At 32.2% G+C, this 72,089-nt stretch overlaps 7 protein-coding genes across 11 annotated transcripts in view; 4 read left to right on the top strand and 3 right to left on the bottom strand.

Moving 5' to 3' along the window:
- LOC130976309 (homeobox-leucine zipper protein HAT3-like) overlaps positions 1-2,193 on the top strand; it is a 3,637-nt gene extending 1,444 nt beyond the window's left edge. For all 3 annotated transcript variants that reach the window (XM_057901141.1, XM_057901140.1, XM_057901139.1), the window contains exons 3-4: positions 1-55; positions 1,270-2,193. The exon at positions 1-55 is cut by the window's left edge and continues 25 nt beyond it. In XM_057901141.1, coding sequence (XP_057757124.1) covers positions 1-55; positions 1,270-1,612 — 398 coding nt within the window. In that variant the 3' untranslated portion in view covers positions 1,613-2,193. The remainder of the gene's footprint in view (positions 56-1,269) is intronic.
- Positions 2,194-5,229: 3,036 nt separating this feature from the next.
- Positions 5,230-8,249, top strand: LOC130973683 (uncharacterized). 2 transcript variants are annotated; one of them, XM_057898312.1, is made up of 2 exons: positions 5,230-5,405; positions 5,703-8,249. In XM_057898312.1, exons 1-2 carry the CDS (start codon positions 5,303-5,305, stop codon positions 8,105-8,107), a joined length of 2,508 nt encoding a protein of 835 aa, XP_057754295.1. In that variant the 5' UTR covers positions 5,230-5,302; the 3' UTR covers positions 8,108-8,249. The 2 variants fall into 2 exon arrangements, with proteins under 2 accessions (XP_057754295.1, XP_057754294.1); XM_057898311.1 differs by having other exon boundaries at positions 5,230-6,389; positions 6,489-8,249.
- A 1,245-nt stretch (positions 8,250-9,494) lies between these two features.
- LOC130976372 (putative UDP-rhamnose:rhamnosyltransferase 1) lies at positions 9,495-11,287 on the bottom strand. Of its 2 annotated transcripts, XM_057901222.1 has the most exons (2): positions 10,905-11,143; positions 9,495-10,785 (listed from the first exon to the last, which is right to left on the bottom strand). In XM_057901222.1, the coding sequence occupies exons 1-2, from the start codon at positions 10,931-10,933 to the stop codon at positions 9,960-9,962; spliced, it is 855 nt and encodes a 284-aa protein (XP_057757205.1). In that variant the 5' UTR covers positions 10,934-11,143; the 3' UTR covers positions 9,495-9,959. The 2 variants fall into 2 exon arrangements, with proteins under 2 accessions (XP_057757205.1, XP_057757203.1); XM_057901220.1 differs by having other exon boundaries at positions 9,495-11,287.
- Positions 11,288-40,872: 29,585 nt separating this feature from the next.
- LOC130976231 (putative UDP-rhamnose:rhamnosyltransferase 1) lies at positions 40,873-42,317 on the top strand. The gene has a single exon (XM_057901032.1). It carries the CDS (start codon positions 40,884-40,886, stop codon positions 42,237-42,239), a length of 1,356 nt encoding a protein of 451 aa, XP_057757015.1. The 5' UTR covers positions 40,873-40,883; the 3' UTR covers positions 42,240-42,317.
- A 4,090-nt stretch (positions 42,318-46,407) lies between these two features.
- LOC130975790 (putative UDP-rhamnose:rhamnosyltransferase 1) lies at positions 46,408-47,793 on the top strand. The gene has a single exon (XM_057900526.1). The coding sequence runs from the start codon at positions 46,408-46,410 to the stop codon at positions 47,791-47,793; it is 1,386 nt and encodes a 461-aa protein (XP_057756509.1).
- Positions 47,794-52,699: 4,906 nt separating this feature from the next.
- LOC130976144 (putative UDP-rhamnose:rhamnosyltransferase 1) lies at positions 52,700-54,243 on the bottom strand. The gene has a single exon (XM_057900911.1). It carries the CDS (start codon positions 54,205-54,207, stop codon positions 52,822-52,824), a length of 1,386 nt encoding a protein of 461 aa, XP_057756894.1. The 5' UTR covers positions 54,208-54,243; the 3' UTR covers positions 52,700-52,821.
- A 13,540-nt stretch (positions 54,244-67,783) lies between these two features.
- Positions 67,784-68,185, bottom strand: LOC130975789 (secreted RxLR effector protein 161-like). Its single transcript, XM_057900525.1, has one exon. The coding sequence runs from the start codon at positions 68,183-68,185 to the stop codon at positions 67,784-67,786; it is 402 nt and encodes a 133-aa protein (XP_057756508.1).
- Positions 68,186-72,089: the final 3,904 nt, after the last annotated feature.

Below are 72,089 nucleotides of genomic sequence, written 5' to 3'. Positions count from 1 at the left end.
AATTGAATCTGAGAGCCAGACAGGTGGAGGTGTGGTTTCAGAATAGGAGAGCAAGGTAAGGTTATCACTTAATGCTTTATGGGGGCATTCTCGGTAATTCATATATGATGAATTGAATTGATGATCATCATTATCTTTTAAAATTCAATTTTTTGGTCCGCTTTTTAAAATATTTATTATTATTTAATTAATTTAAATACTCATTTTTACTTATTAGTTGTTTAAAAAATTAAGAAAATTACTTACTTTCTTTTTTCTAAAAACTGAATAAATAATAATATTTAAAAAATACCTAGTTGGATTGTTTTCATTTCATACAATAAGTTGAAATAAAAAATACAAAATATAATTAGTGTTCAAATAAGGTGTGGTGTTATATCATTTTTATTGACATAATATTATCTATAATTAAATATTTTTATTTTTAACTAATAAATGGTACCGTTTGAATTGGCAAATGTGTTTTAATATGCTGAAATCAAATTGATGTGTATATATGTATGGTATAATGATAAATATGATGAGTAATGTTAACCAATCTATACTATAATGTACACAATGATTTTTAATGTAATTATTTTGTGAACCAAATACTTTTAGATTTACATTCAAATATAGTGATATAAAATTCGATCACATAAAAAAGATTACACTAATAACACATTTAAGTCCTAATAACATATATATTTCATTATTAGTACTAAGAACATGACAATATATCATCTGAAAATAAAAGAAAAAAGTACTGATAACGCATCTAAATTAAGTCCTAAGTCCTAACATATATTTCATTATTTGTACTAAAAAAACTGTTATCTTTTTTTTTTTTTTGTTTCCCACTAATTTCACGTGTGAAGTTTTGAATGAGATACACATAGACAGAGAAATGTTTTGTTCTTCCTCTTTAATTTGTAATTACTCTTTTAACTGTCCATTGTAATCAAAGCAACTTTGAGTATACTGTATATATAACTTAAAAATTAATAATGGGTTTTGACTTTTGACTTGCATCTTTGGTGAGAGTGATCAATGACGCAATTATTATTGTCATAAAGCTAAACTTTTGATTATGTGACAATTTTTTCTTAAAATAAAAACAGCATTGTCAAATATGTGTATTAATGAGGCGAATTGTACAATGATTGACATGTTAGTATTGTGGATTTGTGTTTTTTTTTTTTTATATTCAATTTATTTGGGTATAATCTGTATCTAGATTAAAAAAAAAGTAACAAACAAACTCAAATTATTTTGATCCAATAAATACAGGACCAAGTTGAAGCAAACAGAAGTGGATTGTGAATACTTGAAGAGATATTGTGAGAATCTAAGTGAAGAGAATAGGAGGTTGCAAAAAGAAGTGCAAGAGCTTAGGACATTGAAGCTATCTCCACAGCTCTACATGCATATGAACCCTCCAACAACTCTTACAATGTGCCCTTCCTGCGAGCGTGTCGCCGTCTCATCTGCCTCGTCCTCCAACTCTGCTGCCGCCTCCACCGCTCACGTGCCGGCACTACAAAGTAATTGCAACAATTCGTTGGGTCCAAACATCCAGCGGCCGGTGCGCGTCAACACTTGGCCATTTGACAGCCCAATTTCGCGGCCGTAGTGATCAATCTTCATCACTTCTCTTAAGATTCAGCATTGTGTCAAGGAAAATTTTAGTTGCTAGACAGAAATGCATCAAATGTGAAGTAAGAGAAAGATAGCACACTTAATTATTGTGGTTATTATTAGGATCAAGAATGGTTCTATTTTGGCATTGACATAAGTTTTGGTTAACTTTTCAGGATCACACTAGTGGTTTCATATGCTGATGAATAGTGTTTTTTAGCTTTTATTAGTTTAAACCTGTTTTGTTGAAAAAAATATTGAGGAAAACAGTTGCAATATACGGTGTTTTCTCATCATAGTATTATGTTGTTCCTAGAACTTGCTAAAGAAAAAAAAAAAGGTGGGGATTATGTGAATATTGGAGAGGGTGGAATGGTTGGTAAAGTATTTTAACATGATAATCAATAATTGTAATATCTCAATTAGAAATCATTATTCTCTAGTTTTGCTTATTAGAGCACTGCAATTATATTGTAGTTTTAAGATTTTTATTTTTTTAAATTTTTGTGTTATGTTTCCCTTTCTTATTGTATGGAGGCAGGGTGAGTCATACTGTGATATTTCTATTGGCTACTTTTGGTGATTGATTCTGTTATTAAAGTTGGAATTATAAGACCCAAAAAAAAAAGGTTGGAATTATGATTAAACAAGAATTGATGATGGAGGGTATGTGGTTACCCACTAATAACAATGGTTACATGACATGTGAATCTGAAAATTCCAAGTTTCCATTGGAAGCTAAACAAAGCAGAGTAGAAAGGTACCATGTGCTAAGGTTGCAGATTTTGGATCAATTGTTACTTTTTATAATTGATTGATTTCTTAACACTAAGGATAAAAGAGTGCAGAATCTAATGGAGAACTCGTAATAATAAGCTAAGAAATAAGAAAAATAAAAGAGAGTACGATTTCTAACCTTAAGGTAATAAATATATAGATCTCTCATTTTATAAACTCCTCATTCTTTCTTACTTTCTTTGATGTGGGATTAATTTCATACACTCCTCATACTTACAAGTTACAACATTATCATAATACACAGAAAATTTTAGATTGTATCATAACAAGCATATTGATGAATGATTTCCAAGTTGTCACCTCAAAATTTTAGATTGTATCCATAACAAGTAACAAAAATGTTTCAATTTCGACATTAAAAAAAAGGGTTTCAATTTGTTACCATACTTCTCTTAGATCTCAATAATGAATCGAAAACCATACATATTATTGCTGAAGCATCCACATATTTCAACTATTTCTATGATCACTAAGAGAGGGACAAGTCTTTTGATGAGACTGTGACAGTGGTTGCTTTTCTGTAAATACTTGGACTTGGCCAGTTGGACATGATCAATTGTTGGCAGTACATTATTTTTGTTTGGTAAGACATCATTATTTTCCTCTCCACATGTTTGTATCTGTTGTTGTTACATGATGCATCAAACCCTTTTACTTAGTCATTATCGGTAGTGACTATGTCTCCAGAGGAGTTGGTAACTTTCATGTGGTTTTTGTCTTCTTAGTGTATAGCCACTTTGTGGTACCAAAATTCATAGAGTAAATAGACAAAAATATATATGAAAAATTTGCAGTTGGAGAAAAGTATACATAAAATATCATAAATATTAAAATATATTCAAAAGATTATTTTTGATAGACAAAAATGTCATGCCCTTAACAGGTTTATAAGATTTAAGGTGTACTTTTGTCCATCGAAATAAATCTTTCCAGTACTTTTATCCACCACAAATATTTTTATGTGTATTTTTGTTTATTTACTCAAATTCATATGTATACTATAACACTCATTATTTTGAAATTTTTGTTTATTTGGAATTTGAGTGAAATTTATGTAATTTCCTTCATTTATCCAATTTACACTCTGTATATTTTTATTTTCAATCATGTTATATGTTACATTTATAGAAAATTAGCTGTTAAATTAGTTATTTATATAAAATATATATTAGAGTATAAAATACAAATTAAAAATAAGTTAAACAATATGTATATTTATATACAATAATATAGTAGCTGATTTTTAAAGTACACATAGTATTTTTGTATTTTTTGCATATATTATTAATAAAGAACAGATAATTATCATGGTTATTTATGACAATAGAACATGATGGTTTACGGGAAATTACTAATCTAATTAATTATTAATAACATATTTTGTTTGGTTAATTAATTAACAAATAAAAATCCCATACATATTTATTATTGCATTATTTGAGAGCTACATGTCATGCCAACTGTGATCTATAGGATACCCTTCTGGATCATCAATTCAATTTGTCTTAGTTCTCTTTTGCTTTGGTGATATTCGATATGCAAAGTTCCTATACCAAAATTATTGTACCATTGGGGAGATTAATGATATGAGATGTGCTTCTATGTTCCTAGATATGTCTCCATCCTAAAATTCACAACATTACTTCTATGATAAGTGCAGACGTAATGTTATGCCTCTTATGGTCTGGGCTTACAATGGCCCAAGTTCTATAAACTTCTTAAAGTTTCAAAGAAAAATGCAAAGTACCAAAGCCTATAGTATAAAAAAGCCCAAACCCAAAAAAAGGAAAGCAGAGATAATGTTGGTCCAAAAAATACAAGTAAAAGCATAGTAATTGTTTTCCTTCACATACTTTGAGCCTTTGATAAAAACCTTTATAAAGTAAACCAAGTTGGGTTGGTCTAGTGGTTAGCTCATTAGTCCGCTAAAGTAAGTGTCGGATGTTTGAATCCCCCCTTGGACATGTAGCAACCCATTGGCCAGCGACAAACCTTTAAATGGAGCTCAGTACCGCGACAGATTAGTTATTAACCTGTCGGATTGAGGGATACCGTAGGAAAAAAAACTTTATAAAGTGTGCTTCTAATCCATGATATTACATTAAGAAAAATTATACTATTTCAGCTTTTTCCATAAAATAAAAATTAACTAAAAATAACAAAAACTTTTTTAAAAAAAGCGAAGGTAATTAAATCAATAAAAGTTAAATCTAAGATAATAGTTGAATAGAAAAATTTAAAAATTTACATGAAATTGGAATAATAAATCAAATACTTAAACCATGAAATTTTAACATAATTTAAATATTGAAATCTTATAATTTAGTAGAATTTTTAGAATTGCTAAAAAGGTTTTAGAAAGTAAGTTAAATAAACTATGTAATAATTTACGATTATATTAAGTGGACGTTAAAATCAGTTACTAAAATTATTTTTTAGTATAAAATATATATTCAAAATAAATTAAATAATATATATATTTATACAGAAATATATAATAATTGATTTTAGTGATTAATTTTAATATAAAAATAATATTTTTAAATAATTTATGTGGACTTTATAATGTCCTTCTAGAATACTTCTATAAATAAAAATATAAATAAAAAGCAACCTTGATAATGGCACCCGAAGACCCAAATCTACGGCACTATGTTAATGTTGTTTTTTTTTTTCTTTGTTTTTTTGAAAGATATGTTAATGTTGTTTTTAATATTTAACAAAAACAAAAATAATCTGAATCTTTTTCTTTTCAAAATGCCAACCTTGTCCCTTTGTTTCTCTCTGGATTCACCCTTTGTTTCTTTTCTTCAAAGTCTTCCTTGCTTCACTCACTCATTCCCAATTTCTTTCACACAAACACCACCGAGCTTCCATTCCTTCATCAATGGCGGATTCCACCGCCACCCCTTACACAACCACTAAACCTCATTCCCCATTCACCTCAAGGATCCACCATCCAAAGCCTTCTACCACCATCACCAGAAAAGGTAAGTCTTGCTCTGGTTTCATCCTCAAATGTATCTTCTTGTCACTCTTTCTCGTTGCTCTCCCACTCTTCCCTTCACAAGCCCCTGACTTTGTGAGCCAAACCATACTCACAAAGTTTTGGGAGCTTCTCCACCTTCTCTTTGTTGGAATTGCTGTTGCTTATGGCTTGTTCAGTAGAAGACACAATGTAGATTTAGAATTTGAGCCGTCACAAATTGATACAACTCAATCTGTTAGTAATAGTTTTGATAGTGTACCTAGTTCTTATTATGTGCCTAAGATGTTCCCTGATTCAGAAATTTCTGGTGGTGATGAGACTGAAAATCTTGATCCATGTGTTGTTGGGTATGATGATGACAAGAGAGTTGTCATGAATTCTTGGGATGCTAATCAGTATTTTGAAAATGCTGGTGCTGTTGGTGTTTTAGATGAACAGTACAATAAGCCCCAATTGCAAGATTCTAGTGCTGATGGTGGTTTTGGTTATTCTGTTGGATATGATGGGAACAATGTGGTTCAATCTTGGAATTCTGAGTACTATCATAGCGGGTCGCTGGTCATGGTTGCTCAACCATACAAAAGCATAGGTGACTTTGGTGGTCAAGTTGATGGTTATAGGCCTCTTGGGCTACCGGTTCGAAGTTTGAGATCGGTTCCTAAAGAGGTTGATGGTAATGGTACTAGATATGCCAATGAAAGTGATTCTAGTAGGGTTTCATCAAAGGGTTCGGATAAGGGTAGAGATAGGGAGTTTGGGGATCTGGGAGCTTCCAATTTGGATAATAGATTCAATGCTGGTAGTGGTGGAGCCTCTGCTTCTCCGATCCCTTGGAATTTGAGGCCTAGAAAGGTGGAAAGGGAAAAGAGGCATGACAATGTAAGCCATCCTTTGCATTTTAGGCCTCTTTCGGTTGATGAAACTAAGTTTGAAGCGTTTGGTTCGAGGTCCTTACAGTCTTCAATGTCGTTTTCTTCCCTTCCCGGTATGTATTCTTCCTTTGATTCAATTCCACTGGACAATATGAACTTTCAGGAGGAAGAAATGAACAAAAGGGAGACTTCTTTATATGTGCCTGCTTCAGAGAAAATGAATTTTCAAGAGGAAGATACAATGCCAAAGACTTCTTATGTGCCGCCTGCTGTAGAAAATATGAGTTTCCCAGAGGAAGATAAGAGACAAAGGAAGACTTCGTTTGTGCCAGCCTCTCAAATTGCAAATTTCCATGAAGAGGATACAGGGCAAAGGAAGAAATACTATGTGCCTGCTTCTGAAAATTCGAATTTCAAAGAGGTAAATTCGGGAAAGAAGATCTCCCAAGCATCTTCTTCGAGAAACAGAAGGGTGAAAACTAAAGGAAAATATGCTGCCGTTTCTTATCCTTTGAATTTCAGGCCAATTCCAGTTGACGAAACTCCGAATGAATCACATGGTTCACAGCCTTTCCAGTCCATGGAACCATTCACTTCCCACACAAGTATGCATTATTCCTTGGGTTTGAGTTCATCAGATAACATGAACGTCCAACCGGAAGATATGGAACAACAGAAAACGTCTCCTGTTCATGTATCAGAGAATATGAATTTCAAAGAGGAAGAAATGGAGCAAATGAAGATTCCATATGTGCATGACTCTGAAGATGTGAATTTCCAAGAGGAAGATATGGAACAGCAAAAGACTTCTTGTGTGTCTGCTTCGGAAAATACAAATTTCCAAGAGGCAGAATCAGGAAAGGTTACCGAGGCGTCGTCTTCAAGAACTGCGAGGATGGGAGCTAAAGGAAAACGTCCAGCTGTTTCTCATTTAATGCCAACATCTGAAACACAATTTGAATCACTCAGTTCGAGGTCTTTCCAGTCTACCGGATCTTTCTCATCTAGAGCTTCCTTAGATTCTGTTTCTTCCGAAAACATGAACTTGCAGAGGGAAGATTTAGCAGAAAAGAGAAGTCCTCATGGTTCTTATTCAAATTCATCATCACCTCAAGCTAGAAGTGACGGTGAAACTTCACTGCGACCATCTCATGCTCATGCTCGTGGGTATAGTATTGGTTCTTTGCTAGAAGATGACATGAAGAGTGATATGAATGATGACTTGGGGAATCTAATGGGGAATCCAGGCGATCGGCCGGAGAACAAAAAATTAGGGATGCATGCTTTGCGGTTAGACTCAGGAGAGCCTACAAGCCTTGCAAAATCTTCATCGAGGGGAAAATCGGTTAGAACTAGAAGAGCAGGTGGATTGACTTCATGGGCAATGAGAGTGGGAGAAACACCTAGCAAGCAAACCGATGAAAAGGTCGAAAAGAAGCCGAGTATTGTTGAGTCAGTACCAATGAGAAAAGATAAAGTGAAAGTTGATGAAGTTGATCTTTCATTGAAAGAAATCAGTAAGAAAAGTTTAGAGTCTTATCCTCCTAAGCCAGAGTTTGTATTTTCTAGTCATCTTAAGAGAGATAAACCGGAACCATCCAAGAAAGTGTCCAATGAAGATTTGGATATTGATCTTGATCTTGAGGATGTTCAGATGAGCTCAGATGATGAAAGGATGTCTGAATGCATCAACGATTCGGGACTGGATTCTGAAGTGGACAAGAAAGCAAGCGAATTTATAGCTAAGTTCAAAGAGCAGATTAGACTTCAGAAATCAGGGTCAGTTGAAAGATCAAAAGGACAAAGGATCATGGGAAACTATATCAGGTGATTTGTAAAACTATTGTACTCCAATTGTTTCATTGAGCTTTTTTCATTTTGGATTTTTCTTTTCTTGATTTTGTGTAATCAACGAAGTTCCAATTCTGTTATTTTGTGGAAGCAGGTATTCCACTTAATTTATTCACATACAACTAATATATTTCTTTCTTATTTTGGTTTTGGTGCCATGGTTTCTTTCTCAAGTTAAAATTCATCATTTGCATTGTGTTTCTGCAACATAATTAAGTAGTGCATATTGCTTCTGGAAACCTTAAAATAGTGTATAAACACATCTTTATGTGATTGTTGAAATCTTGTCTTGTGCTGTCACCTAACATAGTTAAACATTTTAGGGGATTTGATCCTTTATAAATTTGTGTGAGGCTGTTAATTTCTTGTATTTTATTTATGATTTATAGAAAAAAAATCCATTTAAATTAAGTTTGCATTGCTTTCAATAATAATAATAATAAAAAGGTGCCAGTTGACATAATATCCTTCACCATACACATAATAGAATTTTAAAATATTTGATTGCTTAAAAATGCAAGACTTAATGGGCAAGAGACTAAGACTAACCATGTGGCTTAAGCAAGGTTTATGTTTAGTTAGGATCTTACAATAAAGGAGAAAGGAAAAGGGAAAGTGAGGCAAAGGATGTGAGTAGAAGACCCTCTTTGCCACTTATTCCAAATGAACACTTGGAAGATAGCATATTTTGTATTTGATTGGAAGGGAAAAGCAGAGATTCCATCTCTCCGGGGAAATCAAAATAAATATTATTTTAAACATAAAGGAAATTATTTCAGATGATAAAGAATTCAGAATTTAAAGGGTAGCACATGTTGTATTTATTTATGATTTCTAAAATTAATAATTATGCTATCATAATATATAATACAAAACACAATATTTCAAAGGATAATGTTATCCTTTAAACATGTCTTCATGTGGTAACCTTTATGATTAAGCATTTTGTGTTAAAGGTTTATGCAATGTTATTAGCTTGAAGAGCAATGCTGTGTTGTGTGGCTCTTCTCACGTTAAGCTGACGTGGCAACTTTCAATTGGTACTATAAAGTTAATTTATCTGAAACATTATTTGCTGAAAGTTAATTTTTGTTGTCTTCTGCTAAACCATGTTCAATAATTAAACCTCGGATTGGATGATTTGTAGAAAACTGTTATAAATAGTAGAAGCTAGGACCTATTATTATATTCAAATATAAAAATATATACTGTATTTTCCTGAAGTATATAGAATTTAAACAACCTCTGGTACTTCAATTATTTTTCTCATTTTATAATATATTATTGTACTATATTATTTCATATAAAAATAAAAGGGAACTTTGAAGCAACGTTTAAGTTGTTATGTGATCTCAAGGTCAGAGATTCAAGCTGTGAAAATAGCCACTGATTTAATTATCTTACATCTTTTGGTGAGCTCTTTTTTCCAAATCCTGCACTAACTTGTCCCCCAAATTGTATATATATATATATAATTACCAACAAATTTAAATGAACTTACATGTAGATCTCTCAATAGTACATGAAAGAGCAAAATCAAAACCAAATTATAAATAGATGATGTTACAATTTCACAATATAAACTTTAGAGTAGAAACTCACATGCAATTATTTTTATGTAAAGTTAATATGAAAAGCTGTTAAAAAGTAATTTAGTCAAACATATCGAATTAACTAACGATTTTCAATTGTTAACTTCATATTAAGACGTTTGCATGTGAATCTCTACCTCACTTTATTCCACTAATTTCAGATGCTAAAGCTTAACAAGCAGAGGAACCTTCTCTTGACGTAATTATTGTAGGAACCAAGAGCTTAAGACATAAATATGATCAAGCTGGTCCATGAATTTCCATATAATGAACAAACTCATCTATGTACCTCTGATGCAACTCTTTGTCCCCAATTATCTTGCGCATTTTCTCAGCATGACTTCTATAAATGTTCCCTGCATCTTCCATCATCACTGATCTCAATGCCTTAGCCAATGAATCTCTAGTGAATTTCCCATCATGTTCATTTCTAGGCACTCTTACTCCCACCATTTTTTCTTCCATAACTCTAGCAACTAACCCTTGTTCATTTTGGAATGGCAACAAAATAAGTGGACATCCAAATTGAAGAGACTCAATCACAGAGCTCCAACCAGAATGACTCAAGAATCCTCCAACAGACTTATGTGCTAAAATTTTTAACTGTGGTGCCCATGTGTTCCATATGATTCCTCGTTTATATTTCGATTCGATTGAACTACCAGTATTAGGACCATTTTTCCTCTTCAAAATCCAGAAAAAGGAAAAACCAGTTAATTCTAGTCCCATAGTTATCTCAGTGAATTCTTCATCAGTTATTGTTACCTCACTTCCAAATGCTACATATATTACTGACCCTTTCTCATGTTCATCTAACCACTTACGAATTGTGTTCCAATTTTCATCCTCAGTACTATTTTCATTATCATCTACTGAGGGTGGCAACAATCCAACAGGAAAAACTGGTTTCTTTAACAAATTTCTAATGGAATTTATAGACTCACCTTCAATCTCCATGCAACTTCTTATAGCAGTAAAGGCCGAGCCACGGTTGGTTTCTTGGATTCGAAATGCATCTGAAACGCTGAAATCTTTCTCTTTAGCTAGGAGACGTTGGAATGTAACCCTGTAGGGTTCATTAGTGGTGTCACTAGTCTCATTTTGAATGATATTTAAACAGAAAGATGCACCTGATGCACTGAAAATACAGAAACTGATGCATAAGATGCCAAGCTTAGAAGATACCGGGGGTAACCAAAAAGGTGCAAAGTCATATATGAGCCAATCTGGTGTAGATCTCTCAAGAAACTTAGTCAACGGTTCTTCAAGACCGTCAAAAGCTTTCTTGAGATATGGTTCTATGTGTTGTGGAATGTCCATAGTTGATTCTGCATTTTGAGGGAGATTTTCTACTTGGGGCAATGGAAGTTCTATGAATTCTACAAAAGGTTGTAAATTTGAAGGTAGTTTAGGGAGGCGTTTGATGTTTCTAGGTGTGGAAATGAATGAAATTTTGTGACCCTTTTGAGCTATGAGTTTTGCAAGCTCATAGAATGGAAGGATGTGACCAAAAGCAAGCCATGGAAACACAGCAATGTGAAGCTTCTTAGGTTGATCGGCCATGGTAGGAATACTGATTTGTTAATGTGTGTATCTTTGACTAATAAACTATATATATAAAGTCACCGAACAAAAAATAAATAAATATATATATATATAGAGAGAGAGATATTAAGGATACAATCAGTTAATCATCAATTCAATTTTTTTAGTGTAATTTTTTTTAATTTAATAATTTAACAATATACATTAACTCAATTTTTTTAATGTAATTTCTTTAATTTAATAATTCAACAATATACTTTTTAAACATTAATGATTAATTAATTAACTAATAATAAAAATAATAAATTCTGATCACCTTTTAGCATTTTTTAATACATAATTAACATTAATTACATAACATATTAAAAGGGTATTAATGATATTATTAGATTTGAATATATAACATAATTAATTGACATTAATGAAAACTTATTAACAAATCTCATAATATATTTTACCCAAAATGAAAATTCTTGTAATTATTGACAAATCATCAAATCTCAAAGTTAATTTTTACTAGTTTCTTTAAATCACATTGAAGACAGACATATGAAAACAGTAGGGGTGAACGCGAATTGGATCAGATTGGATATAGTCAAAATTTTGATTCGATCCGCACTAAAATTATCGGATTGGATCGGATCCAATATCCGTAATTTTTAAGTTTGGATTCGATTCGATCCGCACATTTACGAATCGGATCAGATCGAATATCGGATATATCTGCAAAACACAAAAATATTTTTAAAAGCTTATCTTTGTTAAAAAATATCAATAAAATTCATTTTTTCTATTCTTTTAAATATATTTACTCTTAAAATAAATTAAAGATACTTTTCTTAAATAATAAATTAAAATAATAAAACATATATGATAATTATTAGTTGAAATAAAACATAAAAAGAATATTTATTTATTTATTTATTTATTTTTGCAGATACGCAGATATACGAATATTTAAACAAAATTCGCAATCCGATTCTATTAGCATGCGGATCAAATTTGATCTAATTCAATAAACTTATAGATCAAATTCATATACACAATTTTCGAATTAAATTTAAATAAACACGGTAGAAATCAGATCTCATGCATAAACACCCCTAGAAAACAGATGTTAGAATTCGTCACATTAGCCTACTTGCACTAAAATAGTATTGATAATACAACTAGTACATGTATCTGTGTAAGATATAAAAAATGTCTATTTATTTTATGTTTTTATTAATATTTTTAAGTTTATTATTTATTAAATTATTTAATTTACATAAAAATATTAATAATTTTAACTCATCTTTTTTAATTATTTTCTTAATTTATAATAAATAAAGTTTTATATTTTCTATCTTTTTAAAAATTTTATATTTTTAATATATATTTAAATTCTTACTTATTTAAATATTAGAAAGACGAATTAGGCCTCCTAATTATTATCATATTTTATTATTCTATATTATATTTTTGTCTAAACATTTTTCAATAATTACTAAAATTACAAATTTATGTTACATATTCATATATGATAAGTAAAAATTAACATATTACAATACAATGGTATAATTACAATGGCTAAAATAGAGATTTTTAAAATAAATTAAAAATATTTTATTTACCACGATAAATAATTTGTAAAATTTTTATAAAAACATATATTATGTCTTATTTTATTTATACACGTATTTCATTTACATTGTAAAATAAGATAAGTCACGAAATAAAATGGCTGTATCACTTTTGTACATATAGTATGTAACGATTTTATCTCGTTACAGTATAAACGAAATATATGTATTTTTATTTTATTTACACCATAAACGAGATATAAGAACGAATAAATTTTTATAAAAATATTACACATGGTATATTTTAATAAATAAAATATTTTATATTTATTAAAAAAAACCACTAAAATAGAGATATTATAAATTAAATAAGATAAACACCTATGACTAAAATAGAGGTATTATAAATTAAATAAGATAAACACCTATATTATTTTTTTTTAAATAGATAAATATAAAGAAATTAATTCGAAATCACCATTAAATTTTTCTTCCAACCCTATTTATTATTCAAAATCTCAATTCTCATGATTCAATTTTCATTATATCTCGATTAGAATAAATTTTTCTAAAATTTTAAGTTGCATAAATACAAATGGATAATTTTAATCATTAATAGAATTATATATATGCACATATACATATTCATCATAATATATATAGATTTCATTTGTTAAGGTGTCACAAATTTATAAACTGTTCTTTTTAATAATTAATTTTAGAATAAAAATGTTATTCAACCAATATTCATTCTGCCGATATCTCAATCTATATATTACATAATTCAATTTTTAAAAACGTAAAAAATTAATAAAAAATATTATAATTAATTTTTTAATTATTTTATATATCTGCTTTTCACATTTTTTCTCAACTACCATCAAATTCTAAAATAATTGCTAATTAATCTCATTTATATTGCTAATTAATCCACTTTTTTTTCCTTCTTCTCTACTCAAATCCCAGTAGCACTATTCACCCTCAATTCACTTTCCTTTATTTATATTCATCTATCGATATTCATTTTAAAATCAACCATTTTATAAATTAAACACACATCATAATGTATCATATCATTATATTATATATATAATTTTGTTACGTTGGGTAACCGGAGATCGATGGGCTGGACTCGTTAGGTTGGCACAGTCATCTGATGAGGGAAGCCTTCGAGTGGGTTCACGCCTTTAGGGCTTCCGTCCGACTTGTGAGCATGAGTGAATGGGGGGTGGTACCTGCAAAGATACTCCGATACCTAAGTCAGCAAGGGTATGAGCAGGTCTAGAGAGTATTGGGACTTAGAGATACCTGTGGGGTGTCAGTGTATTTATAGTGGTGAACCAATAACCACCATTGGAGTAGTTCCACCTTTTAAGGTAGATAACCGTCCCTTTATCTTAGGGAGGTTGCGATATGGCTCCGGGAAGTGGGTTGAGAGATTTTAGGGGCAGTTATTATCTGCCAACTAATCTTCGCTTCCGACTTCCTCAGAGCAAGTCGTGGGTAGCACCGACTTCTTAGGGGAAGGTCGGTGTTCTGTGAGACTCAACACCGTGGGTTGGGCCTGTCATTTGGACTTGGGCTTTAGCGTTGGGCCAGTGTATGAACAGTGCCCCTACTCGAGCCCACTTTCTTTTAAGAGATGAGGTCGAGTATTATAACTCGGGACTGTAGCCCACTTGTTCAGGAACCGACGTGATTTTTCGGAACCGACGTGTTTAAAAATTCTTAACAGTCGCGTCTAATCAAACGTCGCATCTCTTAGATGTTTGAGCATTCATATGTGGGGGCGGTTACCTTGGAAACGGTGCAACTCCTAAATGGCTTGCGTGATTTTACCTTTATGCCCCTAACGTGTTTATAAATACTTTTCCCTCTCCTCGCTTGTTTTGTTTCTGAAAACTTTCCTACCTGCACCTTTTGTTGATCGAAAGAAGAAAGCTCCTTCCTTTTCGAGTGTTGTTGCTTCCATCTTTCTACGAGGAAAAAGGTAAGTTTCTTTTCTTACTCTTTCTTTATAGAGTTGCATGTTTTGTTCTGTAGAGTGTAGATGGTAGTCTTGGTGTTTCTTTGTTTAGTTTTGAGAGACTCGCCTCGAATCCCTAGAGACCTTATTTTTTATCCCTTTCTTTGTAGGTTTTCCTATCTTTTTCTAGAAAAACAAAATGTCTTCTGTTGAAACTCTTGCTCAATGGGTGGATGTCACAGTTCTAGGGGAAGAACCTCTTGTTGACACTGACTTCATCACCAACCTCTGCACTCATCATAGGCTTTGTACTTCTGATGATGATGAGCCAAAATATGAACTGATTGCCCCGGGTTCGGAAGACCGGGTTTGTTTTGGGAGCGCTTCTGAGGCAACCACTCATTTTTTCTATATGTATGAGAGTATGATTACCCGCCTAGGCATTTTTCTCCCTTTTTTCGACTTTGAGATAGATGTTTTAGGTCACTGTCGTGTTGCTCCTACCCAACTTCATCCCAACTCTTGGGGATTTTTGAAAATTTACCAATTTATCAGCCATGCTTTAGACTTTTCGACTTCTTTGAAGATCTTCTTTTATCTCTTTCATATGACTAAGCCCTTCAGTGGGCAAAATAACAAACAGTAGTGGGTGTCTTTTCGGGCCATACAAGGTCGGAGAGTTTTTACCCTTTTTGATGAATCCTTCCATGATTTCAAAAATTTCTTTTTCAAAGTTCAATCTGTAGAGGGTCACTACCCCTTTTTCCTGGATCAAAATTCTTCTCCTCACTTTTCTATGTATTGGTTAGAGGCCTCTCCTTGTGAAAAATACGGTCTTGATGATTTGGATGAGGTGGAGGCGGCCGTTGTGGGGTTTCTCTGAGAAGTTTGGGGGAGAACCCCCTACCTGGATACAAAAAACTTTCTCCAGGGGTCTCCAACCTTTATCCAGGCTCAACTAGGTAGCTTTTCTTTGTTTTCTCATATTTTCCGACTTGATGCTTGTACGACTTGTTTCTCCCGACTTGTTTTGCTAATTTTAGCTTCTTAATTGCTTTTACAGAAATGGCGAAGAAGAATTCCAAGGAGTCTTACTAGAGAGTTCAGGAGGCAAAAGCGAGATCCCGTGCCAGAGTCGGTGGTGCCAGGGCAGTTGGTCCCTCTCTTCCTTCCCCTCCCCCTTCTTCTCACAACTTGGGGACCCTCACTCGTCCTATTGTCATTTCTTCTTCAGCCTCTTCTCTGCCGTCCCCTCATTCCCGATCTTCTCCTGAGCCAGAAAAGAAGAAGCGCAAGACTTTAGAGTCTAGCTCTTCCTTTGAAGGTGAGACCAAGGTGGATGCACCTCAGTTTATCCGGAAGCATATCTATCCTTATACTCGTATAAGTATGGATGATGCTTCTGTTCAAAATCACCTTACTATTCTGGCTCAGAAGAGTATCAGGGCGGCGGGGGTGTACACTAAGTTTCTTGATATTTTTTAGAAAACTCCCCTCAGCTCTTTGGGTTCATCCCTGAGGGTTGAAGAGCTAGAGGGGAGGATTCTTTTGTATCAGGAAGCTGAAAAGAGCCTAAAGGAGGAGGTCGCCAAGCTGAGGGAGCAGAGGGATAATCTTCGGAAGGAGGAGGAGAAGTTGATGGGCTGGTGCTCCATGGCGGAGGGTCTACGGGAGAAGGCGGAGCAAAGCTATTCGAGCTTGTTCCAGGACCTAGTGGAAGTTAAAAAAGATCTGGTAAGAGCTATGGACGCTTATGCGGATCTGGAGGACTCTATTGCTGAGGGATCCGAGGAGGCGTGGAGGGTCTTTAAGGAGCAGGTCGAGGTTATTGCTCCCGACCTAGATCTCTTCCCTTTGGATCATGATAAGGTCGTAATCGACGGGGCCATTGTATCTCCTCCCCGACCTGTGTATGAGTCCGAGTTGAAGACTCGGGGTCAGAGGATAATAGAGTTCCCTCCCCGACCAGATGATGCTCCGAGTTCTTCGAAGGCTCCTGAGACTTCCCCTCCATCTCCTATGGATGTTCCTTTCCCTGACTCTGGTGGTGCTCCGACTACTCTCCCTGGTTCTGGTGGTGACGTCCTTCCAAACTAAAAAAAATTACTTTTGGCTATATGGGGGCCCGGCCTGTAGGTCCCCCCCTTTTTTAAACTATTCATTTTTGTGTTGTGGTGGTATTCTGCTGACATTTGCTTGGCCTTTTATGGCCGTAAATAAAATATTTAAAAATACCCTTTTTTGGACAAGGGTTTTAAGTTATTTTTGTTGGTTGTGTGTATGCTTTTTCTATTTAGGTTTCAAAAAAAAAAAAACCCTTTTGATCTTTATTTTGAAAAACCTTTTTTCTTGGCTGGCTGTCTCTTTTTCTAAGTTTTTCTCAAATTTCTCTTGAAGGCTTGGGACAGTCTTTACCTTAGTGCCTTCTATAGGTTTTGTGATCTCTTTTCGGTATTTCCTATACTCAATTTTTTGATTTATTGAGTTCTTATAACTTAGGTTATTTTTGCGATGCATTTCTTTATTTCTCGGTTTTTCTGACTTGTTGGTCAGATAATTTCTGAGTTTATTCACAATCGACTTTTATAACCTCGTTACGCCGACTTGTACCTCGTCATTTTATCATGACAACCATCTAGGTCGGTTCATGGGATTTTCACGCTTTGTCAAGTTTAAGTTAGCGCGTTTCGTAGAAAGAAAGAAAGAGAGAAGGAATTTATAAGAGATATTTGTAAAAGATCTTTATTTATTTGCGAAGGTACTTTATTGCTACTAAGGGTTTTAGGCTATCTAGGACCCCTTAGTCTCTACTGTGATGCCTCGTTAAAAATCCCTTTTCAGAAAAAACCCTTTTCTTTTGGGAAAAAATCCTGAAGTTGGAGAAAAGAGTACATCGGGGAGTAGAGTTCGCTTTTAACTGTAGTACTTTGTAGCTCACCCTTGGGCTTTGTTCGTTGATTTTAACCGGTATCATGGCTTCTACGCCATAAGCAAGTCGGAAGGGTGTTTCTCCAGTGGCAGACTGAGGTGTGGTCCGATAGGCCCAAAGTACTTATGGGAGTTCCTCAGCCCAGGCTCCCTTTGCGTCCTGCAACCTTTTCTTCAACCCTGCCAGTATGACCTTGTTTGCTTCCTCGGCTTGTCCATTTGCTTATGGATGTTCCACCGATGTAAACTGATGTTTGATTTTCATGCTGGCTACCAGGTTTTTGAAGATTGAGTCGGTGAACTGAGTGCCATTATCGGTAGTGATGGAGTGAGGTACCCCAAACCTAGTGATAATGTTCTTGTAGAGAAACTTTCGACTTCTCTGAGCGGTGATGGTGGCCAATGGTTCTGCTTCTATCCACGTTGTGAAGTAATCCACTGCCACTATTAGATACTTTACTTGCCCCGGCGCTTGTGGGAATGGTCCTAGCAAGTCCAATCCCCATTTTGCGAAAGGCCATGGGGAAGTTATACTAATGAGTTCCTCGGGAGGGGATACATGGAAGTTTGCATGCATTTGGTATGGTTGGCATTTTTTTCACAAATTCTGTGGAATCTTTTTGTAAGGTCGGCCAGTAGAACCCAGCTCGAATTACCTTTCTGGCTAACGACCTTGCTCCAAGATGGTTCCCGCAGATTCCATTGTGTACCTCCTCTAGCACCTCGGTTGTCTTTGAGGTCGGGACGCACTTTAGTAGTGGTGTTGATATCCCCCTTTTATAGAGGATATTTTTCACCAACGTGTAGTTTTGTGCCTCTCTCCGGATTTTTTTTTGCCTCTTTTTCCCCTTTGGGGAGGATGTCAAATTTCAGGTATTCGGCTAAGGGCTTCATCCACCCGAGATCTAACCCGGCGACTTCAAAGACGTCTTGAACAGCCTCCATTTTGGCCACAGAGGATTCAGGGAGAGTTTCTTGGATCAGGCTTCTGTTGTTCCCTCCTGGTTTGGTACTTGCTAGCTTGGAGAGGGCGTCTGCCCTGCTGCTGAGGTCCCCAGTTATATGCTTTACCTCGGTCTCCTCAAAGCGCTTAAGGTGCTCCAAGGTTTTGTCCAAGTACCTTTTCATGTTAGGATCCTTGGCCTGATACTCTCCGTTTATTTGGAAGGTCACCACCTGAGAGTCGCTAAATATCCTTACTTTAGTTGTGCCAACTTCTTCTACGAGCTTTAATCCTGCAATCAAGGCTTCATATTCTGCCTGATTGTTGGAAGCTGGAAACTCGAACTTAAGGGAGACTTCTATTTGCGTTCCCCCTTCGCTGACCAGTATTATGCCTGCATTGCTTCCAACCTTGTTGGAGGACCCATCTACATACAACTCCCATGCATTGGATTTCTCCTCTTGATCTTCGGCATATTCTGCTAGGAAGTCGGTGAGGCATTTAGCTTTTATTGCCGTTCGGGCTTCGTATTTCAGGTCAAATTCGGAGAGCTCTATTGCCCATTGAACCATTCTGCCCGCAATGTCTGTCTTTTGGAGGATCTGCTTCACGGGCCGGTTCGTTCAGACTTTTATCGTATGCGCTTGGAAATACGACCGTAATCGGAGTGAGGCTACTACTAAGGAGTATGAAAACTTTTCAAGTTTTTGATACTTCAGTTCTGGGCCTTGTAGAACTTTGTTGGTGAAGTACACAGGATACTGTCCGACCTCATCTTCCCGTATTAGAGCTGATGCTATAGCTCTGTCTGCTACTGACAGGTATAGGACGAGCTCTTCCCTGACTATGGGTCGGGTCAGGATTGGAGGCTGGATCAAGAACCTTTTGAACTCCTGGAATGCTTCTTCGCATTCCGGAGTCCATTCGAACTGGCATCCTTTTCTTAGTAGAGAGAATAGTGGAAGGAATCTTAGTGCCGATCCCGCCAGGAATCTGGAAAGGGCGGCGAGCCGTCCATTCAATTGTTGGACCTCCTTTAGACAAGTGAGACTTTTCATTTCCAGAATAGCTTTGCACTTGTCGGGGTTAGCTTCGATCCCCCTTTGTGTTAGCATGAACCTTAGGAACTTTTCTGCCTCCACCGCGAAGGTACATTTTGTAGGATTTAGTCTCATCCCATGCAACCTTATGGTGTTGAAAACTTGCAAGAGATCTGTTAAGAGGTTGGTTTCCTCCTTGGTTTTCACTAGCATGTCGTCTACGTAGACCTCCATTAAGTTCCCGAGGTGGGGAGCGAAAACTTTATTCATCAACCTTTGATATGTGGCCCCAGCATTTTTCAGTCCAAAAGGCATTACCATATAGCAGTAGTTTGCTCTAGGTGTGATGAATGAAGTTTTTTCCTCGTCTGGCTTGTACATCGGGATTTGGTTGTATCCCGAGTAGGCATCTATGAACGACAAGTACTGATACTCTGAGCTTGCATCTACTAGGGTGTCAATGCTAGGAAGTGGGTATGGGTCTTTGGGACATGCTTTGTTCAGGTCGGTGTAGTCGACGCACATCCTTCACTTGCCGTTTTGCTTTTTGACTAGCACTACATTTGCTAGCCATGCCGGATACTTGACATCTCGGATGAAGTCGGCCTCCAGGAGGGCTTGCACTTGCTCCTCCACCACTTGATCTCGTTCTGTTCTGAGCTTGCGCATGCGCTGCTGTACGGGTCGCGACCCGGGGTGTACTGAGAGCTTGTGGGACATGAGCCGAGGGTCTATCCCCGGCATGTCGGAATTATCTTGCAGGAGCTTTATCAGCCTCTGTTTCAAGTATCCGTCTAAGCTGGCCCCTATGTTGGTATTTTTCCCTTCCTCTTTCCCGATTTGAACTTCTTCAGTTCTTCTCCCCAGCTGTGGCCGCAGCTCTTCTTTAGCTTTTATTCCCCCGATCTCTATAGTGTGAACTTCCTTGCTCTTTCCTCGGAGGGTCAAGCTTTCATTGTAGCATTTCCTTGCCAACTTCTGGTCTCCCTGTACCGTTGCTATTCCCTTAGGTGTTAGGAATTTCATGCAAAGGTGGGGGGTTGACACCACCACTCCGAGCCGATTTAGTGTAGTCCTGCCGATCAAGGCGTTATACGCCGATCCGACATCGATGACAATAAAGTCGATGCTCAGAGTTTTGGAATTTTCCCCCTTTCCGAAGGTCGTGTGGAGGGGGATGTATCCTAGTGGCCTAATTGGCATATCTTCTAGCCCATACAGGGTGTCCGGGTAAGCTTTTAGCTCCCTTTCATCCAACCCTAACTTGTCGAATGCGGGCTTAAAGAGTATATCAGCCGAACTCCCTTGGTCCACCAAGGTCCCGTGGAGGTTGGCATTTGCCAAGATCATGGTTATCACCACCGGGTCGTCATGCCTGGGCATGATCCCTTGTCCATCCTCTTTGGTGAATGAGATGGTTGGGAGATCGGGGGATTCGTTCCCGACTTGGTGTACTCGCTTTAGGTGTCGTTTGCGAGATGATTTAGTGAGTCCTCCTCTCGCGAATCCTCCAGAGATCATATGTATGTGTCTCTTGGGGGGTTTGTGGTGGTGGGTCTCTTCTGTCCTCATCATCTCGCTTTCTTTTCCCATGATTGTCTGACCTTTTCATGAGGTATCTATCGAGTCGGCCTTCCCTGGCCAACCTTTCTATCATATTTTTAAGGTCGTAGCAATCATTTGTTGAGTGGCCATACATCTTGTGGTATTCACAGTAGTCACCGCGGCTTCCTCCTTTTTTGTTTTTGATGGATCTAGGGGGCGGCAATCTTTCAGTATTACAGATTTCTCTGTATACGTCTACTAGGAAAACTTTTAGAGGAGTATAGGAGTGATATCTTCTCGGTCTGTCGAGACCGACCTCCTTTTTTTTCTTGGGTTCCCTTTCTTTCTCTTTTGCTGAGTGAGGGGGCCCCTGTCGCTAGCTTGGCTCCTGTAATCTGGCATTTTCCTCCATATTGATGTACTTTTCTGCTCTCTCTTGTACATCACTCAAAGAAATTGGGTGTCTTTTTGATATGGACTGAGAAAAGGGGCCTTCTCTAAGTCCATTTACTAGCCCCATGATAACTGCCTCTGTGGGCAGGTCTTGAATTTCCAAGCACGCTTTGTTGAACCTTTTCATGTGGGCAGGTCTTGAATTTCCAAGCCACGGGAGTTCCGACTTCTAAGGGAAGATTCGAGCTTCAAGAGTTTTTCTTTCAACTCTTTCCGTCGCTCTATCTCTTTCCTGAGATTTCATTCTGCCTCTCGTTGTCGTTCTAATTCTTGTTCTGGCTGTTCCAAATGACTTTGGTGACCGTGGACTAACCCTATTAGCTCAGTTGTATGGGGCGGCCCTTCCTTTCCTGATTCTCGTCCTTCCGAGGAGTTTACCTTTGGGTTCTCAAGCCCAGAGGTGCCTTCTCTATGCTGGTCGTTGGTTCCTTGGTGAAGGGTCAGGTCCGCGTCGTTGTTTCCGGTATCTGAATTTTCTTGTTCGGAATCAGACGCTGTATGACCATCCTCTGGTGAGTTGTCTGCCATTACTGGTTGATCTCTCGGGTCTCCGGCAACGGCGCCAATGTTACGTTGGGTAACCGGAGATTGATGGGCTGGACTCATTAGGTTGGCCCAATCGTCTAAGGAGGGAAGCCTTCGAGTGGGTTCACGCCTTTGGGGCCTCCGTCCGACTTGTGAGCGTTAGTGAATGGGGGGTTGTACCTGCAAAGAAAGTCCGATGCCTAAGTCAGCAAAGATATGAGCAGGTCTAGAGAGTATTGGAACTTAGAGATAGCTGAGGGGTGTCAGTGTATTTATAGTGGTGAACCAATAACCACCGTTAGAGTAGTTCTATCTTTTAAGGTGGATAACCGTCCCTTTATCTTAGGGAGGTTGCGATATAGCTCCGGGAAGTGGGTTGAGAGATTTTAGGGGCAGTTATCATCTGCCAGCTAATCTTCGCTTCCGACTTCCTCAGAGCAAGTCATGGATAGCACCGACTTCTTAAGGGAAGGTCGGTGTTCTGTGAAGTTCAACACCGTGAGTTGGGCCTGTCGTTTGGACCTGGGCTTTAGCGTTGGGCCATGGTATGAACAAATCTTATCCATATGATTACATTATATATTGATTATTCCTCTTAATTGTTTCTTTATGAAAAAAAGATAAAAATAAAATCTACTTTATTATATTATTATTTTTTTTATTATATACCCAGGAATAAGAATGAATTCTTTTTTCAAAAGGATATATATATGTAGAAGGGAACTAATTTGAAACATAAATTAAAATGCATCATATCATCAAATTTTAAACTTGTTTTTTTATTCAAACATTTATGTTGACAATTTAATTTCTATATTGACTACATCATTTAATTGATTATTTTTCTTATAATTAAAATCTCTAATTAATTATATTTTTATTTTTCTAATTTTATTTCATTACTGATTCTTCTTTTAAATAAATGTAAGAGAAAAGCAGTTTAAATACTCGCAGATGAGTACGTCTTATCATCAAAATTTTCACTCAATTATACATATTCATATTCAAATATGTATACTCATAATTAATTTATGTCAACTATATTTAGAGTATATTTTCTGATTGATTCTTTTTATAAATAAAGTTGTTAATTTATTATATTCTAATTTTCAAATGATATCAGGCAATTGATTTTTTTAAATTGATTATTATGAAAGAATGATTAAAAAATTCGTATAAAAATATTATATGTCCTCAAATTTTTGGCCAAGCTCTACCTCATCAAATGTATATACTTATTATTGATATTTATTGTATATTATTTACATCTTTAGTTTTTTTTTTCTGTTAAAAAAGGCAAATTGATTACGTTACAAATTTTCAACCATATGCAATGATATCGATTCTTCCTTAAAATAGATCTATAGAAATAATTGATTCAACTATTCGTACTAAAATGTAAGTTATTAAATTTTCTGCTTAATTTTACCTATTAAATTTTCTATAGCCAATATTAATACCCCATCATCATATCTTAGTTATTTTTATAATTGATTATTTTTTATAAATAAAATCTTTAATTCGTTATATTTTCAGTTAATCTCATATGATTAATTTTTTAAATAGAATAATATATTTTTGAATCTCATTCTGAATAATCGATTCTTTTCTAATTAATATTATTATTTCTAAATTACATCACATAATTATTCTTTTTTAATAAATGTTAACAAATCTAATTATTTAATATATAATTTTTTCTAAAAATAAAATCTATATTAGAATTATTACAATGATTGATTCACAAAAATATAAAAAAATTATGATAATTACTAAAATATCTATTTTAGTAATGATTTAATTATTAAAAATATATTATAATAAATTTATTTTATATATTTGTGTGAAAATAATTTAATCATTCATGAAATAGATATTTAATTATTAAATAATAAATATGTGTTAATATAAAAAAGATTTGAATTAGGATGATTAGAAGAATTATTGATAATTAGCAACATTTTAATCATTAAATATTAATTTATATATAATTAAATAGAAGATATTTTTTTAAAAAAATAATTAGGAAAAAAGAGGCACTACATTATTGGCACCAAAATATATCTTATCAACATGTTTCACGCTAAAATACTATTCATTGTAAAATAATATCATTATATAATAATGGTGATAATCTCATAGGAATCCGTTCTCTAATATAAATATAAACTAGTGGAGTAGTCAGTAGTGGGAGTCAGTCACCAAAAAAAATATAAACTAGTGGGTTACCTAAGCTTCTCGCTGACTGTATTATGCATCAAGTGAATTAATATAAAAAAAGAGGCATTTAGATAAAGACTTTTAAAATATTTTTTTTAAAGATATTTTTATTTTATATTTTAATTAGTTTCTGTATAATTTATTCGATATTTTTTATCATATATTATTAAATTTTTTTAAAAAATTTTCTTTTCAAAAATAATAAAAAGCATTTAATTTAGACTATAACAAAAAAAATAATAAATTAACTATTAAATTTTTTTAAAAGATTATTTACATAAAAAATATATCACATTCATCTATATATATATATATATATATATATATATAACAAGTTCTTAAAATTTTTATAAATAAAAAAATAATTAATTTTTATTCATATAATATATAAAATAATTACTATATTATTATTATATTATAAATTAAAATTTATTAATTTAAATTTTATTTTTATTTTTAATATAAGTATTAGAAATAAATAATTTTTTTATAACAAGATGTAATGTAACAAAATATATATAATATTAATTAATTTTTAAAAAATTCTGAAAAGATGGTTTTTTTTAATAAAGTGTTATTAAAAAATTAACATTATAAAAACTAATTTCAACCAATATGATATAATAGGTTATTAAATATATTTAATATAAAACACATTGAATATAAATTTTTATTGAGTTTATATTTTAAATAATTTTTAATTGAATTTCAAATATTTTTATTTTAAAGAGGTAGAATATTTTAACATCATTTTTTCGTATCTTTTTAATTGAGTCTTTGATTTTTTAAATTATAAATCTTATTTATAATTAAGAGTAATGTTTTAACACCACCAATTAGTCACACATATAAAAATACAAGAACAATTCTATTGTCATAATTATAATCTAACTTTATAAGCAATACAATACAATAAAACTATATATAATTAATATAACTAAATTTTATCTACATCTATAGTCACATTTCATAATAATATAATTAAATTATATTTATGTTTATATTAAAATATGAATAAAAATACAAAAAAGTATCAGGATGGTTTTCGTTCATAATTTTTTTATTATTTTTGTTGTGAAAAGTTTAATTATTTTAATAATTAATTATTTTTTAAAAAAGATAATTGAATAATACAAAAAAAGTCTTATTAAGAGTAATTTATTTATATATGATTAAAAAATAATTGAATAATTATATACGGTAAAAAATTAATATTATTAAAAAATAAAATTAAAAATCATGGTTTTTTTATTTTTTTTCAAAATTTATCTACAAGTAATTCTATAAATATTTTATGATGAATAAAAATATTAAACTCGTACTAAAATTTATTCTAATAAAATTTATTTTTATTCTATTAAATGTTAAATAAACTATTGAAAAGAATTTTGTTTCCTCCATTAGAGAAGAATGATAAACTTCCATACTTTTATTATGTTATGGCAATAATTTGGCCTGTTATTTTTTAATAATAATAATAATAATAATAATAATAATAATAATAATAATAATAATAATAAACAAGTATATCACAGTAAAAAAGGAACCACGTCACCAAATAATTTATCATCCGAATTATATATAAATCAAATTGATAATATGAGGGCTAACACTACAAAAATCGATAACAAGGTTAGGGACTTACAAAACCTTTCTTAAGATTATAGAAAAAAAACGTTTATATTTGTGTGATATATAAAACAATTATCATATTATTATTATTACATTATCATATTTTTAATATTTGATTAAATATTCTTGTATTTAGTACTTTTTTTGGCACTTCCTCTTAGTTAAAAATATAATCATTATAATTTTTTAGTTATTATTGCTAGGGGTGTTTACAGATGGGATATGGCTGAAATTTCGATCCAATCCGCACTAAACTCATTAGATCAAATTCGATATTCGCACTTTTTATGTTTGGATCAGATATCAAATATATCCATAAAATAAAAAATATTAAAAATTTTTATTTTTATAAAAAAAGTCAATAATTTTTTTGCTTACTTTTTTAAACATATTTATTTCTATCTGATTAGAGTGTGGATCCGATTCGATCCAATCCAATTACAGATTAGATCACATCCTCAAATTACAGATCAGATACGGATAAATACTGTGGATTTATATGGATATGATCTAATCTATGAACACCCCTAACTACTACTATAGGTTCAGTATTGCAAAAGAATGCTTCTTTTATTATAAACCATTATTAGATCTTAATTACCATTAAAACAACTTAATTGTCAACAAAGAGATAATACTTGTTAGTTTCTGAAATTATGTTCATATTTCAATCCATAGTTGTAAAAATCAAACTGGATCAGCTGGTTCGACCGAAAAACTAGTGAATCAGACTAGAACCGGTAAGAACTGGTGCAAACCGGTCTAACCGAACTTGTCTACTTGAAAATTTTTTTAAAATGTCTCCACAAAGTCTCGAACCAAGAACCTTGGAGAAAAACAACCTTTACTTGCCACTTAGCCATTACACTTCTAAGTATTATATTTGACAAATACTAATTATATAGTATACATAAATATCTAGTTTAATTTAATTTTTGTTTTTTCTATTTTTAAAATTAATTATATTTTAATTATATACCATTATTAATATAAATATAAAATTCACTAAAAATTTATTAATTTACTTGATCTATTTTATTGCTAATATTGTGATTAAGGTTATTTGTTTTGATATTAGTATTAAAATTTACTGATATTATAGTTAGATGATAGGCTTTGTGAATTAATTATTTTTTTATTGTGTCAAAATAAGATACTATTGTAGTATTAAAATTTTATGGTTTTTTTATATTAGTTTTTTTTAGAAGTTGAGACTTGATTCTTCATAAAATGTTAGTGAAGATATGTATTTCAAATTTTAATTTTAAGTTTTTAACTATTTTATATTTTATATTTACGTGAGACCGATTTTATCGGTCCAATCAGTGATTTATCGGTTGAACTAATAAACCAGTGAACCAGTAACTTGATCGGTTCGATCACTGGTTCGGTTCTAACAATTATGTTTCAATATAATTTAAAAAATTTTGATTTACTCAATTTAGTCTCCTAATTTAATAGTTATGACTCACATTGGTTCCTAATCTTATTTTTGTCACTGTCTCACAAAATCGTTAACGACATGCTGAGATGGACTAACGACTGCTATATTATACATTCTAGCGACTATTTGATGTGACAATTGAAATTTTTTTAACTTATTTTTTTAACTAAACACTTAAAACCCTAATATGAGTCATGAATACCTAAGTTAAAAAATCAAACTAAGTAAATTGAAACTTTAAAAATCAGATTAAAGCTCGAATATAACTTCAAAATAGAACTTTAACTTATGTAGTGATTAATTTAAATGAGAATCAAATAAATCAAAATTCAACATAATTTTTATCAATGTTTTCAAATTCAAAATTTCTATACGAAAATTAACTAGGATTTTTCTTTAAATTAAAATTTTAATGAAATAGTGACTTTAATTATCTTAACCAATGTCCTAATTAATTACTTTTATGTCTTAAAAAAATTGTATATGAGAAGAAAATAATTAATTTGTCTACTTTAATAAATAGTTATTTTACTAAAATGAAAGAAACTATTTTTTTAGAATTTTTTAAGAACTAATTAATATTATATATATTTTGTTACACTACATTTAGTTATAAAAATTTTATTTATTTCTAATGCTTATATTAAAAATAAAAAAATTTAAATTAGTGAATCTTAATCTATAATATAATAATAATATAGTAATTATTTTATATATTGTACGAATATAAATTAATTATTTTTTTATTTATAAAAATTTTAAGAAGTTTTTTTTTACTAAATTTTAAGAGGTTTGAGCTTGTTATATGTGTGTGTGTGTGTTGATGTTAATCTATTACTTTTTTGTTTTAATCCAAATTAAATGTTTTTTATTATTTTTGGAAAGAAATTTTTTTTGAGGAATTTAATAATATGTGATGAAGAATACCAAATAAATTATACAGAAACCAATTAAAACACAATATGAAAACATCTTTAAAAAAAGATGTTTTAGGCGTCTTTATTTGAGTGACCTTCATGATAAAAATCTATATCCAAATCCAGATAAGAATTGAAAGGGTAAAAGTTACTATCATTAACAAGGATAGAATCACGGTCATATACTACTCTAAAGTCTAATCAAACTATGCATGCATTACCTCATTACTAATCTTAGAAATCAAAGGCACCTCATGAGTTCTTCTTCTTGTTAACCTTCTTCTTGGACTTACTAGAATCTTGGCTCTTACCCGCTTCATGTCCATGGATCATACCATGCAGCTCGAAAACAATGAGGTAGCAAAGATAAGTATCAATGGTGATGAACATTGTCTTCTCATCCGTATACACATTGTAATAACAGCACGAGCTTTCTTCATCGTACCAGTACAACTTCTCTTCCGGCCTCACCACGTCAAAGTGCTTCCCCAGCACTGTCTTCGCCAACTTGTCAAGATTGTACCGCCACAGATCCACCTTCTCCCCTACCTCCTTCATCCCTTCCACCGCCATCGCCCTAAGGTCCAACGCCTTCTTCAGCTCAATCCCGTGGTGCTTCTCCAGCTTTGCCTTCACCTTTTCGATCTCCATTCCCACCGCGATAACCCTAGGGTTGGCGAAGAAGTCGCCGAGGGGCCTAGGGTTTTGCTTCGCTTTGTAAGAGTCGGCTTGTTGGAGAAGAGGGTAGAGGAGGCAGTGAGAGCCAATGCAGAGGGAGATGAAGTCCTAGCCGTGGTCCTTGACGCCGCACTTGGTGTACTTGGTAAATTGGTGCTCGGCGGTTACGCCCACGATGACTGGGGTGTTTTTGGGAGGTGGACTTGAGGAGGTTGGTGAGCCACTTGGAGAACGTTTGGGAAGAGGTGGTGTTGATGCAGAGGATGCGTTGGTCGTCGGCATAAACGGTGTAAGGATAATGGCGGGAAGTGAGGTCGTAAGTCTCGACTTCGGTGATCATGCTGGGTTCAATGCTGATCTCGAGAACCATTATTGTTAGTGGTTGTAGGATCAGGGACTTGCAACGGTTGTCGGATCGTCTTCTTGGAGTGGCCGGGGTGGTGGAATCTGCAAAGATACTCCGCAATCTGAAAGGTATAAAGTATGAAGAACGAGTTTGTATCTAAGGGCCTCTGGCTCTCCTTTATATAGCTTATGATAGTTATCTTATCTTATCTGACTTATCCGGCTTTATATAATCTATTACCTTTTTGTTATAGTCCAAATTAAATGCTTTTTATTATTTTTGGAAAGAAAATCTTTTGAGGAATTTAATAATATGTGATGAAAAATACCAAATAAATTATATAGAAACCAATTAAAACACAACATAAAAACATCTCAAATAATTTTAAAATTGGTTAATACGAATAATTTATTAAATTAAACCTTAAGTTTATCAGTATAACTTGAATCATTATATATTGTGTAGAGGAGCTACACCGGCAAAAAAATAGATATAAATAAATAATGTATTATTTAATGTGTTGCAAAAAATGTTTCAAATTATTTTAAACTAATATAATAAAAAACTGACAATTTTGCTATAAAAACTTTAATTTTACATTAAATATTGTAAAAAAATTCAAATTCAAGTGTGCTTTTCATTTTGCTTTAGATAATAATAATATATAATGATAATAAATCAATTATTTATTCCCATATATATATATTGAAAAAGTCTAAGAAACTAGTAATTTTACTGTATTTTGGCCAGCATATAACGTGAGTCATTTGAGAAATCTCACACCAATTTCATACCATCAAATCATCATTGATAATTTGTTGATGGCTACCAATCACAAATGTTGTTGCCCCCTGGCATGTAGGATTGCTCATATATATTTATATATATTCATGGAGAAATTTTTTTTATACATGGCATGATGGCATGGAGTAGCACTCTCTCCTGTCACTTTTTTTGGTTATATAAATTCAACAACCTCCAAGTATCACAATAGTCGGTATCATTTATAATCACTTAATCAGTAATCAATTAGTATTAGTAATTTCTTTTTGTATTAGGCCATACGAGCCGGATTCAGCCCAACCCGACAACCATTCTGACCCGATGGAAAAGATGCGTGACCAAGGTCTAGCTCCACCAGAGATGCCATTGTCGCTCAGAGGAAGAACACCGTTACCGTTCCATGGATCTTAAACTGTTGTCTTAACCCACTTGCGCTAGGTTTTCTTGCTTTGAATCCGAGCTACCACTCATGTTCATCATTCCGCCAAGTCGCTCCTCCTCTCCCCCAACCCGTTTCGTGGCTGGATCGAAACCGATCGTGGAGCATGGATCCCCGTCGTAGCCGCGCTGAAGAGGCCGATTCTGGCCCGCCACTTTCTTCGCCTTCAAAACAATCTGCTTGTTCGGTCATTCTCCACCGCAGAATCACATGCTCGCCCTTTGCCATCATCGCTGCCAGTCGGAGCTCGGAGCGGTTGGTTGCGTCGACGATCCGATAGGTTTCGCGGGCTTCTATATGAGAACTGTCTAAACTTGCATCTTGCATTGAGTTACCGTTTTCTGTGATGCTTGGAGAGTTTCCAGCCTGTTGGTATTGATTGCCACATTCCCTGTGAAGCTGGTTGAGACGATACCCACTGTTATCGCTCCCCGAGAATAGATAAGTTACCCATCTGTTCTCAGTCTCACGCTTTGCTAGTTGATTCGTTGCCTCCTTTGCTGCCAGAATGCCTCCCTTTGCAGGATTGTTCTAATAATCTAATCTCATGTGGTTGACTATAGCAGCAAGTCTGATTCTAAAAGAGGCAAGCACATTAGCTGTTAGACCATTTCATAAATGAGGCCACCAGTAACTCTTTTTCTTTCGCAATTGTTGATATTAACTTTGGATTTGGATTCTCTAAAGTTTGAATTTTAATTTAGAGAGTAAAGTGTGATCTTTCACCATTGATTTCATAGGTGGGACTAAAAATAAATATGAAAGAGAAACTATTCAAGGGTAGAAATCACATTTTACTCTCTAAAGTGAAATTCAAACTTTAGAGGATCCAAATCCAATATCAGCGATGTTGCTGCTTGATTATGTTGTCCGTAAATTTCGTAAAATTAATAAATAATTAATTAATAAATTAATTTTTAGTAAAAAAAATTCGAAACCAAGGTCCAATCCATGAGTCCAATAACTTAAGAAGAGTCCATCTTCTTCCCCATTTAACAAAGAAATGCTGAAACAAGCCAAGGGAAAAGAAGAGAAGGTTTCAAACCCTTGATTCCACTTCAAATCACCATATCTTTTTACTTTGGACTCCGATTGCCGCACCGCTTGCGGCCACGTGTCTGTGGCGTCGAGCTCTATAAAGTTCGTTGCATAAATTGGTAAGGAACCTTCATTCTCGTTCTCAGCCTCTCATTCCCTAAAATTTTTGAAATTAAATAGAGTGGTGTTGAGAGTTTGACTCTTTGATATTATAGGATCTAATTAGCTTGAGAAAAACATTCGATCCTTTTTTTTTTTTTGTGTGTTTGGATAAAGTGAGAATTCTAGAACTCTAGCTAATTGATTGATTTTGTGTGTTGGATATTAAGTTTTGGATATATATATATATATATATATATATATATATATATATATATATATATATATATATATATATATATGAATTAGGTATGTATATATGTAAATTAGAACTTGGTTGTAAATATTGGAGATTTGGTGGAGTTTGGGTGTCATTGCTTTGGAGATTTTGGATCCTTGGGGCTGTGTTTGGTGTCTTTTGGTAGTGTTTCGGGTTATACGTGGAAATCGGCTAAGGTATGATTTTGGTTTATCGTATTTAATATATAATGTTTTGTGAAAATTTAGGTTAGATGACCATAGGATAGGTTGGAACGCATGAGTATGTTGAATGCTTAGTGCTTTTGATGATAATATTGTTATTGATTGAGTATTTGTTGGATGACTATTGCTTATGATGATACTAGGTTGTAGGTGATGAGTTAATGATGGTGATATGAATAAATAAGAATGGGTGGTGGTATATTGATGATTTTATTGACATTGTTGAGAAATTATGCATATGGTTGTTTAAAATTGAGGAATGGTCGTATATGGTAACTTGTGGTGGTTGTGATGTTGTAATTGGTATGTTGGGGTGTTAATTTTATATATTGGTATGTTGGGGTGTTGTAATTGGTATGTTGTAATTGGTATTGAAATTTGGGTCTGTGAAGTTTACGCCGATCGAAAAATGGATGAAAAATATTTTAAAACGAGAAAGCTATGCGTGTCGGAAGTTTGATATGTAAAATTAAAATTCTGCAGACTTAGCCATTTTTTTTAATCAAACTGCAGTGTATGCGTACGCATACCCCTCCATACGCGAAGGGTCATCTCTGTTTGGCATGTATGCATACGCGGACGAAGCAATGCGTACGCATCATGGGCAAAAGAGACCCTTGCGCACGTGAGCATAGGGCTTCATACGCAAACGGTTGGTTCTGTCCAGCGTACGCGTGATGGGCAAATTGCACTCCCATGCGTACGCGTGACCCCTGTTTCAGCAAACATGGATTTTGTGTTTTAAAGCTTAATTTCAAACCTCTAAACTTTTGTTTTCATTCTTTTAGCCCTAGATCTTAATAGTATGCCTAGTAATGAGAAGAAACTAGGAAGATGTGGTAACTTGGGAGTGAAGTATGGTTGAAAAATGATGAATTAAGTATGAAAAATGCAGAAAACTAAAGTATATATGATGCCATGGCTATAAAGAATGATTGTGTAATTATTATGAATGATTATGAATGTTTATTGGCTTATGCACTCAATTATCTGAGATACGAGTTTCCCTGGGTAAAGTGTCGTGGCTTACCACCACATGTTCCAGGTTGAGACTCGACACTCTGTTGATCCTACGACGTAAGGGTGACCGGACACTTATAAATTCCCGGGAATGTTCTCCCATTGAGCAATTATATATAAATGAGAAAAAATTATGCATAAACTCTTAGGGATGTATGTTAGGGGATAGTCCAATGTTTAACGGTCGGACTTGTCGGGTTGGCTTGATAACCGACATATGAGACTCATCAGCCATAGGACAGATATACATCATGTGCATATTGTTTGAATTGTTTGCTTGTGCATTAATTGGGAATGCCTAATTGATTATAATATGCTAATTGTTATACTTGCTATCTATATTACTTGTATTCTACATGTGTTTGCCATTGTCTGCTTGTCTGTCTGTGCAAATTTACCGGAAATGGAGGAGCGAAGGAAAGGTGGAGGGATTTAGTGTTCTAGTTAAGTTTTAGTTAGGTTTAGGAATCCTTAGAAGACAACCTGTTTATGGTTTCTGTTTTAGCCCTTTAAGTTTTATAATCTGAATGTCGGTGTTCTAGGATTGCATCTGGCATTCCCAAGGCCTTATATCTTATGTACGTGGTACCTTTACCATGCTGAGAACCTCCGGTTCTCATTCTATACGAATATTCTGTGTTTTCAGATGCAGGTCGAGAGGCACCTCACTAGGCGTCTGGAGCTCTGCAGCGAAGTGGATCTTTTGGGGACTTTATTTTGGTGTATAGCTTATATATGACTATATGTACGTACATACTCTTCTAACAACTTGTTTTACTTTTGTACCTCTCAGAGGTGTATGTAGAACTAGGACCACTTTTGTGTATTTTGGGCTATGGGCTTTGTATATGTGTGTGTGTGTGTGTGTGTGTGTGTGTGTGTGTAAATTTTCTCTGGCCAGCCTTAATTTCGCAGGTTGAGTTAGGAGCTTGTTATCTTGTACTCTTGACCCTCTGTTCTTACTTTCTGTATATATATGTTTATGAACCTTAATTTCTTTGTACGCAAGTTACGTTATTTCTGAGCATTGCGCTTTTAATTTTGTGATTTTGCTTTACCTATTCTTCATGGCTCCTCGTATATTATATCCTTTCCACTACTATCTGTATATATTTTATTTTTAGAGGTCATAATACCACACCACCTCTGTTTTACTACTTAAGCGTAAAGCTCTGTGTGATAGGGTGTTACATTGTCTGCTCTGTTTGATTGGCTGTTTAAAGTCCTATTCCAAACACTTTGTTACATCAGTATTTTTTGCTGAGCTCGTTTCACTGCTTTTTTTTCATCCTAGCATGCCTTGCAAGGTCTGAATATCCAAAAGTTAATTCGTTTACCCGATATGTACTGATAGATAAATGTTTAATGAAGTGTTTATAATGTATTTGATTATCTATCACTGGGGTTTTTTGTGCTAATGTATCGGTTGATTGAAGAAGAACCTCATTCAAACTATGCTATTGATTGATGACATTCTTTTTCACCCTGTTGGTTAGATCAATATTCCTTCTCAATAATAAGGTCATCGTCAATTTTAACCAAAATAAATAAATAAATAATCGTTGTCAATGTAAACATGAATGAGGACAGGCCAATAATTTGCCAAAACAGCAAACATCACATATTTACGAAGATAAACATACAACATATGCATCCTGTACCTATATAGGAAAATTTTTTGGAAAACTTTTTTTTTTTTGGGATAAAACAGGGGGCTCCAAGGCCCAAAACAAAAACAAATTAAGCTCTTAGAATTCTAGCAAACATGACTTTTCTTTTATCACCATCCAGCAAGGGGGCAAGAAAAGAGGACGGAGTGATGAAACGATGAACACCCATAAGAAGATTGTGGGCGTTCTTCGCCAGAGCATCTGCACTAAAGTTGGTCTCTCTGAAAATGTGATTGACACTGAAATCTCCAGGGTTGGCTTGGAGATCTTTAATGGCTCGAATAAGGGAGATGCAGCTATGGAGGGGGTTGAGCTATTCTGCAATAATTTCACTACACAGGTATAATCCATCTCCATCCTTACTTTCTTGAAACCCATTTCAATGACAATCTTAAAACCTAAGTATATGACCCAAAACTCTGCAGTTGTAATAGTGACTTTTTCAATGTTCATCATGAATCCTGCCACAACTATACCGTTAGAATCTCTAATTAGCCCGCCACACGCATCTGAATCCTTTGCTTGAAGAACTGAGCCGTTGATATTGACCTTGTACCATCCTTTATCTGGCGGTTTCCATCTTATTAGAACAGAGCGAGAAGCTTAGAGGATGTCATTGCTCTTCTCAGTAAGAGCAAGAATATCATGGTAATTTTTAGCTATTACCTTAATTTCCTGAGCAACTTGATGATATGGAGTGTTCTCTTGTCTAAAAATCAAGTTGTTCCTCTTTTTCCAAATTATGTTGCAGGTGGTAAGAAAAAAAGTAGGCCATGAAGTCCCACTATTAGATGGAGAGACTCTGTTCATATTTTCATATAGCCAGTCTTGGAGAGTTTGGCTAGAAAAATGTTTCTGATAGTTTCTATTCAGGCTGCTGATCCAACTTCTTTGGAAAAAAAGGACAGCCCCTAAGCACATAGAGCAAACTTTCTTCGTGATCAATGCATCTGGACAATTTCCGTTGTCTGTAAGTCCTCTATTTCTTCTCTTAACATTAGTTAGCAGGACATTATGACATAATAATCAAGAGAATGTTCTCAGTCTTTGAGGAACTCTAGTTTTCCAGCAAGTTTTATAAATCCGACTAGGTTCATCATCATCCACATATACAGCATTCTAGGCTGATTTGATAAAAAATTTACTTTGCGGGTCTGTAGCCAACAAATAAAGTATGGGCTAAGAGAGAAGTGAGGCGTTTTCATAGTGTGAATCAGGTTGGTAACCTTTTCTGGGACAGATCGAAAGATCTTCGTCCAATCCCAACATCCATCAATTGTAGCATAGCTATCCAACGTATCATCTTTTATGTGCTTATCAATTTGAATAAGGGGTAGTTCACTAAGATTAGCAATTCCTGGAATCCAATGAGCTGTCCAAAATTTAATGCTTTTCCCATCTCCTATACACCATATTAGATTGCTTTGAATTTGATTCCAAACTTTCACAATTCCTTTACAAGCATTAGAGCAATCGGTCCTGTTCATTACCTTAGGAATGAGGCTGTCTCCACACCCATATTTGGATTTCATCACCTCCACCCATAAAGCTTGGCCATCATGAATTAAACCCCAAGCCAGTTTCATAAGAAAAAGATTATTCGATTCTTGAGCTTTATGTAAACCCAAACCTCCTAGCTCTTTCGGCTTGCAAACAGTGTCCCAGTTGATTAAGTGAAAATTTTTCTCCTTTTCATTTGACTCCCATAAAAAATCTCTACAGATTTTATCAATTTAATTGCAAACTTCTTTAAGCATCTTCATGGTTTGCATAGTATAACTTGAAATTGTAGAAAGCACTGATGGAACAAGCGTGCATCTGCCCGCCAATGAGAGAGTAGGCAGATTTTAACTCGAAAGCTTAGCTTACATCTTGTCTAGGATAGGTTGAAAATAGATCCTTTCACGCTTCTCATGGATGAGAGGGATGATGAGGTTCTTTCCAAGATTGCTTGTCAGAAGAATACCAAGTTCTCTGCTGAATTTCTCTTTAATAATGTTGTTATTGGTTAATATTTTTAGAAAAAAATACGCACAACTTGTTTAAACTGACTTTCTGACTGAATGCTTCACAAAACGTGTTGGGAGCTTCTTTAATAACTTTTACTTGATCTTTACTTGCTTGTGCAAACAAATCAAGGTCATTTGCAAAACATAAATGAGATAAATGAGGTCCATTCCTAGATAGCTTAATCGGTTTCTATTTTTTGTTATCAATAAGAGATGTTATCAAATGTGAAAGCTTTTCAATGCACAAAACAAAGAGATAAGGGGATAAAGGATCTCACTGTCTTATGCCTCTTGTCGGATTTAAATCCTCAGAAGGGAAATCATTCCCAAAAAGGTTCATAGAGGGGGAAGAGATGCAATGATGAATAACATTGATTAAATTCTCTGGATGCCTATGTCACATAGGGTTTCCATAATGAACCTCCAACTTAGACGATCATAAGCCTTCTCTAGGTTGATCTTAATGGCCATGAGATCTTTGCCACTTTTTCTAGTCCTCATAGTGTGAATCACTTCTTTAGCTACTAAAATATTGTCAGCACTAACCCTGCCTAGTACAAAACTTTCTTGAGTGTTAGAGACAATATAATTTAGATGAGGTTTCAACTTCTTAGCAATAACCTTTGTAACAATCTTATAACAGACATTACAAAGACTGTAGGCTTGAAGTGAACATAATTCTCTGGTGAAGGAACTTTAAGGATGATAGAAATTAGGGTCTAATTCACTCTGACAATCTCTTTTGGGTTCCAAAAAATCATTTGCACCCAATTAATAACGGAATCAGCCACAATATCCCATGAGTGTTGGAAGAATTTTGCTGAGAGACCATCCTTTCCTGACGCCTTCGAACTGCTCATGCTAAAAACTGCATGTTTAATCTTTTCACGACTAATATTACTATTGAAGAGGTTTAGGTCTGCCTCAGATAATCTAAAAAATCTACCATTCATCAATAGAAAAATTTGTAAACACCGAATTATAATTATAAGGGGGCATAAAGAAATTTAAAAAAGATACTTCTAGATCCTTTAGTTCCTCTACAGTATCTGTCCATTATTCTTTAGAGCCTTGACCATATATTTTTCCTTTTTCTACCATTTATTTTTTGGTGAAAATATTTTGACTTTTTATCTTCAAAATTAATAACCTTACATTTGGACATCTATGATCTGTTGCCAATAACTCTCCTATTGAACAATAATCACTTCGCCTTTCATAAGATTTTTTGGAATTTTTTTAGAAAAGGATTACTGGTGAAGGATAAATTCTAGTTGACACTATCTGTCTAAACATGATTTTTTACTTCTTAAAAATGACCTCCTTATTTCACACTTTAACTTGTTCAGTAAAAATATTGATGTTAAAAATAAGATCTCCTTACTTACACCAATTGTTTTTTACTAAATTATTGCAGTCTTCAGGAAGAATCCAAAGTGTAAGAAGCTTGAAAAGTCTGTCTGTCTTTCCTCCCTTCAAATATTGAAGTCTAATAAGATTGGTAGGTGATCTAACCCTACACTTCAATTATTACAGCACTCTCAAAGTCTAAAAAGCTCAAGACATTTTATCAATACAATTTTCCTTCACAATAATGTTCAATGATATCTTCTAGTACAGTACGGATGGATATTTTTTTTTATCCTCCCATGCGTTCCACGCGAAATGCTCGAAGGCTATGCATTAATATTTCTTAAGATACTTTTTCATTCTTTTTAAGAAAAAGAAAGATTATTTAACTATCAACCAACAATCAATATTAAGTATATATTAAAATTAATTATTAATATATAATATATATTAAAAATAAATTAAATTATATATATACAATAACTTATTTTAATAATTAATTTTAATATATAAATAATATTTTTAATCAAATAAATATGTACAGAAGCACCTTTATTCCTATTTCAGCAGTGGCGGAGCCTGTTAGAATAATAGAACAATAGTCCCCAATGAATAAGTTGACTTTATTTTAAAAGCAAAATTCAGTCGTTTAAATGGATAAACAAAAAAAATTTAATTACCTCATTTTGCCGACTCTAATTTTATGTTCTAAAAAAACACAATAAGCTTATGGAACAACGCTGAATCATAAAAAAGACAACAAAAGTAATATTGTTATTTCTATTATAATTTTTGATGATGTAATTTTACATATTATTGCTCATAATTTGTTATACTGTATTTTTACATAAATTTATAAAAGAACAGATTATTAAAATAAGAATGAGAATATATTTATTATCAAATATCTGCTACAAAAATGTAAGACCTTATAATAATTTAATTTGTGGGCCACATACTCGCAATAAATAGAATTAAGAAAAAAAATTATGTCAATATCAATATGATATTACTGTGTATTAAAATCAATTACCAAAACAAAATCAACCATTAATATAAAATATATATTAAAATATAAAATATAAATTAAATAATACATATATTTATATATAAATATATAATAATAATATTTTAATTATTAATTTTAACATCCAAATAACATTTTTTAACTAATAATGGACATGGAACATATACAATTATTAAATTTTTTTTGTGACTTAAAAAAAATAAACAAAAAAGAGAGAGAAAAAAAAAAACAAGAAACTGCTTAAGAAAGGTAGTCCCACCGAATACTACTCTCAAATTCTTTTTAAGGCAACGGAAGCTTCACTAGGGGAGAAAAGGTCCTCATTGCGGTCTTTGCCATGATGTCTGCTATTGTATTTGCATCTCTCAAGATCAACCAAAGATCAGCACGCCATTTCCAAGACATGATATCTCATATTTTTAACACCAAAGGATCAATAAACCCAGAGCAATCTTGTAAATTATTGACAATAGTAAAAGCCTCCACACAATCTGTCTCACATATAATGTCTCTTTGTCCCGAGTCTCATGCTAAAAGAAAGCCTCTCCAAATAGCAAACAATTCTCCTTACAAAATGCTACGACTCTCAATTGTTCTCAAATAGCCTCGTTGCCACCTTCCCTTCCAATCTCTGCTAACACAAGCAAAACCAACTTGAGCACCACTGCTAGGATAACTAGCATCACAATTAATCTTAAAGGTACCCACTGAGGGAGGAATCCAAGAGCCACTAATGGTTGAGGGGATAGACAGTCGTTGCAACTCAAAAATATTTCGGAACTCCTTTTCCAAGGACAAAGCCATATCAATCACCTTGTCTATGGTCCAATGTTCGTGTCGTTATTCCTCGAACGCTAAATCTAAGGACAATTATTGAATCTTTAATGTGGTGACGTGTAACTATGTGGTCCATAAAAGTTAACCACCAAAAATGCTCTTAAATTATTCAAACGCTGATAAAAATGTACCCAAATTTTACTATCGACAAAAATATCTTCAAATAATATAAAAACACAAAAATAATACCCAACATATATATTTTCAAAAAATATTTTAGAGATTGAATTATGATGTAATTTTTTACAAATATAATTATAAAAATAAGATATTATTATACATAAAAATTGGTAATTTTTTGGTAAGTATATATTTTTTTATATTTTTTTTGTTAAAAACCAATAATACTTTTAAAAAATCACAAAATAATATATACATAGAAATAAATCACCAAATTTTAAGAATAATAATATCTTTTTTTTTAATTATGCTTGTAAAAAATCAGATCAAAATTTAATTTCTAAGGCATTTTTTAAAAATATATAGTTATGGTTGAGTATTGTTATTGTATTTTTAAATTATTTAAAGATATTTTTGTTTATAATAAAATTCAGGTGCATTTTTGTCAGCGTTCGAATAATTTAGAGACGTTTTCGGTAGTTAACCTGGTCTATAAATAATTAACTATATTTGTTACAAAAAGTAAGACAACTACCATTATCACCATGGCTGAACAAGCTATCAATAACAAGAAGCTTCACGTTGCTATGTTTCCATGGCTTGCTTTTGGTCACATAATTCCATTCTATGAGCTTGCAAAACTCATAGCTCAAAAGGGTCACAAAGTTTCATTCATTTCCACACCTACAAACATCAAACGCCTCCCTAAACTACCTTCAAATTTGCAACCTTTTTTGGAATTCATAGAACTTCCATTGCCCCAAGTAGAAAATCTCCCTCAAAATGCAGAATCAACTTTGGATGTTCCACACCACATAGTACCATACCTTAAGAAAGCTTTTGATGGTCTTCAAGGACCTTTGACTAAGTTTCTAGAGAGTTCCACTCCTCATTGGCTCTTATATGACTTTGCACCTTTTTGGTTACCACCAATATGTTCTAACCTTGGTATCTCATGCATTTTCTTTTCTATCTTTTGTGCATTTGTTAAATATTGCATTTTAGATTCCGTTCTAATAAGGGCACATAGCAACTCCATTGAAGAAATAGCTAAGCCTTTGTATGACTTCCTAAGTCAACAAAATGAATCTGGGGTCACGGATGCATTCAGACTCCAAGAAATCGTGGTCGGAGCCGCCGCCGTCGCTATAAGAAGTTGCACGGAGGTTGAAGGTGAGTCTCTAAAGAATCTTGAACGTGTATGCAAGAAACCAGTTATTCCGGTTGGGTTATTGCCACCTTCACCACAAAGTAATGATGAAGACAACAACAATGATGACAAGGATGAAAATTGGCCCAAAATTCTTAAGTGGTTAGATAAACAAGAAAGAGGGTCAGTGATTTATGTAGCATTTGGAAGTGAGGTTAAACTAAGTGATGAAGAATTCAATGAGATAGCTATGGGATTAGAATTATCTAATTGTCCATATTTTTGGGCTCTAAAACGGAAAAATAGTCCTAATAACGATGTCAGTAGTCCAATGGAGACAAATAATAAACGTGGAATTATATGGAATAATTGGGTACCACAATTAAAAATATTAGCACATAAGTCTATTGGAGGGTTTTTGAGTCATTGTGGTTGGAGTTCCATAATAGAGTCTCTTGAATTTGGTTGTCCGCTTATTTTGTTGCCCTTCTCAAGGGAGCAAGAGTTGAATGCTATGGTTGTGGAAGGAATAAAAGTAGGGGTAAAAGTGGAAAGAAATGAAAATGACGGAAAATTCACAAGATATTCCATAGCCAAGGCATTGAGAACTATGATGTTGGAAGAGGAAGGAAAGAGTTGTAGAAGCCATGCAGAGGAGAAGAAGGTCAAGATATTTGGGAAGAAGGAGCTGCATCAAAAGTACATAGATGAATTTGTTGATTTTTTGGAAACCCATGGACCTAACATTTAGTTAGGGGTTAACAATATTTCTATTATGTCTTAATGTATTATTTAAGAGTTCATTTATGATTCTCTTCTTTTTTTTTCTTCGGCCATATTATTTGTGTTATTATAAAAAAAACATTGTATGCTTATTTTTTTTTCATGTGTTTTTTCTTTAAAAAAAACAAAATTTAATTAACATATTTTCTAAGGACACATTATATAGTTATCAAATTTTAAATATTTTCATTTAATGAATATAAAATAAATGCATTGGAAAGTTAATTTTTTTTATATTTTCAACTAAAATTTTCTTACTTTATAAAATTTAGCTAAATCCAAAACATTATGTGTTAGTTATAAGACATTTTTATGAGTTATTTTTTATATACAAGCATTTTTTTATACAAGCTAAGTCTTTAGAAGTCATTTATATTCACACGTTTCGTGTCATTACTGCACGTTCTTCTTCGTTATTCTTCTTCTTCGTTATCGTCGTCATCAATACCACTTCTTTTTTCTCCTCCTCTTCTTCCTTCTTTTTTCATTAGAATTTCTTCTCCTCCTTTTATTGTTTTGAATCCAATCAAGCAGTTGAAGTGTGGTTCAATTCAGAAGAAAAAATTGTAGTATTAGAGGAAACATTTTTCTGTATTTGCAACAAATTTGGGTGTAACACGGAGATATATATTTAGGTGTAACACGAAGATATTTGGGTGTATTTTTATTCTGATAAGTTTTGTATAATTCAAAACTCTTCCTCTACCTCCTTCTCATTTTCTGCTGCTTCTTTTTTTTTATCATCATCACCATCACCATCTTCTTCTTCTTTTTTTCTTATTCATCTTTTTCTTTTTGTTTTATCTTCTTAAGTTTCTTCTTGTTTTACTCTTTTAACAAGAATAAAAACAAAAAAATCAAACAAAGAAAAAGAAGAAACACATAATGTTACAAAAGTACTTGAAAGAGGATGAATTTACATTCATTTAACTAAAAGAAAGAAAGAAATAAGAAAAAAAGAAGAAGAAAAAAATACAGCATTAGAAGAAATATTTTTCTGTATTTGCAGCAAATTTGGGTGTAACATGAAGATATTTGGATGTAACACGAAGATATTTGGATGTATTTTTATTCTGATAAGTTCTGCATAAATCAAAACTCTTCCTCTTCCTTTTTCTCATCTTCTACTATTTCTTCTTTTTTTATCATCATCACCATCTTCTTTTTCTTTTTTTCTTATTCATCTTTTCTTTTTTGTTTTACCTTCTCAAGTTTTTTCTTGTTTTACTCTCTTAATAAGAATAAAAACAAAAAAATCAAACAAAAAAGAAGAAAAAACAAATAATGTTGCAAAATTACTTGGAAGAGGATGGACTTATATTTATTTAACTACAAGAAAGAAAGAAAGAAGAAAAAAAAGAAGAAAAAAATGCAGTATTAGAGGAAATATTTTTCTGTATTTACAGCAAATTTGAGTGTAACATGAACATATTTGGATGTAACACAAAAATATTTGGGTATAGTTTTATTCATAGTTCTGTATAATTCAAAATTCTTCATCTTCCTCCTTCTCATCTTCTACTGCTTCTTCTTCCTCATCTTCTAATTTCGTTTTCTTATAATTTTTTTGGGAGAAAAAATCAAATAAAAAAGAAAAAAATACATAATATTGCAAAATTAATAGAAAAAAGAGAAAGAAAAAAATGCAGTAACAATAATAACAATAAAAAGAACCACGATGAGGATAAAAACACGAAGAAGAAGGAATGTAAAAACAATGAGGAGAAATGCAAATAAGAAGAAGAATGAGGAGAAGGAGTAGGAGGAAAAACGTGGAATACAAACATTGAAGAAGAAGTGTTTCTCATTTTGCACTATTCAAACTTGAGGAAGCGCGTGTTTACACGCTCTTTAAATTGAGAGTTGTTTTTGTTGAGTTTGAGTTGACTTATATAGACTTAGTTTGTATGCCAAAAAGACTTATATGTATAACAAAGTCTCTATTTTTATATTAGATTCATAAATTTCTGTGTTAATTTAAGAATATTTTTCTGTTATTTAAAAAGATTATCTCTTTAGAGTTTTGATTGTAAAAATATATGTCCGTCTCACTCCATCATTTATTTATTTATTTATTTATATAAAAGTTAAATACAATATATCTAATATACGTTCGTCCATTATTTAGTGACAATTTTAATAATTACTGGCAAAATCTTTTGATGGCTGAAAAAAAATGTATAACATTGAGTGACTATTTTTTTTATAATTTATATAATTACTAAAAATAATTTTAAAATTATAAAATTATTTATTTTTAGTTATCAATATTATTTCCACTAAAACCTTATTATGAGGTTTATATGCATGGGTACCAATAATAATAAATATAATTAAGCTCACTAAAAAATGTGTTTCTTTGATAATTTTTAATTTATCCCACAAATATTTTCTTGCTACAAATATAAAATTTTTATTCTCACCCTGGAAAGTAGGTATTAATATTTTATGTTAAGAGAATAAAAATCAACATATGAAATTATTTATTATACCCTAAAAAATGCATATATAATAAAACAAATATATCCGTATATTATTTTTAAAAATATTAAAAATAATTTTCAACAATTTATAGTACTAACAAACAAGATTTTATTAGTACCGAGTATAGTATTTTTCAAATGTAATATTTCTAAAAGTTAATTTTTAACCTTAAATTAAGCACTCTACTGGTTAAAATCTCGCATTCATAAGTATGCAAAATAAACAGATAATAACTATATATAGCGTGGTTTACAGTCACACATCTCACATCTGCGACTTATTGCTCAAATGAATAGTGTATTACTGTATTTCTAATTTAATTAATTAGTTAATTAATATTTTAAACACTAATAAAGTTATAGTAAAAAATTGATATTTAATTTAGTGTTGTATCTTACATGCCTTTCATGCATATTTAGAACGTTTTTTTAGTTAATTAAATTGTTCTTACCCCACTAGTATTATTGTTACGGATAATATTAAAAAGACAATAACACAAATTAAAATTATTTTATTTAATTTAACATTTGTAATTATAAATATATAACATCATACATCTATAATTAAATATGTTTATTACATTTAAAACTGGTTATTTATTTTAATAATAATTAAAAAATAATTTTTTTATTATAAATGACTATATTTTTATAAAAAATAAAAAATTTAGAGATTATATTTTTGTTCTGAATTTTTTTTATCATCTAAATATTTATTCAAATATTATTTAAAAAAATTTAGATATAATTGATAAACTGTTTACTAAAAATGAAAGTTTATTTGTTACTTATAAAAAATATAAGATTTATTGATTTTTTTTATCGTATTATCAAATTATTTAAGGATTATTTTATTGATAATATCTTTTAAAAAAATTTTTTGTCAACGACTAAATCTTTTAGTACAAAATTGGTGGTTAACCCACTAAAAAAATTGATATTTGATTTAGGATCGTATCTTACATGACTTTCAATCCATTTATGCATATTTAGAACGATTTGTTTATTTTAGTTAATTAAATTATTTTTACCCCACTACTATTATTGTTACAAATAATATTAAGAAGATAATAACACAATTATTTTATTTTATTTAATATTTATAATTATAAATATATAACATCATATATCTATAATTATATATGTTTATTACATTTAAAATTGGAAATTTATTTTAATAATAATTAAAAAATACAAAATAAGAAAATACATACATTAAATAAAACAAAAAAAAAGTTTTGTATGACTTTTTATGACTGTCAAACATTTTTCATTGTTATTAATATTTAACTAACATATATTCTAAAGAAATATAAAGTTATCAATTAAAAAAATTATAAAAAATAAAACTTAAAAATGTATTTGGTTTATTTTTACTTTTTATTTTATTTTTCTATTTTTATTTTTATAATTATGATTTTGTGAAAAAAAAACAAAAAGCAATAGTAAAAACACATGCAATTGTTGAGGTCTTGAGGAACAATCACTACTATTTCAGCCACATGCTCTTCATAGTTCTGTGTCCCTATTTTAATCAAGTTGCACATCAATTGATTTCGTTCCCTCTATATATATATATATATATATAGTTATATACAAATGAACCTAATAACACTAAACAAGTAAACCTACACCCTACTATATATTATCACCATGGCTGACCAACCCAAGAAGCTTCACATTGCTGTGTTTCCATGGCTTGCTTTTGGTCACATAATTCCATACTTTGAGCTTGCAAAACTCATAGCTCAAAAGGGTCACAAAGTTTCATTCATTTCCACACCTACAAACATCAAACGCCTCCCTAAGCTACCACCAAATTTACAACCGTTTATGGAACTCATAGAACTTCCATTGCCTCATGTAGAAAACCTCCCTCAAAACGCTGAGGCCACTATGGACATTCCACAACACATAGTTCAATACCTCAAGAAAGCCTTTGATGGCCTTCAAGAACCTTTGGCTAAGTTTCTAGAGAATTCCACTCCTCATTGGCTCATATATGACTTTGCACCTTTTTGGTTGCCCCCAATAACTTCCAAGCTTGGTATCTCATCCATCTTCTTTTCTATCTTTTCGGCCCTTGGTTTTTCTTTCATAAACAGCTTTGGGCTGAAGTCAAATGAAAAACCTTCCTTTGATGATGATCCTTCTAACAAAGTAGTTTTTCAACATTATGAGAACAAAACAATGTCTGAAGACCACAATGAAGAGAATGAATCTGGTGTTTCAGATATGTTCAGACACTATCAAGTACTTGGTGGTGTTGATGTTGTAGCTGTAAGAACTTGCATGGAGATTGAAGCTGAATCCATAAAAGTTCTTCAAAATCAATGCAGGAAACCGGTTATTCCAGTTGGGTTATTGCCACCTTCATTATACTTATTCAGTAGTGAAGTTAGTAAAAATGATGAAGATTGGAACACAATACTTAAGTGGTTGGATGAACAAGAAGAAAGGTCAGTGATTTATGTAGCATTTGGAAGTGAAGTGGCACTAAAGGATGAAGAATTCACTGAGATAGCTATGGGATTAGAGCTATCTGGCTTTCCCTTTTTCTGGGTTCTGAAGAAGCAAAATAGTAGTCTAGATGTAAGTAGTTTAATGGAGACAAAACGTGGGATTATATGGACTAATTGGGTTCCACAGTTAAAGATATTAGCACACAAATCTGTTGGAGGATTCTTGAGTCATTCTGGTTGGAGTTCTGTGATTGAGTCTCTTCAATTTGGATGTCCACTTATCATGTTACCCTTTCAAAATGAACAAGGTTTAGTTGCTAGACTTATGGAAGAGAAAATGGTGGGAATAAAAGTGCCAAGAAATGAAGTTGATGGGAAGTTCACTAGAGATTCATTGGCTAAGGCATTGAGATCAGTGATGTCAGAAGATGATGAAGGAAAGATTTATAGAAATCATGCTGAGAAAATGAGCAAGATCTTTGGGGACAAGGAGTTACACCAAAAATATATAGATGAGTTTGTTAATTACATGGAAATTCATAGTCCCTCGTCAAAGATTATTGCAAAGTTGTTTTGATGAAAAAAAATCTTAATTAAGCCTTTTAGAGTTTCAGAGTGTTATAACAGTTGAAATGTGGCGTATTTAATTACCTCTTGCACTAGCATGATATGTGTAAGAATAAAGTTGTTATAAAAAAATTTAGCCTTTCTTCTCATTTCAAAACTAAATTAATTTAATTAACCTAAATTATTTAAATTAATCCAATTAAAAAAAATCACCTAATTAACCTAATTACTAAATAATTTAAATTACCGTCAGATTTTTGGTAAAATAATTTTACCATAACATTTGTGGAGTTGAATGAAAAGCATGCAACATTTTATTTTTGGAGGAAAACTCTCTAAGGATTATTTGGATGAGTTTGTTAAAAAAGATTTTTTGAATTATTTTAAAAAAATATTTAAAAAATAAAAGTAATTTTATATATATTTAGATATTTTATATAATTTTTTTATTTATTATTATATTTGAGTAAAATAATATAAAAATATTTTTTTATTTATTTATTAGGTAAAAAATAATTTTTTTAAGGAAATTTTTTTTAAAAAAGATATAAATTGTAGTTTCTCAAAAAATATATTTTTTTATTTTTTTAGTACTTTTATTTTACTATTAAAAAATTTATCAAATATACTAAATAGATATATTTTTTATTAAAATTTTTTTCTATCAATTTAATAGCATCCAAATAGACACTAATTTAGTGGTAATTAATATTAGAATTTCATATTTTTGCATGTCGTAATATATATGTTTTAGAAAAATTTGACAAAAATTTTGACCATAACGAACGTATTTTTAGTAGGGTGAAAAATGTTTAAATCAATATATATATATATAGTTAATATATGTCCTTAAAATATAAATTAAAATTATTAAATAAAAAAGGTTTTATAAAAAGCATAAAATTTAATTTTTAATATATTTATTATGTATTTATTAAATTAAAAAATTTTAAAAATTTATTAGTAATAATTTTAACATGTATTTTTATAATACATACGAACTAAATTTTAGATATAAATATATAATATTTAATTTAATAATCTAATTTTTTAATTATATAAACACTTTACATATTAATTTTTTTTTTTTGGTTAATGAATTGGATAACTTTCAATTCTAAATATTACACACTCACAAGTCACAAATACTATATCAACACACAAGATACTTTCTTTTTTTTAGTCAAATTTGCATTAAATGAGATTCAAATTCGAAATCTCTTAGTAAAAAACGGGGACATATATTATTTGAGTTAAGGTTTATTGAGAATCTGCTCTGACTTAATTTGAGGCAAACAGCTTTACCCCTACATCACACATGCCTCAGCCACATTTGTAGCCCATCTTGAAAGATGGTAAATTGAAGGAGATGCACATAGAGGAAGTGAGTTAGTGAGGAACATAATAATTCACTCCATTGATGACAATTGACTCATACGCAGATACGCTTGTAGTTTTGCAATGATTGAGGAACAATCACTGTATCAGCCACATGAGCTTTATAGTTTAGTGTCCCTACTTTTATCACATTGTACCTCAAACGATTTATTTGTTGGCACCTAATCTCATAAAAATGCTAAAAATAGTTTCTCACAACAAAATATTTGTGTTAAACGAACACAACATTTGAATTTTCAGTTTGTGAAAATCAATAGATATAAGAGTGATAGGAATACCATGATAAAGCTTTCACATTGATGAGGATATTGTTGTAGCTTTGTAGCGGCGATGTTCCCAAATTCTTACAACTTTTGTACTTAATTGATCCTGTTCTAATAAAAATGGTATATTATCTATGATTGGATTTTGCATATAACTTTTATTTTATTTTTAGATTTCTGCTTCTGTTCTTGATTATAAGGATACTAAATGTTTGCTAAACTGTAGTGCATATTTGAATCTTGTGTGTGCTAACTACAGTAAATTATGTTATAACTTTTGCCACTAGAAGCTGAAACAACAGCTTTAATTTTGGATGGATTTAATCAAAATGAAATGAGATTTAGTATCAATCTTGTTTTGAAGCCTTGCTTGTTTTTCATTCATCAAAATAATATGAGTAAATGCCCTTTCCGGTCTCTAACGATTTGTCCGATGGACTTCCCACCCCCTAAGAAATCTAAATACCCAAATCAATTCCTATCTATTATGATTTTTGTACGTTTCAGTCCCTGCAACCGGTTCTGAGCAGGTTACTAGCTGATGTGTCAGTAACTTGTCCACGTGAGTTTCTCTCCTTCATAATTGGGACAAATCACTCCCTGTACCTTTGTTGAAACGTTGCGTTTCATTATAAGCAGTTATCTCCTGGGTGTTCATAGTTATTTAGGGTTTTTTTTAATTCTTCGTTGTCTTCATTGTGTGTAGAGTGAAGATAAGGACTTTTCTCCTAAAGAACAATATGGCTATGAAAGTCAGAGACTCTTCTTCACGAATTGTAGAGGAAAGCAATGAAGCTGGGAAGAATTTGTGCTGGAGTCCGACTCTGGGTTCCACTGGGAGTATAGGAGAGAAGGCAAACCAAGGCAAGAAAAGATTTGTAGCACCCAGATGTCATTGTGGCACATATGCAATATTGTTTCAATCTAGCACTGCAGAAAATCTGAACAAACTTTTTTTTTTGTTGCTCTTTATTTAAGGTAATCATTTTTCAATTTTAGTTTTGTTTCAAAATTCGTTGCCATTACCATGGAGTGTTATTTGTTGCAGACTGCAGCTCCACATTGTAAATACTTTACTTGACTTGATGAATATGTTGAGTCATATTCACATAAAGCTTATGTCAATCAGAATGGTGTGGTTGAAAGTTTGAAGACGATGGAAGAAAGATTGGAGACACTGGAAGTAATGATGGCAAAGCAGAAAATTGAAAAAATATTTGGAGGCAACACTAAATGCAGAACCTTAACCACTTTTTTAATTGAAATTGCAGTTACACTTATAATTTCATCAATTTGCAGTGGGTTAATTGAGAAAAATGTGAATTTGATTTAGCGTGCAAAGTTATGTAAATAGAAGACAATTACTTAATGTATTATTGTTGAAATTCATAGCTTGTATGAAGACAACAAATGATGTTATGATTATTTACTCTAATTCAGTGATACTTAATTTATTTTATTTCATGTAGTTATTAGAATTTAAAATAGTGTATTGAGATATTATCATATTGTATTATTATGAGTTTGTGAAACACATGTCTATCAAGATAACAATGTAAATAAATATTCAAATCTGTGAGACATTTGAAATTGCACTCCATTTTCTGAAAGTTTCATAAAAGTTGAAACCAACATATAAAGTGATTAAGTGATTCACAAACCAAAGCATGAGTGTTTTACAAAAAGTTCACTCCTCAGAGTTTCATAAAAGTTGAAACCAACATATAAAGTGATTAAGTGATTCACAAACCAAAGCATGAGTATTTTACAAATAAAAAGTTCACTCCAAAATATGAACAGCTCCAGAGTTTCACTCATAAGACCATGTGTATTTTTTCAACTTGATACTAAAACAAAAACAAAAAAAAATTGACTGTATCTCTAAATTAATCTTGAGTATTATGTAGACTTCAAACCAGAACCTAATCATAACATCAACACTACTATAACCAAAATAACTAAGATAGAGTCTCCCCTAAACCAAAGTTCTACATTCTCTAAACAACATAATATCCATATAGCAAGTTCTTTCACTATTTTTTTGGTGGAGGCTTCATTCTTGGAGTTGGAATGAACTTGAATAGACCATGGATCAAGCCAGTAAATTTCTTTGTATTCTAAATAACCTAATCCCCTGAAGAGTTCTTCTAAGTCCTTCTTGTTGACAAAATCAACATCCATGGGTGAAAATTTCTCAATCTTTTCATCTACGTACCGTAACACTCCATTTGGATCTTTCTTGAGTATCCCACCATGATGAAAAATAGGGATAACAAACACAGACATCTATAAAAATCCAAACTATAACTTAGTAACAGAGCTAAACTTCAAACTTAATCAACAGCAAATAGAATAAAATGTCTATCAGTTAAGAATTCTTAACTCATCAATAAACAGAAAGGTAGAAACTTTCAAAGTTAACATCACTATTATAGTTTCGCAACAACCCTAACTCATCAAACAAAGCTAGTGCTTCACCCCATCCACCCATAATTACCATGCAGAGGAGAACTGAGTTATCAAAGCTAATTTCACTCCCACTATGTGACACACTCCTCAACTTGACTACAGTGAAAGATAAAGTAAGTAGAAGAGAACGAAAGATTCCTTACCGTTTCAAAGAAACTTGCCAAATGTAGTCAATGTCTTCCCACATAGTGGTGCAGCACGATCGCACGTCCTCAACGTAACGCTCTTTTGGAGGGAAGGAGAAAGGTTTCAGAGTTAGGACCAAATGTAAATGAAGAGGGAGAGGAAGGTGTTTTATGGAATAACGCTCTTGTTGAAACGCAACGTTTCAACAAAGGTTAAGGGGGCAATTTGTCCCAATTATAAAGGAGAGAAACCCACGTGGACAAGTTACTGACACATCAGCCAGTGATCTGCCCGGAACCGGTTGCATGGATTGGAACGTACAGATATTATAATAGATAGAAATCGATTTGGGTATTTAGATTTCTTAGGGGATGGAAAGTCTATCGAACAAATCATTAGGAACCGGAAAGGGCATTTACTCAAAAAATATTTCTTTTTCCACGAGAGTGTGTTTATGATATGAAAAATTATTTAGGAATTCGAGTAGGTATTTTCTGTTGTATTAAACCTTTTTATTAAGTTAATTTAACTATTTTAATTATTTTTCAAAATTTTCATATTTAGTATTAATTTAATTATTAAGCAATTTTGTTTAATTAAGTTAACTTAGGTAATTCAGATTAATTCGGTTAATTTAGTTTCAAAATTAGAAGAAAAAGCTGAATTTTTGGATAACAACTTTATTCTTTTCTTACACATAATGCAAGTGCAAAAGGTAATTAAATACCCTACACTTCAATTATTACAACACCCTGAAACTCTAGATAGCTTAAGACATTTTATCAATACAATTTTGCAATAATCTTTGATGAGGGGCTATGAATTTCCATATAATCAACAAAGTCATCTATATATTTTTGGTGTAACTCCTTGTCCCCAAAGATCTTGCTCATTTTCTCAGCATGATTTCTATAAATCTTTCCTTCATCATCTTGTGACATCACTGATCTCAATGCCTTAGCCAATGAATCTCTAGTGAACTTCCCATCATTTTCATTTCTTGGAACTTTTATTCCCACCATTTTCTCTTCCATAAGCCTAGCAACTAAACCTTGTTCATTTTGAAAAGGTAACATGATAAGTGGACATCCAAATTGAAGAGACTCAATCACAGAACTCCAACCAGAATGACTCAAGAATCCTCCAACAGATTTGTGTGCTAATATCTTTAACTGTGGAACCCAATTAGTCCATATAATCCCACGTTTTGTCTCCATTAAACTACTTACATCTGGACTGCTATTTTGCTTCTTCAGAACCCAGAAAAAGGGAAAGTCAGATAGCTCTAATCCCATAGCTATCTCAGTGGATTCTTCATCATTTAGTGCCACTTCACTTCCAAATGCTACATAAATCACTGACCTTTCTTCTTGTTCATCCAACCACTTAAGGATTGTGTTCCAATTTTCATCATCTTTACTGTCTTCATTATTGAATAAGTGTAATGAAGGTGGCAATAACCCAACTGGAATAACCGGTTTCTTGCATTGATTTTGAAGATATTTTATGGATTCGGCTTCAATCTCCATACAAGTTCTTACAGCTACAACATCAACACCACCAAGTACTTGATGGAGTCTGAATATATCTGAAACACCAGATTCATTCTCTTCATTGTGGTCTTCGGACATTGTTTTGTCCTCATAGTGTTGAAGAATTACTTTTTTAGAAGGATCAACATCAAAGGAAGGTTTATCATTTGACTTTAGCCCAAAGTTGTTTATGAAAGACAAACCAAATGCAGAGCAGATAGAAAAAAAGATGGATGAGATACCAAGCTTGGAAGTTATTGGGGGCAACCAAAAAGGTGCAAAGTCATATATGAGCCAATGAGGAGTGGAACTCTCTAGAAACTTAGCCAAAGGTTGTTGAAGGCCATCAAAGGCTTTCTTGAGGTATTGAACCATGTGTTGTGGAATGTCCATAGTGGCCTCAGCATTTTGAGGGAGGTTTTCTACATGAGGCAATGGAAGTTCTATGAGTTCCACAAAAGGTTGTAAATTTGGTGGTAGCTTAGGAAGGCGTTTGATGTTTGTAGGTGTGGAAATGAATGAAACTTTGTGACCCTTTTGAGCTATGAGTTTTGCAAGCTCAAAGTATGGAATTATGTGACCAAATGCAAGCCATGGAATCATAGCAATGTGAAGCTTCTTGGGTTGGTCAGCCATGGTGATAATAATGATCTTTTATTTGGTAAGAGTTAATCACAGTAGGGTTTATATTTAGTATTATTGTGGTCATTTGTATATATATAGAGGGGGGAATTGAGGTGCAACTTCATTTCTTATCAAAAATAATATTTATATATCAATTAGTCATCATATATTTATAAATATATAAATATATATAATTTAATTTACTTTTAATAAATATTTTATATTTTAATATATATTTTATACTGATAAATAATTTTAAGAGGTAAATATTGTTTTGGTCTCTAATGTTTAGGATCAGAATCGAAATCGTCCTCAACGTAATTTTTTATTTAGAATCATTTTAAACATTTTTTTCGTATTAAAATCGGCATTTTTAAATTTTATTACTAAATTACTCTTATGTTAATAAAAAAAATTATAAAATTAAAAAAAAAAGAAAAGAATGCATGGGAAAAGGGAGAAAAGAAAAGGGAAAAGGACGGGGGAGGAAAAAGGGAAAGGCGCCGGCGAAGTTTAGAGCCGTCGTTGTCGTCGAAAATCGCAAGGGAGGGAAGAGACGCAAGCCACTGCCGCCGCTGACCTCGCTACTACACCTCGCCGCTGCACCTTCCCGTTTTTACTTCTGCTTCGGCTTTTGTATCTTGCTTCGGCCTCTGCTTTATGCTTTTGCGTTTGTTTCTTCTGCTTCTATATCTATTTTTGTTTCTGTTTTTGCTTCTAATTCTAATTTTGATTTGTTATTTTTTTATTTTATTGTTGTTCTGTGTTAATTTTGTTGTTGAATTTGATGTTGTTATTTCTGAATTTGAATAATATGTTATTGTTGGTGTTCTTAAATCTGATTGTTAGCATTTGATGACAGTTAGGGAGGTGGTGGTGGTGATAAAAATGTTGTAGAGTATTTTTTACCGTAAAAATTAAAAGGATAATTTTAATACGGAAAAAAATATTTAAGACTATTCTAAATAAAAAATTATATTAAAGACGATTTCAATTCTAACCCTAAACATTAGAAATCAAAATAATACTTACCCTTAATTTTAATCATTGATTTTGATTTGCATCTAATATAATTGGCTTTATAATGTTACTCAGGTATAATTTTTTATAAAAAGTATTATTTATATATTAAAATTATTATTAAATTCAATTATGTTATATTTATATATAAATATATATATATTATTTAATTTATTTTTAATATATTTTATATTTTAATATATATTTTATATTAATAACAAATTTTAATAATTAATTTTAATGTATATTTAATATAATTAATTTTTTGTATTATATATTTAAATAAATTTGTAAATAAGATAAAATTATCAAAATAGAAAAATAGAAGTAGCAAGTAGCAATTATTTTTTCTATTATTAAACTACGCACACTAAACTATGAAGTGCATGTGGTTGATTTAATAATGATTGTTCCTCAATAATTGCAACAACTACAAACGTCTGTACCATATAACGGGCAAAGGCTAAAAAAAAGTGTTAGGTGCCATTATTTTATATAAAAATATTATTTATATTACTAAATTAATTATTATATATTTATATATAAATATATTTATTTAATTTATTTTTAATATATATTTTATATTAATAATTAATTTTAATAACTAATTTTAATATACATATAATATAATTATATTATAGATATAAAATAAAATTATCTAAAATAAAAAAATTAATAAATTAATAACATAAAAAATTAATTATTTTTAAATTAAGATAATAAAACTCATATAAAATAAAAATTATAAATTAAATTTAATAATAATTAATAATTTATTTTATTATTTTATTAATTTTTTCACTTTACAAATATCTAAATTCATTTACGTTGTATTTGAACTAATATTTTCCAATTGTCGGGTTTTTCATTAAAAATTTTACCCTAAATTTCCCATATAATAAAATGATGTCCTAATAAATGGAAAATATTATCTAATAATATAATAAAATATTCTAAAGTATAGACAATTCATAAAGAAATAGCGATAATATATTTTTTGAAACGTTTGTAAAGTGCGGATCCTAATCATTCCCTTATGGAATTCAATCCCTTATTTAAAACGGCCAAATGTACAATATAATTTTTTTAATGTCAATTATTGTCACTCTAATAAGATTGTGAAAGAATGAAAAAATATTATATATTATTGTTGTATTATAGGAGAATAATGCTATTTATTTATTTATTCAAGCTTGGAAGTTATTGGGGACAACCAAAAAGGTGCAAAGTCATATATGAGCCAATGAGGAGTGGAATTCTCTAGAAACTTAGCCAAAGGTTGTTGAAGGCCATCAAAGGCTTTCTTGAGGTATGGAACTATGTGTTGTGGAATGTCCATCGTAGCCTCAGCATTTTGAGGGAGGTTTTCTACATGAGGCAACGAAAGTTCTATGAGTTCCACAAGAGGTTGAAAATTTGAAGGTAGTTTAGGGAGGCGTTTGATGTTTGTAGGTGTGGAAATGAATGAAACTTTGTGACCCTTTTGAGCTATGAGTTTTGCAAGCTCAAAAAATGGAATTATGTGACCAAAAGCAAGCCATGGAAACATAGCAATGTGAAGCTTCTTGGGTTGGTCAGCCATGGTGATAACAATGATCTTTTGTGTGGTAAGAGCTAATCACAGTGGGGTTTATATTTAGTATTACTGTTGTCATTTGTATATATAGAAGGGGAATTGAGGTGCAACTTTATTTTTTTTTATCAAAAATATTATTTAATTACATAGCAAAATTAATAATTATATATTTATATATAAATATATATAATTTAATTCATTTTTAATAAATATTTTATATATTTAAATATATATTTTATATTCATAGATAATTTTAATTTTTTATTTTTGTTTATATATCTAATATGATTAGCTTTATAATGTTATTTACATATAATTTTTTGTCAAAAATATTATTTATACACTAAAATTATTATCAAAATCAGCTATATTTTATATTTATATATAAGTATAAATATATATTTAATTTATTTTTAATATATATTTTATGTTAATAACTAATTTTAATGGTTAGTTTTAATATAATATTTTTATTATATATTTAAATAAATTTATAAAAAAATAAAATTGTCAAAATAGAAGTAGCAATATTCTTTTTCTATTATTAAACTAAGCACACTAAACTATGAAGTGCATGTGGTTGATATAATAATGATTCTACTTTAGCTGCTATTGGTCATGAATTCACTCTGGATAAGCACATTGATGCCATCTCTGATGGACTAATCCTGTTTCTTTCTTCTGTTATGTCCAAATCTAAAGATATCACACTTTTAAAAGTAGAATTCTTGTTTTTTGGGCATAAAGATATGTTTTTGAGATTTAGAAAAATTAAATCTGGACAAATTCAATCCAATTTTTCTCAAATATCATTTGGTAGAGATTTTAGAAGAGGTTTTTAATCAAGAAGAAAAAGAGGAGTTACTAGAAGTTATGATAGAGGATCACGATTCTAGAAATTTTTTTTTATCAAAATCACAATCTCAATTTTGTGGTAGGTTTGGTCACACAGTCACATTGTAAGTTCATGCTTTTACCAATATAATGACAAAGAGTTTACTTAAAGTAAAATTTGATTCTTACAGAAAGAAAACATACAGACTTAGTAGAACAGTATATCCCTATTTGAATTGATAAGAAAGAGATTTGTTAGCGGATTCCAACTCAAATGAGATCCACGCTTTAAAAAAATAAAAAAATAAGTAGTGGCTTATAACTACGTGTAAAAAAAGAAAAAGTAAACAGGAGAGAGTATCGGAGTCGAAGAGAAGAAGAAATTGAGGAAAAAAGAGCAGTATCATTTTGATTCTATTGAATTGGTAAATTTGTTTTAATTTTTATGAAATTTTAGTATGTTATTTTTGGTATAGAGATAAATATTAAGATATAATTTATTAGTTATATTGCTTTTTTTTATCTAATTTAAGTTACTTACTTTTATAAAGAGTTTATGTTAATTTTATCAGTTTTGATGATTGATTTTAGTTAATTGTTGAGATACCTAAATGCTACTAAAAAAATTGATTGTATACCTATTATTTTAATAGTAAAAAATTTTACTGAATTAAGTTTCATTATTCTTTTATCCATCTTTTAAAGATATTTCATGATAAAAATTTTGGTGTTTGATTATTTAATTTCTGCTATTATATTTGTCATTTAGAATATTTTTAGAATTATCTATTTAATTACACAAATTATAAAAAAATTATTTTTTGATGTTTCTACAGTTAAACAAACTCTTATCTAAATCTTAACAGATTTTAGAGACAAAATTTGGACGGCGAATTTTCGGTGAAATTTTTGACGAATTTCTATTGAAAAGAACAAAATAAATTTTGCCAATTTCTTTTACAAACACAATTATCAGGCAGTGATTCTATTGGTAAATGTGTATGTTTTCTTGTGCTAAATTATTATCCATAGAAAATCCATCAGTATTTTAAGAAGTAAAACACAATATTTTAATTTTTCTTTTTTTAAATAATTTAATCGAATAAATAATTATTTTTTATTATAAAAAATACAGACCGACAAAATTGAGAATTAAAAAATTAAATTAATGTTATATTTATAAAAAAATAAATTTTTTAATAAAAATATTTAATTATTAAACTTTTATTGATACTGTTAAAAACATATTAAATTTTTATTATTTATGTTCCCGTCATGTTTAATCCCTTCAGACATTTAACGCAACTACTTATCCAAAAAGCTAATAAATTATAATTCAAATGACATAATTTTTCCATATTCATATAAGAGTTGTGAGTTCGAATCTCCTTATTTTTAGTTAAAAAAAATATACTTATCCAAAAAAAATTTTTTAACCCAACTGCATTAAATAAACAAAAAAAAGCATTTGTTTGAGGATAAAAATAAGGATATCAGAGTCAGAATAATAAATGTTGAAGAATCGAAGTAGAGTAAGGAAAAAAGTTTTAAAAACAAAAGATTGAAACATCGTCGATGAAAATAGTTGAACACAAAATATAATTATCTAATTCATCTTTGAAAAAGAAAGAAATAGAAAAGGGGATGAAAATAAAATAAAACCTTACATTTAGTGATCATATTAATTTGTCCATACTCAATATTGATACCCATATACTATTCATCAATACTTAATTAATCGATTAGAAAAGGGGATGAAAATAAAATAAAACCTTACATTTAGTGATCATATTAATTTGTCCATACTCAATATTGATACCCATATACTATTCATCAATACTTAATTAATCGATTTGGATTAATTGAATGTTTAATTTATTCGTCCGTTTAAATAAATGTCAAAAATTTAAATTTTGTATTGTATATATAATTTATTGGCTAGCGACAGACTTTTAAATAAAATTTAAATTCACAATAAATTAATTATTGACCAATCAGATTAGTGGACAACCAAAAAAGATTTTAGATTTATAGATACTTAATTAGAGGAGAGAAAGTTGAGATGTTTTGATTTGTTATTAAAATAAAACCCTAAAATATAAGAGTTGGTGCATATAAAACTTTATAATTTGCGTGTGCTCAAGAGTAAATAGCGGATGTGATCCATGATTTGCGTAGATTTTGTGAAAACATAACTCGTGGAAAGAATGCCAATTTTTTATCCATTATTATTGTATTCACAAATCAACCTATCCTTTTCACTAAAGGTGTGGTTAAATTCCAAAAAAAAAGGGCAAAACTTTGGTGATAAGTTTTTATTTTAAGTCATATGTATAATTTTTTTTTAACAATTTAACGTAACAAAATGGAGCGATAAAAAGATAAAGTCACAAACATCAACATCCAACAAAACATAAATAGAAAATTATCTCTAGTATTATTTTTGATATTATTATCAATAATAAAATATTCATATTACTTCTCTTTCTATAATTAGTCAAAAATTTGTGAAAAATCTCTTCTACACCTACTTTCTTAGTTTGTTATTAAAGATTCATCCGTTCTTTTCTAGCCAAATATTTCAAATAACTGCAAAGAAGCATATGAGCCACTTGTTGCGCTCCTCTTTCCTGTTAACGATACATGTCCAACTCTCAAAATGTTCTTTCAGCGAATTCGGAACAGACCACAACTCCTAAAGTCAGATAGTCATTCACACCACACCTATTAAATAAACTCAACTAAAAAACAAGTGATAAATATGTTCAACATTTTTTTTTACACAATACACACATGTTATGACTAATAATTCATAGCCTATGCAATCTTTTTTTAGTATTCACTCTTCCTATTAAAACAAATCAAATAAATAACTCTACTCGTGGCAGAACCAAACATTTTCATATGGCTCTGGTGAAACTATAGCTGGTGATATCTCCTTGGAGTGTTTCTAACTACACCACCTGTATAAAAGAGTTAGTTGAAAAAATGTTTTTCTTGTCAAACTTCCACACAATTTTATCTTCCGTATCACATGCTAGTTTTACAGACCTTAAAGTCTCATGCATTTGATCTACTAATTGCAATTCCCATTGGATTAAATTTTGCATCCACTAAAAGTTCCAAATCCTCTCTAACCCATTCCAAAATCCATAGTTTTCTATGACAGATTCTTTTTGGTTTGAAAACTGTTTTACACTGACAGTGTATCAAAATTAAATAGTTTAATTATTCTGTCAATTTTTATAGTTTCGCCAAATTTTCAATTAGGTTTCTATATTTTTTTTTTTCAATTGAGTTCTTATACCATATCAGATTTTGTAACTAAGTCCCTATCGTGATAAAAATATTAGAATTAACAGAATATTCTGTTAAATTATACAAAATATTCAAACAAGTGTTAGACATATTCATTTTGTTTAATAAAATATTTTATTAATTATTGTAACGTTTTTATCACGATAGAAATTTAATTATAAAATCTGATATGGTATCGAAATCCAATTAAAAAAATATATACAAACATATATATATAATTAAAAATTAAATTAAATTATAAAAATCGATAGAATAATTAAACCAAATTAAATTCATATAATATATAATAATAACTTATTTTTAGTGTGATATAACATTTTTAATTTATAAAACTATACATTAATTTGTCCGCTTCTATTTTTGTCCCTTTATTTTATGATTGATTGCTAATACTATATACTTCAGCCTTAGCTTATTTGAAGCACTACATGGCACTGTTGGATCTTCTGTATCTTGTAAAATTTTCTGATAAGTGAATGTGGCATTTTCTGCTCATCGTATGTATGTATGGTGGTGGATACATGACCACCCTCCCCCACTGCCGCGCCGATGTCTTGTCATCACAGGCACCGTTACATGGCCACCCGTTCACACCATTTTTTTTTTAATTTTGAGTAATATTTTAAGTTAGTTTTAAAATATTTTTTATTGAATGTTTTTGTCGTTAGAAGTGAGTACCCATAATATAATTTATGAGTAATGCTAGGGGCCAGCAATTTTTGTGATTGTTAGCCATCAACTAGCCATCAATGATGATTTGATGGTGTGAGATTGGTGTGAGATTTTATCCAATGGCTCACCTTTCTCTGCTGGTTATATGCTGGCCAAAATTCAATAAAACTGCTGGCCCCCTAGACTTTTCCATTATTTATAACTAGTTGTTTCGATTTAGATATTTAATAAATTGTTAATTGATTGGATTTATTATATTGCTCAACCAATTTCATAAATTAAATTTATCTAAGTCGATTTACCGTAGAATATAAGTTATATAAATGCTATTAAAATGTTGAGTGTTTAGTATAGTGACACTCACAATGATTAAAAAAATATAAACTATATAGATTTTTTTAGTATAATAATCTAATAATACATTTTAAGTTTACACTTTTAAATATTACTAATTATTTAATAATAAAAAATAATAAATTTTATTTACTTTCTAGTATTTTTCTATGTAGGTGAATTACTAAAATTTAAAAAAATATATTTTTATATTACACAATCAATTTCATGAATAAAGAATTAAAACGAAGAATTGTAACATTAGAGATTCTATTTACTAACTTCGATTTTTTAATCAAAACAATAGATTTTTTTTTAACACTACGATGAAGAAATTGATTGGATCTCTACCGATTGTTGCAACTGTAATTATTGCGTAATCAACGATAAATATTAGATATTAAAGAGATGGATAAACAACGAAGAAAAAAAATAGATATTAGGTAGATGGATAAAGATGAACAAAAAGAATGAAAAAATTGATAATCAAAGAGATTGATAAATAATTCCAATTGTAGGATTGAGTAATTGATGATAGATTATTCACCAATTTATAATCTTAATATTAAAGAAAAGATAATATTAGAGTATCTAAATCAAAATAAAAACTTAAAAATCGAAGATAAAATTTTAAAGATAAGATAGATGAATAATAAAATAATAATTTATAAACACGAGCAAAAAAATTTAGAATGGTGTAATATATAACACAGTGCACGGGTAATACAACCAGTCGATTGAATTGTGAAAATCTATATTGATGGTTTCAGTGGCTAAGAGAAGGGGGGTTGAATCTTAGCCCCTTTTTCACCTCAGAACACTTGCTGGTTTTTGAAACAATTTCTGGAGATTTTTTATTTTTGTCTCGTCCCTAGTCACGAGACTTTTTCTTTTTGTCTCGTCACTTGGCACGAGATATTTTGTGGTTTTATCTCCTGTGCAGCAGAAACAGAAAATGGAGTAGAAGAGAAAGAGAATTACACCCAGATATATCCTGGTTCAGCTGCTAAGTGCAGTGCAGCCTACATCCAGTCTCCATCACAAAGATGATGGAATTTCACTATAATCATTCTTGATTACAAGCACTAATTTTCCCTAGGAACTACCCTTCCTATCTGGGACAAGTCCAGAATTCTAAACCCAATCCTGAACTTGACTTGGTCACTGCCAAGCTTTCAACTGTAAAGTGCTAACCCAACTTACAAGGAGATTCCCACAGAATCATGAAACACAACACAGATGTACAAAGGAACTCTAAGGACATCTATGACTTTTTCTTTTAATTTTGCACTCTTTGCCTTTTTTCGCTCTATGGCTTTTTCATACAAACCTCACTGTTTGCCTTTTTTCATGAGACTCAAGACATGATAAAATTAAACAGAAAAATACAAAACAGAATACATTGAAGGAGAAGAAAATATGTTAGCTTAGGTAGCTCTGAGAACACTGTGCCTTGCACTCTCACTCCTTTCTCCTTAAATCAAACCCTGACTGTTCACCCTTACTTATAGGGAGAAGCCTTCAAGGTTGAAACCAAACAAACCAAGCTAATCTCCTTCTTCTTCAAAACAGAACCGGTTCGGCCAGAGAGAGAGAGAGAAGAGATAACCCATGCAAAATCCAACATGTAATTACCTCAGTCCTTCCTTAGTCACCAATCTTCATCAATCCGAGCCCTTCATCTTTTCTTGCTCTCCAAGATGAACTCCTGGCCCTTGATGCTTCATGATGATGATAGCTTCATCTGCTCCTATCTCTGCCTCTTCCATCATGTAGCCACTATAGCTACCTCCTGTGGTGGTTGAGCAAGATCAGAGACAGGCCATTCCTTCAAAGATCTTCTCCTTACTGGCCGAAATCTTCTTCAACCATTTTTGGTATGGAAAAGCCAAGATCTCATCACCAAATCTTACCATAAGTGGTGAAAATCTTAGCCACAGCATACTTTTAGTTTTCTTTTTCTTGCCATCATTTTGATGGTCTTTAGGCATGCTTCTTCTTCTCTATGGTAGCTTGCTATAGCTTCCATGGTTGCTGAATGATATGACCGAAAGAGAAGAGAGGAAAGATGTGAGAGAAGATTGTATTGGAAGAAAATACAATTAAATGAAATTAAACAAATTAATTGAAAAGAAATTGCTTTTACTTCCTTGAGTAGCGTGTAGCATTAATGCTATCAATCATGTCAATGACAATCTCTCTCATACTTCCCATGCATTTATTAACTTCACTTTAATGAGATTTGAATTCCATCACATGGTGAAGCATGAGATCCGTTGGAGGCATTAAGCAATAAAAACATTTGCTTTCCTTCTCAATTGGTTTCGGATCATGCATGAGAGATAATTTGGGCTTATGGTAATGTTTGAATTCTGGCCCAAATAATCACAAATTGCTTCAGCCACTTGATACATGGAACTTTCAACAAGGTTGAATGGTTATAAGCACATTGGGCCTGCAATAGTGATTCAGACTGGCCCAAATAATAACAGTGATTTTAATCAGTTTGTATCAATATTGAATTACAATCAAATTGGGCTTGCAACAATTTTTCTTTTCTGTTCGGCCCAAACAGAAATAAAATCTGCACAGCAAAAATTATTTTATTTAACATATATGGATCAAAATTGAATTAATAATTTGGCTGTTAATAACGTTTGATCATCATCAATTTAAAATAGAGTTTTCCAAACTCATCAATCTCCCCCTTGATGACAAACATTATGAAAAATTAAAATGGAAAGAAATTAAAGATTAGAGTATAGAGTACTCCCTTTGAATATTTGAATTTTTCTCCCTTTCCAATTGTCACATGGCTTCCCCTAAATGTATGCCATTTTTCCAAAGGAAGCTTTATATCTGTAACAATTTGTATCAAGCCTAAGGCAGCAATGTTATTCAACATATTTTATGCAGGATGTTGAATGGCTTGATTTATGAGCAGAATTTGATGATAATCAAAATTCATTTGTTATCAATAATTTGATTTTCTGCTCAAACTCATACAAAACAATTTGATGCAAACAAAAATTGATGATTCCTGAGGTTGCTTTTCAAGCAATTTTGAAAATATTTTCCAATCAGAACAAATTAATCATAGCAAAAAAAGTATTTCTAATCAAGCATGATTATCTCAAACCATAACAACTATCAAACTTCATATATCACAACTTAAAGGAACTGCCAAAAAAAATATTCCTTAATCCAAAAGAGCAACATTTTACCAAGGAAACATAAATAGATCAGATGCATCACAAACATAGCAAATATTTTTCCAAGGTAAATCAACTAAATCACAATAATCAATCAGCAGCAATCATGTTTACCAAGATAGAACAAATGCATCATCAATCATAGCATCACAACAAGATATTGAAACAAAAAACAAGGGAGATCATGAATCCTTAAAAGGATTTCATCCATGTTTTGTTAATTTCAATTTTTCAGCACCATTTTCTCCCCCTTTTTGGCATCAAGGGACATCTGCAAAAAATGACATAGAAAATAAAATATCCAATATACCCAAAGTGATAAAAGTGTATCATCAAGTCATACGTCCAAAAGTATCCAACAAACAAAATAGAGTATTAAATTGAGCCTAAACATGCCAATATCAAATAAAAAAAATTGATTAATCATCAAACAGGTGGAATTTAGATTTATCATCCTCCTCTGTACTATTAGCACCCATTTCTTCCTCATGATTCTGCAACATCAGACTCACCCTCTCTTGACATTTTCCCCATGCCCTTTCATTTTCAAACGCTTATTTTCGGACAGCCTTGTATGAATTCACCATTAATTTAGACATATTAGAAAACTCAGTAAGGATGTCTCTCATGGATTCGGCTGTCTTGGAGTGCTTAGGCCGACTCTCAAAGTCACTATCCGAAGTTGCAGATTTCTTTTCCTTGGTTCCCTTCACAGCTCCACCTCCTTTGATCATAGATACCTTATTTTCTACAGCCTCATTTAGGAGATCAATTTTAAAATATTCAAAAATACTTGTTAAAAATATGCCATAAGGTAGATTCGCCTTTTGGTGCTCTTAACTGATTCCCACATGTGTCTAATCATAAGGTAACCAAATGATATAGGAGTAAAGGTAACAAGAGCAAAAAGTATGATAGAGTCAGAGAAGGTTACTCTGTTATGGGAACCACTTTGAGGGGTCAGGATGTGAGTGATGATCCTGTGGAGCAGAGAGTTTGTAGGACCAAGGGCTTTGTGGGTCGAAGTTGTGCTATCCAAGCCGGATACGTTTTCACAAATGTGTTGCAGAACAATCTTGAATGTGACTCCAACCTGGGAGTCCCACTTCTCAGCCATATATGCTTTTGGCCCCTCCTCTTTATAACCTAGGGCCGTCCCAATAGTCTCAGTATTCAGAGTTATGTGAACCCTCTTAACATAGGAGTGGATGGTGCCATCGATCAACCGCATTTTTGCATAGAATTCACGTACCAAACTAGGGTAGACCAGTTTCTGAATGTGGAGCAGTAGTGTCCATTGAAGAAGTTCAAACAGAGAAGCAATGTTGATCTCTTTGTTGGTGAGTGAGTCGAGATTGACCAAATAGGTGGAACAGAGGTGGCGTTTTTCCAAGACTTCCTTATGGAACTCACAGGATGCGCATGAGTTGAACCTGGCCGGATCAAAGTGGGAGTATGATTTGTGGTACTTGTTTTTGAAATCCAATGACTCTAAGTTTGCTGGCTCCCTGATGTTATTCAATGCAAACCATTTGGTCTTATGAGTACTGCGTCCGGGTGTGGCCTTCTTTGGTGGTGATGGTGGCAGTGATGGTATAGGTGAATTATGGGATTCTTCTTCCTCTTCGATTGGTTCCTTTCCTCTTTCAGATTTTCTCCTTTTAGAGGATTTCTGGGCAATTACTTTTCGCCTCATGGATTCGGTTTGCTTGGTAGGAGGTGAGGGAGACGATGAAGAGGTGGAATGAATGTGTATGTGAGTGTGAGTTTGAGGTGTGGAAGGTTTTTGAGAGAAGAGTATTCTTCCACTTTTTCTAGGGGCGGTTTTCTTTTTCATGATAAAGAAAATGGAGAAGTGGAAGAGGGAGAGTTGAAGAGAACCGAATTGAGTGAGAGAGGAGGGAGGTTAGGGACGCATTAAATGTGGAGTGGAGAGAGAATTGGAGGAAGTTTAATGACCATTAATGGGCGGTTATTAACCAAGAGAGTTTCTCTTTTATTTGAAATAAACTGAAAAGTGGTTTCCTAGAATCAAGGAATTAGATGAAAGAGAAAGATTTGATTTGACAATAACTACTTCCAACAAGATTTGATGAGACAACAAAAAGAGATTGTGATTTACACAAAGAGAAACTAACAAAACGGTCAGGGTGGGGTCAGAGAAATTTGGTGGGGCCCATAAGAATTTATTTCTGCGCAGTCTCCCCCTTGATCACAGCCCTCTCAACACACTCTGATTTTTATCTCCTCCATTCCTACGAGACAAAACTGAGCAGAATCAGAAATTTTACAAGTTAGCAATAGAACTTAAATCGATCATTCCCAAGCTTTTTCCTAAAGAGCAGAATCTGTCTTCACAGAGGGGTTTTGTAAAAATGTCAACAAGTTGTTCTTCAGATTTTATAAATTGAATAACAATAGTACCCTTTTGCACATGTTCTCTAATGAAATGATATTTAATTTCAATGTGCTTGATTCTTAAGTGCAGAACATGATTTTTTGAAATGTTTATAGCACTCATATTATCACAAAATAAGGGTATACTATTGATTTGTAATCTTCCAACTGCGTTTTTAACCAAATTAATTGAGAACAACATGCAGATGCAAAAATATATTCAGTTTCAGCTGTGGATAGGGCCACGGTTGCTTTTTTTGCTTGACCACATGTTGAGTGATCTCCCAAGGAAGCAACACATGCTGGATGTGCTCCTTCTATCCACTCTATCCCCCGCATAATCTACATCACAAAACCCTATTGCACAAAAATTATCAGATTTTGGATACCACAAGCCATAATCACTAGTTCCCTTAATGTATCTAATGATGCGCTTAACGGCTGAAAGATGTGATTCTTTTGGACGAGATTGAAACCTTGAGCATACACCCACACTTTGAACAATATCCGGTCTAGAGGAGGTTAGATACATGAGTGAACCAATCATTCCTCTATACCTTGTTTCATCCACATCTTTCCCATTATCATCATTTTCAAGTTTAGTGTTAGGATGCATTGGTGTTCCCATAGGTTTAGAATATTCTAGGCCAAATTTCTTAATTAATTCTAGTGCATACTTTCCTTGGTGAATAAATGTACCACTAGAAGTTTGTTTAATTTGGAGGCCAAGAAAGAAAGTTAGCTCTCCCATTAAACTCATTTCAAACTCACTAGTCATGAGTTTTCCAAACTCTTCACACAAGGACTCATTGGCCGATCCAAACACAATGTCATCCACATAAACTTGAACTAGGAGAATATCATCATTAGATGCTTTAATAAACAAAGTAGTGTCGGTGGTACCCTTTTAAAATTGATTTTCCAACAAGAAGGCACTAAGCCTTTCATACCAAGCTCTTAGAGCTTGTCTAAGCCCATAAAGAACCTTTGAGAGTTTGAAAACATGCTTTGAAAATTCTTTATCTTCAAAGCCGGGGGGTTGTGCTACAAACACTTCTCTATCAATAAAGCCATTAAGGAAAGCACATTTTACATCCATTTGAAATATTTTAAAACCCTTATGGGCAGCATAGGCAAGAAGCAACCTAATTGCTTCCATTCTAGCTACCGGAGCAAAAGACTCATCGAAATCTATACCTTCTTCTTGATCGTAATCTTGGGCCACTAATCTAGCCTTGTTACGAACAACTTGTCCATCCTAACTAAGTTTATTTTTAAAAACTCACTTAGTACCCGTTACCTTTTTACCATCCGGATGAGGTACTAGTGTCCAAACATCATTCTTGTCGAATTGAGCAAGCTCTTCTTGCATGGCTTTGACCCATGATGGATCTTCAAGAGCTTGTTTCACATTGTTGGACTCCTTTTTTGACAAGAGTGTAAAATTGCTTAGTTCGGATTGCCTTTTGGTTGAGGATCTTGTTGTTACACCTTGAGAGGGATCACCAATGATAAAGTCATGAGGATAACCCCTCATGGACTTCCATTCTCTAGGCTTCCGAAGTGGTGTTGAGCTTTGATGAGCTTCTGTGGTTCTCACTATTTCAGTTTCTCTTGCTGGCTCAGGAGATAAAATGAAAATATCTCCTCCAATCTGATGAGACAAAACTGGACTGGCAGATTATTCATTTTGAGTAGACTTGGGATTTTTTTCACTGGTTTCTTTATTGACAGTATCCTCACAATCTGTATCATCTTCAATCACAGCATTTCCCAATGGCCACTATCTTTCCTTTTCTATCATCACCGAAAGTGACTAGTCCTCCATCATACTCATCAAGCTTTATGAAGAATGTTGTCTTTCCGGTCATGTGCCTAGAACATCCGCTGTCCATGTACCACATATTCTCCTTTCATTTGGATGCTAGGCACACCTACAAAATAAGCTCAAGTGACCTTAGGTATCCAAATCTTCTTGGATCCTTTCACGTTAAACTATCTCGTATGTCCTAGTCCATTATAATCAAAAACAACTTTGTAAACTGTATCACCAATCATCCTTTCACAAAAAAATATTGAATGGGAAAGTGGCTATTTCAGTTGCATAGTCTACAAACCTTGGAGTTGCTGTTTTATTAAAGTGGGCTGTGTATTGAAACCTTGTGTCATTAGAAGATGAAGCTATATTTTCAGAGAAAGGTTTCTCAACAGTTTTGAAATTTTTGTAAAACTATAAGCCAGCTTTATCAAAAAGAGCTTTTTGACTAGCCAAAATTTAATTTAAGTTTTCAGAACTTTGTGTGAACTTGGCTAAGTCATTTTCAAGGTTTTTGACCTTTTTCAGCAACTCTTGATTCCCTTTAAAACAGTTTACATATGAAAACAACAGAATGGTCACTTTCACAGCTTCTAACTTGGGCTTTTAACTGCTTATTTTCTTCAACAAGTTCACAAGCAGTTTTGGCCTCCCTTAGTTTTTCGTAGAGAAAACTGTTTTCAGCTTTAAGGATGGTGATTTGTTGTTCAAGATCTTGGTTATCAAGCAAGAAACATCTTATTTTTTCAGAAAGTTGGTCTATCATAAGATGAAGATCTTCAGTGTTTAGATTATGAAAGACTACCTGTTCAATGTTATCTTCCATGAGACATGGTTGTGACTTAGTCTCGGACTCTTCATCACTATCTAAATCATTTTCCAAGTCCTCCCATGATGCCATCAGCCCCTTTTTCTTTCCTCTTTTTGGCTTCTCTTCTTTCTTCAACTTAGGGCAATCTGACTTGAAATGCCCAGTTTCTTTACAGTTGTAGCATGTAACCTTACTGAGATCCTTTCTTTGTTTCCTAAAGCTACTTCCTTTGCCTTTTTCCTTGTACTTCATCATTTTTCTGAATTTTTTGGCAAATAACACAAACTCATTTTCAGAAGAATTATCACTGGATTCATCATCCAGGGGGTTAGTCACAGATGTAAAAGCAATTTCTTTCTTTTTTGAATCTTTTTTTAAATAAGTATTTTCAAAAGCAAGTAAATTTCCTCTCAAATTATCATATGTCATGGAATCTAAACTACTGCTCTCAGAAATGATTAAAGCTTTTGTTTTCCAATATTTTGTAAGGCATCTTAGAACTCTCCTCACAAGCACAGAATCAGAGTGCGTTATTCCCACAGCATCCAAGCCAACAATGATGATGTTGAAATATTCGAACAGTTCATCAATAGATTCTCCTTCCTTCATTGCAAACATTTCATACTCTCTGTTCAACATATCTATCTGGGTCTTCTTCACTATTGTGGTTCCTTCATGGGTGATTTGAAGTTTATCCCAGATTTCCTTTGCCATTGTGCATCGTGATACCTGTCGGTACTCCTCGAAGCTGATAGCATAGTTGAGTAAGTTGACAGCTTTGGCATTGAGTTCCACCTTCTTTCTATCTTCTTCGGTCCAGCTTGCTTCGGATTTGAGAGAGACTACTCCTTCAGCACTTGTGGTGGTTGGAAATTGAGGGCCTTCAAGGATAATCTTCCATAGTCTGTAATCCACTGCTTGCACAAAGATCTTCATTCTCTCCTTCCAATAGGTATAGTTTTTCCCATTGAAAAGAGGAGGTCTATTGCTTGACTATCCTTCTGTAAGATTGTAGGACACCAGATTTGAGCCACTGCTTTCTGCCATCTGGATCTTTTCTCCAAGCTGCAAAGCTTGATCTCTTTGAGACCAAGCTCTAATACCAATTGATGGTTTCAGTGGCTAAGAGAAGGGGGGTTGAATCTTAGCCCCTTTTTCACTTCAGAACACTTGTTGGTCTTTGAAACAATTTCTGGAGATTTTTTTATTTTTGTCTCGTCCCTAGCCAAGAGACTTTTTCTTTTTGTCTCGTTACTTGGCACGAGATATTTTGCGGTTTTATCTCCTGTACAGCAGAAACAAAAAATGGAATAGAAGAGAAAGAGAATTACACCCAGATATATCCTGGTTCAGCTGCTAAGTGCAGTACAGCCTACATCCAGTCTCCATCACAAAGATGATGGAATTTCACTATAGTCATTCTTGATTACAAGCACTAATTCTCCCTAGGAATTACCCTTTCTATCTGGGACAAGTCCAGAATTCTAAACCCAATCTTGAACTTGACTTGGTCACTGCCAAGCTTTTAACTATAAAGTGCTAACCCAACTTACAAGGAGATTCTCACAGAATCATGAAACATAACACAGATGTACAAAGGAACTCTAAGGACATCTATGACTTTTTCTTTTAATTTTGCACTCTCTGCCTTTTTCCGCTCTATGGCTTTTTCATACAAACCTCACTGTTTGCCTTTTTCCATGAGACTCAAGACATGACAAAATTAAACAGAAAAATACAAAACAGAATACATTGAAGGAGAAGAAAATATGTTAGCTTAGGTAGCTCTGAAAACACTGTGCCTTACACTCTCACTCCTTTCTCCTTAAATCAAACCCTGACTGTTCACCCTTACTTATAGGGAGAGGCCTTCAAGGTTGAAACCAAACAAACCAAGCTAATCTC

The sequence above is a fragment of the Arachis stenosperma genome, chromosome 4 (assembly GCF_014773155.1).
Source record: "Arachis stenosperma cultivar V10309 chromosome 4, arast.V10309.gnm1.PFL2, whole genome shotgun sequence".
Lineage (NCBI taxonomy): Eukaryota > Viridiplantae > Streptophyta > Magnoliopsida > Fabales > Fabaceae > Arachis > Arachis stenosperma.
Note: the sequence above shows the minus strand (reverse complement) of the source record. Positions and strands in the feature narration are given on the sequence as shown.

Coding starts and splice junctions, on each gene's coding strand:
- LOC130973683 (XM_057898311.1), top strand. CDS start 5,303: ATGGCGGATTCCACCGCCACCCCTTACACAACCACTAAACCTCATTCC. Junction 6,390..6,488: donor GTCGTTTTCTTCCCTTCCCG/GTATGTATTCTT, acceptor TGCCTGCTTCAG/AGAAAATGAATTTTCAAGAG.
- LOC130976372 (XM_057901220.1), bottom strand. CDS start 11,282: ATGGCCGATCAACCTAAGAAGCTTCACATTGCTGTGTTTCCATGGCTT.
- LOC130976231 (XM_057901032.1), top strand. CDS start 40,884: ATGGCTGAACAAGCTATCAATAACAAGAAGCTTCACGTTGCTATGTTT.
- LOC130976144 (XM_057900911.1), bottom strand. CDS start 54,207: ATGGCTGACCAACCCAAGAAGCTTCACATTGCTATGATTCCATGGCTT.
- LOC130975789 (XM_057900525.1), bottom strand. CDS start 68,185: ATGGGAACACCAATGCATCCTAACACTAAACTTGAAAATGATGATAAT.
- LOC130975790 (XM_057900526.1), top strand. CDS start 46,408: ATGGCTGACCAACCCAAGAAGCTTCACATTGCTGTGTTTCCATGGCTT.